General features: G+C 34.4%; 3 protein-coding genes across 8 annotated transcripts; 2 read left to right on the forward strand and 1 right to left on the reverse strand.

The window, feature by feature from the left end:
* Positions 1-6,867: 6,867 nt before the first annotated feature.
* LOC117914652 (pentatricopeptide repeat-containing protein At4g18975, chloroplastic) lies at positions 6,868-33,925 on the forward strand. 4 transcript variants are annotated; one of them, XM_034830072.1, is made up of 8 exons: positions 6,868-6,940; positions 7,648-7,773; positions 8,876-8,995; positions 24,117-24,236; positions 30,247-30,408; positions 31,301-31,513; positions 32,768-32,966; positions 33,451-33,925. In XM_034830072.1, exons 2-8 carry the CDS (start codon positions 7,732-7,734, stop codon positions 33,513-33,515), a joined length of 921 nt encoding a protein of 306 aa, XP_034685963.1. In that variant the 5' UTR covers positions 6,868-6,940; positions 7,648-7,731; the 3' UTR covers positions 33,516-33,925. The 4 variants fall into 4 exon arrangements, with proteins under 4 accessions (XP_034685963.1, XP_034685964.1, XP_034685966.1 ...); XM_034830073.1 differs by having other exon boundaries at positions 30,265-30,408; XM_034830075.1 differs by lacking the exon at positions 30,247-30,408.
* A 2,363-nt stretch (positions 33,926-36,288) lies between these two features.
* Positions 36,289-37,157, forward strand: LOC117914622 (uncharacterized protein At1g05835). The gene is made up of 2 exons (XM_034830030.1): positions 36,289-36,394; positions 36,663-37,157. Exons 1-2 carry the CDS (start codon positions 36,331-36,333, stop codon positions 36,968-36,970), a joined length of 372 nt encoding a protein of 123 aa, XP_034685921.1. The 5' UTR covers positions 36,289-36,330; the 3' UTR covers positions 36,971-37,157.
* Positions 37,158-42,534: 5,377 nt separating this feature from the next.
* LOC117914621 (aspartic proteinase-like protein 2) lies at positions 42,535-60,612 on the reverse strand. 3 transcript variants are annotated; one of them, XM_034830026.1, is made up of 10 exons: positions 60,207-60,612; positions 58,457-58,586; positions 58,069-58,316; positions 55,451-55,672; positions 52,455-52,617; positions 52,272-52,345; positions 49,138-49,225; positions 45,949-46,024; positions 44,921-44,992; positions 42,535-42,774 (listed from the first exon to the last, which is right to left on the reverse strand). In XM_034830026.1, the coding sequence occupies exons 1-10, from the start codon at positions 60,491-60,493 to the stop codon at positions 42,626-42,628; spliced, it is 1,509 nt and encodes a 502-aa protein (XP_034685917.1). In that variant the 5' UTR covers positions 60,494-60,612; the 3' UTR covers positions 42,535-42,625. The 3 variants fall into 3 exon arrangements, with proteins under 3 accessions (XP_034685917.1, XP_034685920.1, XP_034685919.1); XM_034830029.1 differs by lacking the exon at positions 60,207-60,612 and adding an exon at positions 59,218-59,301; XM_034830028.1 differs by lacking the exon at positions 60,207-60,612 and adding an exon at positions 58,750-58,838.
* Positions 60,613-64,482: the final 3,870 nt, after the last annotated feature.

Genomic DNA, 64,482 nt, shown 5'->3' on the forward strand with positions numbered 1-64,482 from the left:
AAAAATTGTTTTCTATTTCACTTTGTTTTAAAAAAATTGTTTCACGAGAATAACTACCAAATAGTGTTAGAAATTCTTAAAAACAAAAAAAAATTGTTTTTAAATCACATGACCAAACAGGCTCTTAGTTTTAAATATATATTATTTTTTAAACATATTTAAGATACTTTAATTTTTTTTTAAAAAAAAATATTATGAAAAATAAATGAAAATATAAAGAATATTTTGAGATTTTTATATAATATATAAACAATAATATATTTGCAGGGAATGAATTTTTTCATATTTAAATTCTTAAATAAAATGTTATTTTAAAAAATAAGCATAAATAATTTTTTAAAACTATTTTTTTAATAATTATTTTAAAAAAATATTATGCAATAGCTACTTACTATATTTTAATTAGATACATTTAAAATATATTTATATTTTCGAAAGCCAACATAATAAAAATTAGGATTTATTACACTTTATCCCCAACCTATAGTGTGTTTTGCACATTGCTTTATCGAGTTCAAAATCGAGCAATATATCCCTCATCCTTTATAATTGGATGCAATATGCATTTTTTGAGAGACAAAGTTATTTTTTTTACAGAAATACATGTGCTCTTTATGTGATCGAGGGCAAATGGGTCAATTTATTTTTATTTTTTTTATAAAAAAAAAAAACCCTAACTAGCCTTCCTCTTGTTTCATTTTTCTTCTTCTTCTTCTCCCTTCACTCTTTCTATCTCCTCCCCAATCCTCAATCCTCTCTTTGATGAGATGAAAAAGCCAATTGGGATGATTGCATCTCTTGAAATTTTAAGCTTGAAACCTCAATTGTGGTAAGTATTTAGAGATGAGTTTTGTTCATCACAGGAAAAAACTCAGATTCCAAACCCAAATTCCATTTTATTCAAATTGACAGTGCTCACAATTCAACAAAATCAGGTTTATGGCAATAAGGAGTTGAAAATCTAACTTCAATGTCAAAGCTTCAAACCCCCCAAAAGATAGAAATTAAAAATTGGAAAACAAACACTTCAATTCAATATGATTATCTCCAATTCACAACCAAATATATAAAATAAAATAAAATAATCAAGCTTTTTGAAAAAACCCAAATCGAGAATCTGAAAATTCTAACATAAATATCATCAAAATTGAAGCTTTTTTATTTATGGGTGTCACCGCCATGGAAGACCTACATCACACCATTATGCAAGTTTTTTGAGAAAAATCTTAGCAAAACCAAAACTTTTCCTCAATGGATATCTTCTGACAGGTGAAAAAGAGATGCCCAAATGCTTAATAACAGTGACCATAGTGGAATTGGGGAGGAGAGAGAAAAAGTGAAGAAAGAAGAAAAAGAACGAAAAGAAGGGTTGGTTGGTTAAGGGTTTTTTTTTTTTTTTAAGAAAATGATCCTTTTACCCTCAGTCAAGTGGAGAGCACATGTCTTTCCGTCCAAAAAAATAATGTCATATTTCAAAAAATGAACATTGCATGTAAAGGATGCTCTACATGACTCAATCTTGAACTTGATTGGGCAATGTGCAAAATGTTAAAGTAGAGAGAGAATTATTGAGAAACAATGGCTTCACTTTTTCATTGATTAAGAATGAATATATATACACAAACCTAAAACATAAAAATAAGAAACAATCTACCCAAAACACAAAAATAGGAAATTACAACTAATTAGAAGAATTTAAAAATAGAAACAAAATCTATTGTAATGAATTCTCTAATATGCCCCCTCAAGATGGAGCTCCGGAGGAGACGCCAATCTTGACCTATAATTCTTGGAAGTGGCTTTGTGGAAGCGGTTTAGTAAGAGCGTTGACAAGTTTATCTGCTGAGGAAATTGGATGATGACCAAGATAGACAATATAGACACTTTTGTTGAAGAGTAACCAAGAAACATAAGGAGTGGAACAAGAGTCAAGTTTATGTTGAGAATAAAGACGAAACCACGAATAACATAAGCAACTGAACACCCGAACACCTGAAGTTTAGTGTAGTTGGGTGGAGATTCAAAGAGTTTGTCAAAAGGAGATAAGAGATGTAGTGTGGATGTGGGCATACGGTTGATGAGATATACAACAATGGCAAAGTTTTTAAGTCCAATAAGTTAGAGAGCCCTTGGTACACTGCTGTAATTGTTACTTCAATTGTTTAATATGACCATGAGATGGTTTGACATAGGTATTGGCTAAGGTTTGCCATGCATCAAGGGAAGTGGTGGTGGAGTATGAGTGCCATCAATGAAGTGATGAAGATTATAACCTTTAAGAAGATATTGGATTTGAAGGCTCCATATGAGATAATTGGTGGATGACAATTTGGTGATAGTGGAGAGATTGATTGTAAGGAGGGGATGGTGAGGATCTTGAAAGTTTTGAATGGTGATAGGATCGTTGGTGAAAGAGAAGGATGCACCATAAGCCATTGAGGAGAAGGAAAAAAAATGAAGAAAATACGCCTAAGAAGATTAGGCTATGATACCATGTTAAAGTAGAGAGAGGATTATTGAGATAATGACTTCACTTTTTTATTGATTAAGAATGAATATATATACACAAACCTAAAACATAAAAATAGGAAACAATCTACCCAAAACACAAAAATAGGAAACAATCCTAGAATTAGCCCAAAACACAAAAATAGGAAATTACAACTAATTAGAAGAATTTAAAAATAGAAACAAAATCTATTGTAATGAATTCTCTAATACAAAACATACTATAGGTTAAGGGGGTAAATTGTAATAAACCCTAAATATTAATATAAAAATTGGGTAGGAATCCTAATGCTTCTAATAGGGGTGCAACTTGGATGGGTTGTCTCGATCCAATTTGAACCCAACCCGTTGTTTGGGTAGGCTTGGTCAAACATTTTCAGTACTTAGGTTGAACTTAGGTTAAGTTTTCTCAATACAAACTCAATTTGGGTTGGACTCGGACCAAGGTTTGAACAATCTAAGCATAATCCAAACCCAATTTAATGTTTTTATAATATTTATATCTAATATAAAAATATTTATTTATTTATTAGATTTTAAGTTCATTTTTACTTTTTTATTGTTATCTTGAAATCTAGACTTATTTACTATTTAAATTTTGGTATAAATACATGGATTTTCTTTTAGAAAAAAAAACCACTATTGATGGATTTTGAATCATATAACCTAATCAACCTAACTAACTCAAATCTAACCCGATCAACCCAAGTTTAAAAAAATGAGGTTGAGTTGGTCTTGAGTTGAGTACTTCGGGTTAGAAGTCGGGTTGGGTTGAGTTTTGGTTGATTATTTCTTAATTTGGGCTGAGCTTAAGTTAGCCACTAACCTCACCAACTCGTCCAAGTTGCAGCCTAAGCTTATAAGAAACCAAAAGTCTTCTGAAAAGGCCAATCGACTAGTTTTTTTTTTTTTTTTTTTTAAAAAGGCTCTTGAATAAAATGTGATTAGGAAACAAATATTTTTATATTATTAAAATTATATTACGAAAATGAATACTATGTCATTCTCTTCATTAAATACCCACATGTTGAAATAGAGTTGACACGACTCGATGTTTAGTAGGCCATTACAAGCCAACGTGCTGAGCTGGCATGACTCACTTAAAAATAGTATTGAGTCGGCCCATGCAAACCAAATAAGTGGCCCAACATGGCCCATAAGGCTGCAAACCAATCGTATCGTGCCAACCGTGTTGGAGGCCCATGACCCATGAACACTTTGTTGAAATCTTTAATTTAATTTTATAAGTCATTTTGTCTTAAATTTTTTTCATTATCATATAAAATTTCTTTTTGTTACTTTTAAACACCTCTAATAATATATTTATATTTATCGAGTTTGTAATTGTAAAATTTATAGAAATGTTGATTTTTTTTTAAAAAAAAAAAATTAGTAAAAAAAATTATGTTTGGATTTGTTTTTAAAAAAATCAAAATAACAATAAATTTAAAACAATAGAATATAAAAAGAAAATGAAATAATTCTTTTATTCATTATTTCAATAAATTACATGAAAAAATAGGGACAAAAAAATGTGAGAATTGCATCATTATAGTTTGAGTACATCCCAACTAGGTTGGCACACTCCCAACTATCAACCATATGCATTACCTTTAAAAATTAGTTACATTTAATAGATTTAAAAGAAACGAAAAACATGTAATTCTTCAATTATCATATTCATTTTTGTCTTCTTATTCAATCTTCATCCTCAATTGTCTATATTGAGCTCCAATTTCTTGAGGTCTTCTTTAAGTTCATCTTCCAAAGTCTGGAGTCTCATGCGTCCATTTTCCAAATCCTTCAAACATGTCAAGGCCTCTAGCATCTCTGCTATAAGAGTTGTCCTTCTATCTTCTATTATATTTGCAATTATAGACAAAGCAAATTCCGATGCGACAATAGACACCAATGAAGTTAGTAGATCACGTGCCATTTTAGATAGCACAAAAAGAGTGGATTCATGAGATTTCCACTAGTTCATAATATCAAAATTTGTTACTTCATTAGGGGATAGGTATGAACAATAATCAATATCTAAATATTTTGAAAGATCACCTACTTGAAGGACCAACTTGTTGCTTTCCCTTATCTAATTGCATAAAAAAATGAATCATTTCCAAATGCAGATGGAGTTATAGTACTTGAAGACACACTACCATATTTATTTTCATAATATTTATATAAGTTATTTAATTGTTCATATATCTTACCTTCTGGTTCAAATGGTTGGTTCATACAAGTAGCTATGAAATTTAAAATGTTTTCTACACCTTCAACCTTAACCCTTAGATCCATGCAAGCAGCTAAACAATAAAGTGGTGGAATAGTCTTCCAATATTTCAAAAAAGAATTTTCCATTTGTACACATATTTCACTAAAAATGGGATATTCCCTATATGGTTGAAACACATCACTCATGTTGCAAATACATCTAAGTGTTATACAAGATGTAGGAGTATATACAACAAAACCCATATTAGTAGTTTCATAAAAAACCTTCAAGAATTTTAAAAAGGAAAAACATTTCTCACAATCATCCGAAGTTATTTTAATTTCACCTATCTTACTATTGACATAATCTGATAGTATGTTATGATACCCTACACAAGATTTTAATATTAGGTAGGTAGAATTCCAACGATGACCGACGTCATGATGGGATTTTCTCTTCTTCAAACTTACTGATTGACATAAAGCATAAAATTCTTGTAATCTATTAGATGAATCAAGAAATTGTAAAGTAGATCAGATAGCCTATAATGAGGGTGATATTAATTTTAAACCATCTTGTACTATCTTGTACTATTAAATTAATTATATGACAAATACATCTCACATGAAATATTTCATTTCGTGGACCTTCTCTAATTATTCTTACAAATAAATTTATGACACTTTTATTGTTTGAAGCATTATCAAAGGTAATACTAAAAATCTTGTTTTGTATGTCATATTCTCTAAAAACACTTGTCAAATAATCATATATGAGAGACCCATCATGAGAATGAAATATTTTATGAAAACCTAATATTTTCTTATGTAATTTCCAATTTGAATCTATATAATGTGTTGTCACACATGTAAAAGATTCATTATGTTGATTAGTCCATATATTTGAGGTCATAGACACAATACCACTATGATTATTAAATTTTCAATTATTAATTGTTTTTCATTTTTGTAACATTTAATTACATCATTATAAGAAATAGTCTTAGGAATTTTATGATAAGCTAGTTGGACATACTTATGCATGAAATGTACAAATTTAGGATCTTCTCCAAATGTCAATGGAAGTCTCATACTAGCTACCATTCTATCCAACCCTTCTTTTAGGCATTGTTGATTGTATATAAAGAAAGACATTGAAGATGTACTAGATCCTATTTTAGTTTGACTTATTTGGGATTGCCAAGGGTTAGAGGGAGGGACAGTAGGGGGGTGCGTGTCTCCTTATCTTTAAAATAATTAAATTCATTACATTCATTAATACCAAAGTCTAGGTTTTCAACATCTAGGTGACAAGGATCCATTTTTAATTTTAGAGGAAAAAAAATAAGGTAAAGGAATATAACAATTAACTGAAAATATAAATTTAAAATAAATAAATAAAGTAACTAAATATAAATACCTTCACCTTGAGATGATGACCACTTGTAGAGTTAGTAAATATCTTTAACACAAAATAATTTCTAACTAATGAATACTTGTGGAAAATATATAACTTGAAGCCTTGAATTGGAGCAGCACTTGTAGAAAATCTAAACTTAGAAAATTGTAGAAAGAGAGATTAGAGAGAATTGTAAACAATATAAAAAGAGATGATAGAGAATACTGTGTGAAAGAATTAAAATGAAGGATATTTATAGAAAATTATTAGTAAGTCATTTATTTATTTACCCGTAAAACTAGTCGTTATATAGTTGTTAAGAATGATATTATAAATATTTAACATAAAAATATTAATAAGTGAATGATTTATTTATTTATCCTTTAAACTAGTCGTTATATAGTTGTTGAGAGGTATAATATAGATATTTAATATGAAAATAGTAAAAATAATTATTGATTTACTTTTTTACCTTTCAAACTAGTTGTTTTATAGTCGTTGAGAGGGGTATTATAGACATTTGACATGTAATAAAAAGGAAAAGGTAAAAAGTAAAAAGTGATATTTAAAAGGGCAAGTGAGCCCACGAGTGTCTCCTCAGGCCCAGCACTACGGGCCGGCACTAAGGGCGTCTCCTTAGGCCCAGCATGGTCTGCTACAGTAGTTGGGCCATTACAGCCTGGCCCAACCTTTTGGAGTGCCGGTGCACGGACTAAAATGGGCGCCCGGCCCATTGGACAGCTCTATTTGGAGGGTTATTCTTCACAGCTCGTATGGGAAGAAGGAAGAAACAGAGGGAAGACGAAGAAGAAGATAGAGGTTGGTTTTTCGCAGCCGACCTTCAGTATTTCTATATTTTTCTCATATCAGATTCAGACTAAGTGGAAACAAAGTGTGTGCGCTTTGCTTTTCCTAAAATCTTTTTTTTTTTTCAGAATTAATTTATGCCGATTTACTCGATTATTCTCTCTTACTCAGTTTTCATCGGAATTTCATTTTTCTTCGTTTTAAGGGTTTTGGGTCTGTTTGGTTTCTGAGAAAGAGTCTTTAGGAAGTGGGTTTCTTTTTATTAGCAATTTTGGGTATTTTGTTTCTGTGGTTTGAAATTTGGAATGTGGAGATACGAAAATTCAAAATATCTTTAGTTGTATGAATCTCATTTTGATTTTATTTAGGAGAAATGCTCTTCTTTGATAATGTATGTCATGTCCTGTGCATTCAGTTTGGTCTTATGAAGTGCAAAAGAAAAAAAAAAAATTATGAAATTGACTTCACCATTGAATTGAATGCTATGAATAACCATAGATGGATCATGCTCTTTATCTACTGTGATTATGGGGTTGTGATTTTTTTTTTGGAAATGTTTTGTTACTATTATCAACAATTTGTGGAGTGTACTTTATTTGTAATATCTGGGTTCTTCAGTTAAAGAGGAAAAACAGCCTCAGACATACAAGAGCTTGAAGAGGACTGAGGTAATCAAATGCCTAAAACTGAATTGCTTAAATGTTTTTGGTGTTTTGCAGTGTACTAAGGTGCGCTTGTGAAACGGAAAAGGTAATCACTCTCTAGATAATATTTGAGTTTTCTGGGTAATTGCAACAGTGAAGATGTTGATGGCAATGTCAAAATCCAAGGCAATGGTCAATCTGGTTAGCTTCTGTATCTTTTTCTTCGATTTTTATTTTATTTATTTTTTAACGTTTTTGCACTATATATTCTTAGTTTCTTATTATGTCCTTTCCTCCAGTTATTATTGTGATTGTAAATGATGAGTGCAAAAATAGGCAATATATTTTCGGTACCTAGTTTGAGTTAGAAAACAATTTTTGGGTTGTAAATCAGTCCCCTTGGGTGTTGTAGAAATCTACCACTTCTGCAATTCGAGCTTGATTCTTGCTGAGAGAAGGTTTTTTTTTCCCCTTGCCCAGTCAGTTTTCAGGCTATTGGTGTATCTCCTTATTATAAAATGAATTTGAATTTTTTTTCTTTGAATTAACAAATTTTGAGATTTTTAGTTTGATTATTTGGCTTTGAAGGCTTGTTTGTTGAGATTCTTTTTTTTTTTTTTTTCTGTAATTATACCTGCTGTAATACACATTCAGCCTGCAGTCAGCCATTTCATCAACTACTATGCCCATAACCCTTAGTATGAGGGATTTCCTTGTTCTCTTTCCATGGAACCTCGCCAATGCCTCACTATCCATTTTGATCTCTGCCAGGCAACTTTTTGAAGATTTTGAGGTCCTAGACTTCTCTAAAAGCAGTTATAAAAATAAGAATCTTGTCCTATTAAATAGAGGAGGAGAGGATACTGCAATCCATTAATTGAAGGCTGGACACTCTAACTTCGATCTTTCCCCACCTCTCTGGCATATCTCTGGTTCTTTTCTTTCAGAACTCTCTAGCGAGTTTGCAACTTTGCTTATTGAAGGTCCAACTATGGACATCAACTACCAGATCAAACAAAAAGGAAGAGAGAGGGTACCCTTGTCTTATCCTCCTATACCTTAATAAATTCCAGTGGCGTCACAGTTAAGTACAGCACAACAGAGTTCAATCAAGAAGAGATTCATTTTTCTTTCTCAACATTTCAAAAGGAAAAGAAAAAGGAAAAAGAAAAAAAAAGAAACATTGTGATTTGAGTTGATTTATCTGGGTTTAACTTGAATATACAAGTTCTGAGTCAAAGACTGAACTTTAACATTTCTTTGAGCTCATATAAAAATACATTTAACTAGATTTTTTTTACAGGTTCGCCAATTTACTCAACTAGGAGCAACAAGAGTTCAGACCCTGGCTTCCAGTTACAGTACATTTACACAAACTCAAATGTCCGATACAAGCAATGTGGGAGAAGTGGCATTTTTAGGGGTATGATTGAAGGTTCTAAAAATAAATTTTATACACTTAATTCCTAGGAATAAATATATAATTTCATATGTTTTTTCAGAATTTGATTTCTTTTTGTTATATGTTTGAATTTGTTCATTTCTTTTATAGACAACGAGATTTGATTAAAAGTGTCCAACAAAAGGGGGTGCTACCCAAGTATAAAAAGTACACAAGGGACACCAAAGACAAGATAAAAAAGAAAAATTAACACTCTCTTGGCAGATCCCATACAATTAAGGAAATATAACAAGGATGAGGAGTCACTGCTTAAAGACTTTTAGACCAAAGGGAAAGAGAATGGGCAAAAAACTTCCTCAGTGATGGATGAGCTTGTTTCACACCTTTAAAAGTTCTAATATCGCACTCTTGCCGAAATGGTTCATAATAAACACAATACTTTCTCTGGCTTTTTGACAACAAGACTCTCATGCACCCCAATGAAACCTTCCTCGCCGTGATAGGAAGCATCCACAAAAGGCTGAAAAGAGAGAAGAACAAATGCCACAAATCCCTAGCTTTACCACAGTGGATTAACAAACAATTCGAAATTTATTCATTAGCATTTCTTGGCTGATAATTGTAAATGCAAAATAGCCATCCTCTAATTTTACACACTCAAATTAACTTGGAAGTTTAATACTTGATTACAATAGATTGAACTGAGTGCCATCATCAATTCATTTGTTTGAATATCATCATTGATTACATGTATATAAGCTAATGATATGCTATTACAAGAATTGAAAGGGGTTAAAGTCAAATTTGTCAGTTAATGTCCTGAATTTCACAGATAGTATAGTGGACGTTCCTACTATTAATCAACTAAATTACCTGAAAACCTATCCATTCTCTTCTTTTTTGATCAATTAGTTTGTTTTGTCAGTAGTGGTGAATGACATGTGAGTGAGTGAACTTGTACTGTTAGTATTCAGCCAAGGTCCAGGTCCAGAACTGATAAATAGTGCCTTTGTTTTGTGTATTTCTGAATTTGTGCATTTTATTTTAGGAAACCAGTGATTGGTGTAGACTTCTTATATATTCTTTTATTTTTCTTTTTTACTAGGTGTTAGGCTTCTGATATATTCTGAGGGTGGATATATTTCCTTAATTTGTCTTGAAGAGTTTAACATTTAGGATGGGGAGCGGACATTGGATAGGGTAAGTTCTTGGAAAACTTAGAAGGTTTGTGTATGGTCAATGTCGAGCCATTGGCTTAGGTAGTTCCATTATGAATTAATGGATCATACTAGAAAAAGTATAAGCACTGGATTGAGTAATATATAAAGCATTGTTCATTGTAGCTTGATGCTCCATTTCTTAGTAGAAGGAATGGGCATGCTGAATGTGAAACAATTGTTACCAAAACCCACAGTAGTGGGATTTTTTTGTTGATATCCAATCAAAGTGCAAGTTAATTACCTAGATTTTGACTTTCCTGAATTCATAGTTTCATCCTCTTATGAGATTTTATAGCCACATATTGGTGTTATTTTTGGAATGTCTTCATATCAAAACTGGACCATGAAGCCAGCTTCATTTTTTATAGGCAAGCAGAAAATATGTTAACGAATGTTTAGAGGGGGGCAGGACTGGTAGCAGTAAGTATATGGAACTCCCACAAGGGAGAAAAAAAAACGAAAAAACAACAGGCCAAAAAAGCCCTAAAAGGCCTTAGGATCTGTCCAACTTATCAACAAAATTAAAAGAAAAAAAACACACACAAGCTCTCTTCACCAATGATTCCTCACACCAAACAAACAAAAATTCAGGTAACATATTTTTCATATCTAATTTCAATAGCAGTGGCAGAGCCAGAAAGTGTTTCTGGGAGGGGAAATTGTTGCTAAAAGAATCATCAGTAAGTTGATTTTGGGTGTAGTGAATTTTATGCAAACAACTACTGTAATGAGGAGAATTTTCCATTAATTGGGTTTTGGGTATCTAAGAGTTGGGGGAAGAGAATAAATAACTCAATTATTTATGATGCTCTCTCTCTCTCTCTCTCTTTATATATATATATATATATATAAAGACACCCAAGACGAGGTGATATGCAATGAAAATATAAATTATGCCAAAACTCAAAATCAAATAAGAGAAATTGGAAATACACAGAGATATTTAATAAGAAAATTTAAAGAAAAGGAACATCAGACTTTATATTACATAAATTAAAAATTACATAACTTGAAAAACATACTTAGAAGGAGAAACAGGGGAAACAATATCTTACAATGGAAATGATAGGAAAGCTTTTAAGAAAGCTTTGGCTTAGGAAGCTTACATCATGAGAGAGAAAGAAGAGAGAAGGAAGGGCTTAAGATGGAGAAAGAGGGAAAATGAACCGTGCTTACAATTGAGGAACTAGCCTTCTTAAATAGCTGAAAATAAGAATCTTAAATAGTACAAAGTAGACGATAGGGCACTGTATACTTTTGACTTCAGTTGTGAATAGTAACCACCCGTGAAGTGAATAGTGAACAGTAAATTTGACTTTTACTGTAGCACTTTTAACATTTTGGCTTACGAATCTTGCTTTCGGTGAAATACAGAGGGCTGTTAGGTAGCTTTTGTACGTTGATGAAACTGTAGAATCACATGCGGGAGACAAACTTACTTTCGGTGCTAAAATGATTTAAAGCTGTTGGTGGAGAACCACGAGAGAGCTTAAACGGTGTTATCTTAAGGGAGAAAATAATCTTTACGATGTTCCTCAAGTAACTTGATGTCTTCATTAACAAACTTGGTTGGTAGAGGATCAATTTTCTTGTTGCAGAAAATCTTATGAAAGGAATCTACAGCGATGAGGTAACCCAAATTCTTTGGATACGTCTCAAAGTCCCAATTGATAATCCTAGCCCTCCAAAATTTTATCTGATTTATAAGAGGTTTAGCACAAATATCCGAATGTTCAAGAACGCAAGACAACAGGGTTGGCCTTCTGTTCTAAAAATGGAGAGAGATATTATGTTGTGCTGGTAACAGACCACCATCAGAAATCCATTCTAGAGCTTTGCTGATGATGATGGTATCCGCAAATTTTTTGTTCATCTTAAAGCCTTGTAAAAGCCCTAAGGCTAGCTTTCTCCCAAAATTAACAGTTTGACTAGGATCAGAACAAACGAGTTGATGAACTAAACCATAGTCCAAGAGTAATTATGGGGTTAGGATTAAATCTTCGCCTCTAAAAGAGAGATTGATTGACTTGTAATATTGCAAGTCTAAACAAACCCAACTGATCGTGAAATTCCTGTTGTACTTGCAGAATAGTTGTTTTGAGCCTTGCTGGTAAAGAAGAGGATCTCAACAATTCGACAAAACTTAGAATTGTCAAATTCCATATCCTTGACTAGTTTTAAACCTGGGACACGAAGACCAGGGACGGTTGAGAAGTAAATATGAAGATCTTGAAGATATGAGGAAATAAAAACTTGTTTTTCTTCTGCCATGGCCTTGGCCTTTTCTTGGACCAGGAAACGAACATCCTGTTTAAGAGAATACATCTATTTCTTATGAAAACACATCCTTATTTTAAAGTTGTTCCACTCATCCTCACTCAATTTTACTTCATCCACCAGTGGGGTGGATTGCTTATTCTCACTATTTTCCTATGGGGAAAAGGGGCTTGATTCTTAAGAATAACTTACTGACCTTTGAGAAAGTCAACCATTTCTAGTTTTCTTTCCAAAGTTTTATATCTTTCCTGCAAATCACAAAGACTTTTGAGATAAATAAATAAAGGGTTAGTATCATTAGAAGATGGATTTATGGGGAAGGAATCCTCCACAGAAGGTAGAGAACTCGAATTTGCTCCTTTATTCCTGTTGGAGGATGAGGAAATCGTAAGGGTTTCTGAAGGTTGAGAATCTTTGGAGAAGCTGCAAGAACTTGCAACTTCAAAATGTTCAAAGTACAATGACATGAATTTTTCAGAAAGAACTGCATGGGTTTTCTTAGAATCTTGGGATTTCTTAATGAGCTTAAGAGGTAGTTTTTCTTTTTTGGGGGCCATGGCCTTGTGAATCCTACATATAATCGTGGCTCTTATAGGCAAATCTTGTGATGATGGAAACAGGAATGTTTCCTTCCTTAAACTTAAATCCATGGGTCTTAACATGGAGGACAACCGAATCTAAGATGTCGGCATCTCTTAATCTAACTGTGAAGTTAGGATAACACTGGAAATAGACAGGACCATCATTCAATCCCGCTTGAACTGCGCCAATAATAGAATCTTGGTAATCAAGATGTCTATTATCCCTTAAATACATGACAATTGAGGTGTTTAGACCTATTCTTGTCAAAGGCTTAGCTGCAACTTGAATCATACCAAAGTGTATGAAGTTGTAGTATTTCTTATGTCATTGTATGGATCTACTATCCAAGAGTCTTATTACTTGATCTTCTTGTTCCAAGCTTATGGTCTATTCAAGTGTCTTAATGGTGTAGTCTGTAAAGAACTTGAATGTTCCTCTCTTATAAAGTTCTTGATTAGATACCTTGGGTAACCTCCAATCATCTAAATCATTTTAGGTCTTAGGATAGTTGATCTCTTCACTGTTTACTACAGCATCTTGAGAATCTGTGGATTTCCTAGATATGGTTTTAAAAATCGAACTCATTTTAAGATCTTAATCTAGAGCCTAATAGCAGATTGACAAACCTAGCCCTAACCCTTTTACAACCCTAAAAGCGCCTATAAATTGTCCTTAATATTGTTGCTTTGATTGATTCAGGAACAATTTTGAATTGCCTATAAGGTCTTGTACCAACCCAGTTTTATGAAAAAATTAGGCATACTCTTTCAAGAGCCAATGGTAAAAGACTTACCATTAAGTACAAGTTGTCAAATGCTCACATTTGTAACCAGGGCATTTGCATTAAGCAAACCTTCATCCTAGTTAGAGACCTAAAGGAAAAAGCTCTTCTTGGAGTCCCCTTTTTGAACTCTATCCATCCTATTAAGGTAGATGATCAAGGTCTAAGAACAATGCTCTTAGTTAAGGAAGTTTTATTTGAATTCACTAACCCACCTAGTGAAAGGAATATAAACACTTTAAGGGATCAGGTGATTCAAGCTAAGGAAAACCAAGTTAATATTTTAAACATGAAATTAATCTTGTAAGAGTCGAAGAACAATTAAAAGTTAAGAAAACTTAAGATGCAATAGAAAAGTTTAAGAATAAGATTGTTGGAGAAATATGCTCTAACATTCCTAATGCGTTTTGGCATAGGAAGCAACATGAGGTAGAGTTACCTTATGAACCAAACTTTAGTGAGAAGAATATTCTCATTAAAGCCAGACCTATCCAGATGAATAAGGAATTATTAAACTATTGTGAAAAGGAGATCCAGGATCTTCTTGACAAAAAGTTGATAAGAAAGTCTAAGTCCCCTTAGAGTTGTTCAACCTTCTATGTTCAAAAGCAAGCTGAATTGGAAAGAGAAACACCTAGACTAGTAATTAACTACAAGCCTCTTAATGATGCATTAGGTATCCTATTCCTAGCAAAAAAGACCTCCTTCAAAGGTTAGTCAAGTCTAAAGTTTTTTCTAAGTTTGATATGAAATCAGGGTTTTGGCAAATCCATATTGCAGAAAAAGATAGATATAAGACTACCTTTGTGGTACCCTTTGGACATTATGAATGGAACGTAATGCCCTTTGGTCTTAAGAATGCCCCTTCAGAATTCCAGAACATAATGAATGAAATCTTTAACCAGTTTTCTGATTTCATCATTGTCTACATTGATGATGTTTTAGTTTACTTTATTTTTGTAGAGGAACATTGGAAACATCTCAATAAGTTCATCCAAACTGTTAAGAGTAATGGTTTAAGTCAATCTACTACTAAGATAATCTGTTTCAGACTAAGATTAGATTCCTAGGTCATCATATTTACCAAGGAACCATTACCCATATTCAAAGGTCAATCCAGTTTGCTAATAAGTTTCCTGATAAAATTAAGGATAAGAAACAATTGCAATGTTTCTTAGGAAACCTTAATTATGTGTCAAATTTTCTTAAGGAAATAAGCCAGTTGTGTGCCCCATTAAGACAAAGACTTAAGAAAAATCCAGTTCCTTGAAATGACGAACACACTAAGATTGTCAAGACCGTCAAGTCTAGAGTCAAGACCCTACCATGTTTAGCCTTAATTGATCCTGAAGCCTTTAAAATCGTTGAGACCGATGCTTCCGATATAGGTTATGGGAGGATCCTTAAGCAAAAAGATGGTACCAATGAGAGATTGGTTAGATATACTTCAGGAACTTGGAATAAGGCCAACTCAATTACAGCACCATCAAAAAAGAGATTTTAAACATTGTTTTATGTATTTCAAAATTTCAAGATGTGTTGAGTAGATTGATGCTAAGATTCTCCACCACTTGTCCTCGAAATTCTGATATTCCTCTCAAGCCAAATCACTGAAGAAAAGGAGCTATGGGAAGGAAAATAGATCTTTATCTTCCATTATCCATCATCTCTTCCTTGATGATTCTTCACAGTGAAGTTGATCAAAATTGGGAGTGAACCAGAAGAATCTTTGAAGGAATATAAGAGAGGCCTGGTAATGGAAAGATTTGACGTGGAAAGAAAGGCTTTTCAGGTTAAGTTTGAAGGCATCAATGGGGGAATGTGGATTTCAATAACAGAGAGAAGCCGAGGTTATGCTGTTTCATTAGGCTTTGGTGAGGAGGAGATGGATTGGTTGGTGGAACATTTGAAGAAAGCTGTGGAGTTAGAGGCTTCCAGGGGTTTTACTCGGAAGATGAGGGGCAAAACGAGGACGCATTTGATGGAGATTTGCATCAATGGTAGAGGGAGATTTATGAAAATCACAGAAATTGTTGCAAAAAGAAAACCTCTAGTGCTAATTGTTCCTGAGGGTGTTAAAGGCAATGGGTGGGAAACCCTTAGGAAGGCGATTTCTAGAGTCCAAGATGTGTCTGATCAGGCTGTAAGAGCCTCAAAGGAGAAAGATAATGAGTCTCAGGTGAGCAAAGGAATGTACAGAGAAGGGCGGTCCTATGCAGATGTGGTTGCAGAGGAAGGACATAGAAACCGAGCTTCGGTGCCAATTGGAAAATGGGCAAGAGCTGTAATTTGTGAGAGTAAAGGAAAAATACTTGATTGGTTTGATGTAGGGAAAGGTATTGCGAGGATGATGGGCACGAAAGGGATGGTGTCGGTAACTCCCATTTCCGAATACAAGGGATGCTTTTTTGTGGATTCTGCAAGGAGAGCTATGTGGTTTCAAGACCAAGGGAGTTTAACAGTGAGAGGAGGGGTTGTTGCGTTGAGGAGATGATCGCCAAAAGAAAACTCAGTTGTGGGTGGAAAGTTTAGAAGGGGTTGGTTAGAACTGAGAGGCCTTCCGTTCCATTTATGGGATGAGATTCAGTTGAGGTACATTCTGCAGAAATGGGGGAGGGTAACGAAGGTGGCAAAGGAAACTTTGAAGCTCGTAGACTTGTCGAAGGCAAAGATGTGGGTGGAGATGAATCCAAATGTCGTGCTACCAGCGTTGCTAGAGGTGGAAGATGGAGCCTGGTCATTTACGGTTGCAGTTTCCGTCATCGGAGAAGCTGAAGAAGACGCTCTTCTCAGGCCAGAGTCAAATCGCAGCAAGGACGAAGTTACGTCAGCGGAAGGTTGCGTCTACCAGAGGCCAAAGAACGTTAAAGGGCTACGAGCTACTGCTAGGGATAATGAGTACCACAGATGGAGGCCTCGTCAGCGCTTTCGTGCTCAGTCTTCACCTTCAAATTCAGCTACTAAAGTGGAGAAAGGAAGGGGGAAGAACTGTTTGGGCCCAACGGCGGGAAGTGTTGACGGGCCAACAAATCCAGAAGCCATTTTTAAAGGCCGTTTTGCTAGGGCCCATTTTGAGGAGAAGAACATTGGGCCTTTTGCGGGTGCAGGTCCAGTCCACGAAACTGAAGCAGGGTCTTCTAACGATGGCCCAGCAACGCCTTCGTCTTCAAAGCTTCAGCGATCAGGAACCTCTGCAAAGGAGGTGTTGCCGAAAACACATTCTCAAGAGTCAGCAAAGCTAGAAGGCAAATCAGTTACCGCAAGACGCAAGGCGAGGAGTTGGCCGCCGAGCCTAAAGGTGACGTCTTTTGACCCAAAGAGCAACCTAGATGGGGATGACGCACCGAAAGCAAATCGAGGCTTTATTTGGGGTAGATCAGTATTCAAGAAGGGCGCCCTTTCTCCTGTTTCAGAAAAATCCCGACACTTCACCGGGGGGACAGAGGGAGACGAAGGGATCTCGCCTTGCAACTGGGTAAAAAAGGTTCGTCCTCCTTCCTTAGCTTTCTCTGAGAAGGGTCTTCCTTTGGCTGGGGCTTTTAATCCAAATATTCTTTCCGAATCCTTTGTTTCTTCGGTTCTTCCTTCTCGATGTCAGGCTTTTTCTCCGATTCCTTTGGAATCAAGCCCTGTCTCTCAGCGTAGTCCCTTTCTGAAATTTGCTGTTGTTGAACCCAGTCGTCATGTTGGCGTGTCCCGTTCTGAAGGAGTGGAGTTTCCTCTAGAAACCTCTAACCGAAATTCTGAAGACTGTCCTTTATCTAAGGATGCTCTAAGTAGCCAGAGAAGCTTTGTGTCTCAGGGAAGGCTCCGTCCCCAAACCCAGAACCTCCCATCCTCCCTTTGGAAGGTTTTCAGGTTGAGGGACTCACGCCTGGAAATATGGTCAAGGTTCAGTCGGTTTTGGAGAGTTTGAGGATCGAATAGTCAGAGAAAATGGAAAAGATGCGGAAGAAGAAAACCAGAGTAATTCTCTTGCGGACAAGGTTTATTCCAGAAGGAAAAGGAGAAATGCTTCTGGAAACCGAGGAGAGGATTAGGTTTGGATGCTGGTTGTACTGGGTTATTTTTGGTTTATATGAAGATTTTAAGCTGGAATACGAGAGGATTAGGATCCAAGAAGAAAAGGAGGACTGTCAGAAGGTTTTTAAGTACTCACAATCCAGATATTGTGATGCTTCAGGAAACAAAGAGGGAAACTTGGGACAGGAGGTTTATGAGCAGTGTTTGGAAAGGCAAGAGTTTGGAGTGGGCTGCTCTTCCAGCCTGTGGGGCCTCAGGGGGAATTGTGATTTTGTGGGATTCTAGTAAGTTTGAGTGTACAGAGAAGGTGTTAGGATCCTTTTCTGTAACTGTGAAGTTTAACTCTGGTGAGGAAGGATCTTTTTGGTTAACTTCAGTGTATGGCCCGATTAATCCGTTGTGGAGGAAGGACTTTTGGTTGGAGCTTCAAGACCTATATGGTCTAACATCCCCAAGGTGGTGTGTAGGAGGGGATTTTAATGTTATTAGGAGGATATCTGAGAAATTGGGTGGGACCAGATTAACTTTCAACATGAGGTGTTTTGATGAGTTTATAAGGGAGAGTGGCTTGTTTGACCCCCCTCTAAGGAATGCGGCTTTTACATGGTCAAATATGCAAGTTGATCCTATTTGTAAGAGATTGGATAGGTTCTTGTTTTCTTCTGAGTGGGATACCTTTTTCTCTCAAAGTTTTCAAGAGGCGCTTCCTAGATGGACCTCTGACCATAGCCCTATTTGTTTGGAAACAAATCCTTTAAAGTGGGGTCCGACTCCTTTTAGGTTTGAGAATATGTGGTTGCTCCATCCAGAGTTTAAGGAGAAGTTTAGAGTTTGGTGGCAAGAATGTACAGGTGAAGGGTGGGAAGGTCACAAGTTTATGAGGAAATTAAAGTTTGTTAAGTCAAAGTTGAAAGAGTGGAATATAATGGCCTTTGGTGATTTAAAAGAGAGAAAAAAGCTCATTCTGACGGACTTAGGTAGAATTGATCTAATTGAACAAGAAGGGAATTTGAATCTTGATCTGGTGTTAGAAAGGACCTTAAGAAGAAGGGAGTTAGAGGATGTGTTATTAAAGGAAGAGGTTCAATGGAGACAAAAATCTAGGGTTAAGTGGATTAAAGAAGGGGATTGTAACTCTAAATTCTTTCATATAGTGGCCACAGGAAGGAGAAGTAGGAAGTTCATTAAGTCTCTGATTTCTGAGAGGGGGAAGACTTTGAACAACATTGAGGTTATTTCTGAGGAGATTGTTAATTTCTTTGGGTATCTTTATTCCAAACCGGTAGGTGAGTCTTGGAGGATTGAAGGAATAGACTGGGTCCCTATTTCTAGAGAGAGTGGAGTTTGGCTGGATAGGCCTTTTACTGAAGAGGAGGTTCGCATGGCAGTTTTCCAATTAAATAAGGAAAAGGCCCTTGGTCCTGATGGTTTTACTATTGCAGTTTATTAAGAGTGTTGGGATGTGATAAAAGAGGATCTTATGAGGGTGTTTATTGAGTTCCACACCAATGGGGTAATAAACCAAAGTACAAATGCGACCTTCATTGCTTTGGTGCCTAAGAGAAGTCAAACTTTTAAAATCTCAGATTATAGACCGATTAGCTTGGTTACAAGTTTGTATAAGATAATTGCTAAGGTCTTATCAAGGCGTTTACGCAAAGTTCTTCATGAGACAATATCTGGTTCTCAAGGAGCCTTTGTTGAAGGGAGACACATTCTAGATGCTGTGTTGATAGCCAATTAAGTGGTGGATGAGAAATCAGGGGAAGAAGGAATTGTTTTCAAAATCGATTTTGAGAAGGCCTATGATCATGTGGATTGGGGCTTCTTAGATCATGTGCTTCAAAGGAAGGGGTTCAGCCAGAAATGGAGATCATGGATAAGGGGCTGTTTGTCTTCTTCTAGTTTTGCAATCCTAGTTAATGGGAATGCAAAGGGTTGGGTTAAGGCTTCTAGAGGTTTGAGACAAGGAGACCCTCTCTCTCCTTTCCTTTTTACTTTAGTGGCAGATGTTCTAAGTAGATTGTTGTTTAGAGCAGAGGAAACTGGGATTACTGAGGGTTTTTCTGTGGGGAGGGATAGGACAAGAGTGTCTTTGTTACAGTTTGCAGATGACACTATCTTTTTCTCTAAAGCCTCTTTGGAACATCTTCAAAACCTCAAGATTATCCTTTTGGTTTTCGGGTAAGTTTCTGGTTTAAAAATCAACTTAGAGAAAAGCACCATGGTTGGTATTAACACTAGGCAGGAGCTATTGTCTTGTCTGGCTTCGGTTTTTATTGCAAAGTGTCTGAGTGGCCTTTATCTTATTTAGGTCTTCCTTTGGGAGGGAACCCAAAGACAATAGGCTTTTGGGACCTAGTGGTTGAGAGAATTTCGAGAAGGTTGGATGGTTGGAAAAAGGCCTATTTGTCTTTGGGAGGGAGGATTACTTTAATTCAGTCGTGTTTGTCTCACATCCTTAGTTACTTCTTCTCCCTATTTAAAATCCCAGCTTCAATTGCTTCAAAGATTGAGAAGATGCAAAGGAATTTTCTGTGGTCTGGGGCAGGGGAAGGGAAGAAAGATCATCTTGTCAGATGGGAGGTTGTTAGCAGACCAAAGGAGTTGGGAGGTTTGGGTTTTGGGAAGATTTCTTTGAGAAATATTGCTCTCTTAGGGAAATGGCTTTGGAGGTTCCCTAGAGAAAGGAGTGGTTTGGCATAAGGTTATAGTGAGTATATATGGGACACATCCTAATGGATGGGACGCCAACATGGTGGTTAGATGGTCACACAGATGTCCTTGGAAGGCTATTGCTCAAGTTTTCCAGGAATTTTCCCCTTTTGTTCGTCTAGTGATGGGCAATGGGGAGAGAATTCGCTTTTGGGAAGATCTTTGGTGGGGTAACCAATCTTTGTGCTCGCAATTTGCTAATCTTTATAGAGTTATTTCTGTGAAAAACCTCACTGTTTCAAATGTCCTTGGCAATTCCGTTCCATTGGCTTGGAATTTAAATTTTCGCCGCAATCTTACCGACTCAGAAATTGATCTCCTTCAGAGATTAATGTCCTCACTCAGTTCAGTGCGTTTCTCTCCTTCTTTGGCTGATTATAGAGCGTGGTCTTTGTCTTCATCAGGCCTGTTTTCAGTGAAATCTTTTTTCTTGGCCTTGTCAAAAGTCTCTAATCCTATTTTGTTCCTTCCGATCAAGTTTTTGTGGAGTTCAAAAGCCCCTTCAAAGGTTAAGGCCCTCGCTTGGTTAGTAGCTCATGGGAAGGTGAACACCAATGACAAGTTGCAGTTGAGAAGACCTTACAAGTCCCTCTGTCCTCAATTTTGCAAAGGAAATGGGGAGTCGATTGATCACCTTTTTCTTCATTGTCCTGTTACCATTGGACTCTGGAACAAGCTGTTCAAGCTAGTTGGGCTGGTTTGGGTCCCTCCAAGGAGGTTTGTGGACATGTTGGTTATTGCTTTTAAAGACTTGGGGAACTCCTTAAGAGGCAAGACTCTTTGGCAAGTTGCTTGCCTCACTTTGGTTTGGATAGTGTGGCAAGAGCGAAACAATAGGATTTTTGAGGATAAGGGGAGATCGGAAGAGACGTTATGGGATTTGATTTTGTTCTATTCCTCTCTTTGGGCTTCTTGTTCTATAGCTTTTAGAGGAGTTCCTTTAAATGTGTTACAACTCAACTGGAGTGAGGTTTGCGCTTCAAAAGTTTGAGTTTGGGGGTTTCTCTTTGTTTTTAGCTAATGTTGGGGGTTTTTATGTTGTTCAGATTGTGTAGGAAGGACCTCTCATCCTTCTTGTGGTTTCTTTTGTTTCTTTTTTCTTTCTCTCTCATGTATCTTTCCTTCTATTAATATATTTCTCTTCGTTTCTGATAAAAAAAAAAAAAAAAAAATTCAAGATGATCTTTTGAACCAAGAATTTTTGTTAAGAGTTGATTGCAAATCTGCAAAATCAGTTTTACAAAAGGATGTTAAGAATATAGCTTCTAAGCATATTTTTGCAAGATGACAAGCTATTTTAAGTAATTTTGATTTTCAAATTGAGTATAGTAAAGGAGAAAATAACTCAATCCCTAATTTCTTAACTTGTGAATTTTTGCAAGATTCACAAGGCCATGGCCCCCAAAAAAGAAAAACTACCTCTTAAGCTCATTAAGAAATCCCAAGATTCTAAGAAAACCCTTTCAGTCCTTTCTGAAAAATTCATGCCATTGTACTATGAACATTTTGAAGTTGCAGGTTCTTGTAGCTTCTCCAAAGATTCTCAACCTTTAGAAACCCTTATGATTTCCTCATCCCTTAATAGGGATAAAAGAGCAAGTTCGAGTTCTCTACCTTCTGTGGAGGATTCCTTCCCCACAAATCCATCTTCTAATGATACTAACCCTTTATTTATTTATCTCAAAAGTTTTTGTGATTTGCAGGAAATATGTAAAACTTTGGAAAGAAAACTAGAAATGGTTGACTTTCTCAAAAGTCAGCAAGTTATTCTTAAGAATCAAACCCCTTTTTACCCACTGGAAAATGGTGAGAATAAGCAATCCACCCCACTGGTGGATGAAGTAAAATTGAGTGAGGATGAGTGAAACAACTTTAAAATAAGAATGTATTTTCATAAGAAAGAAATGTTGTATTCTCTTAAACAGGATGTCTGTTTCTTGGTCCAAGAAAAGGCCAAGGCCATGGCAGAAGAAAAACAAGTTTTTATTTCCTCATATCTTCAAGATCTTCATATTTACCTCTCAGTCATCCTTGGTCTTCGTGTCCCTGGTTTAAAACTAGTCAAGGATATGGAATTTGACAATTCTAAGTTTTGTCAAATTGTTGAAGATCCTCTTCTTTACCAACAAGGCTCAAAACAACTATTTTGCAAGTGCAACGGGAATTTCACGATCAGTTGGGTTTGTTTAGACTTGCAATATTACAAGCCAATCAGTCTCTCTTTTAAAAGCGAAGATTTAATCCTAACCCCATAATTACTCTTGGACTATGGTTTAGTTCATTTACTCGTTTGTTCTGATCCTAGTCAAACTGTTAATTTTGGGAGAAAGCTAGCCCTAAGGCTTTTACAAGGCTTTAAGATGAACAAAAAATTTGCGGATACCATCATCATCAGCAAATCTTCAAAATGGATTTCTGATGGTGGTCTGTTACCAGCACAACATAATATCTCTCTTCATTTCCAGAATAGAAGGTCAACATTTTTCTCTTGCGTTCTTAAACATTCAGATATTTGTGCTGAACCTCTTATTAATCAGATAAAATTTTGGAGGGCTAGGATTATCAGTCGAGACTTTGAGGCGTATCCAAAGAATTTGGGTTACCTCATCACTACAGATTCCTTTCATCAAATTTTCTACAACAAGAAAATTAATCCTCTACCAACCAAGTCTGTTAATGAAGACATCAAGTTACTTGAGGAACATCGTAAAGATTATATTCTCCCTTAAGATAACACTGTTTAAGCTCTCTTATGGTTCTCCACCAACAACTTTAAGTCATTTCAGCACTGAAAGTAAGCTTGTCCCCCGCATGTGATTCTACAATTTCATCAACGTACAAAAGTAGTCTGACAACTCTCTGTATTTCACCGAAAGCAAGATTTGTGAGAAAAAATTTTACAATAAAAATCAGTTTTACGGTTCATTATTCACTTCACAAGTGGTTACTATTCACAACTGAAGTCAAAAGTATACAGTGCCCTGTCGTCTACTTTATACTATTTAAGATTCTTATTTTCACCTATTTAAGGAGGCTAGTTCCTCAGTTGTAAGCACGGTTCATTTCCCCCTTTCTCCATCTTAAGCTCTTCTTTCTCTCTCATGATGTAAGCTCCCCAAGCCAAAGCTTTCTTAAAAGCTTTCCATTGTAAGATATCATTTCCCTTGTTTCTCCTTATAAGTATGTTTTTCAAATTATGTAATTTTTAATTTATGTAATAATATAAAGTCTGATGTTCCTTTTCTTTAAATTTATTTATTAAATATCTCTATGTATTTATGATTTCTCTTATTTGATTTTGAGTTTTGGCATAATATATATGTGTATATATATATATATATATATATATATATTTCTCTCTAAACACACCATCTATCTGCCATCCATTTCTAGGTATTCTCTTATCTGAAGGGTGACAAAATTTTCCATCTGGAATTTATTTGACATGTTATGAAAATCTGCTGCATTCTCTTACCAAAAAAAGAAAGTATACTTGATTCTAATAGATAAGGTTTCTTAATTAAAATGCAACTATAATTTCCAGGGTCAATGCAACAACCAGCCTATGTATCATGATTCTGGGAAGGATGCTGCAAGTGTGCACAAGCACCAAATAGGGGAGAATGTGTCAAGGAAGGATAAGATCAACTTTCTTGTTACCACAGTGAGTATCAATCTGGAAAATCTCAGATTATTTCCTTTTCCTTTGTTAGCATGATGAAGATTATAATCTTCACATAAATATATTTTTAATAAACTTCTCTGATGATTGATTCAAAACTTGGGCCTTTTAATCCTCATGCAAACCTATCAAGCTAAAAAGAAATGTGCATATGTTAAAATGCTTCAGATTCATTAAGCCCTACGTATCTAATGTTTCCTTACTGTTAATGAATAAGCTATTATGTTGATAGAATGGTTGTTCCTGGAAAATGATTTGTGAAACTGTTGAGCTTTTCTCAAGACTGTGTGTTGGGGGTTGGGGTGGGGGTGGTGAAATAACTTATATTGCCAATGGTTGAATCCATCTGGAAGTATTTGGGATTTAGAATGATAGCCGTGAAACTTTTTTGGACAAATTTGGACAAAGATGCATCCCTGTGATTGTAGTGCTAGAAATTAAACATCTTCTAATGAAAGTCTTTTGCAATAGCATTATATACACTGGTTGTTTAAGTAATAGGGAACTCTGCACCAAATCAGTTGCATTGTGGTTACTCATTTGGTAAGTCTTCCGATGCAATGCCTGAAAAATTAAACAGCAATTAAAACACTTTTGAAGGCAATTTTTTTTAAATCAATTATTGCTCCTGGTTTTCTTTTCTTTGGAATTTGCAACATATTCAACTCTGGATCCCTTGTTTCCAGATTACATTCCTTTACAGTGAGGGATTGGAGGCAACCTGACATTTTCAGCAATATTTTTTGGCTTCTTCTGTTGATATTTTTCCATATTTTTGGCCTGAATGGCTTTAAAGTACTTTTTTTGTCATTGAACAAAAAAAAAGTATGTTTGAGTTCATGATGATGCAAGTCTCAATCATACTACCAAGTATGACCAGATAACATGTGTCTCGGGCAAAGTGAATCATACAGCCTTTGCAGTACCATTAGATATGCTGGTAACTCAAATAATGAAAACCAGGTTAATGTCATGTGATATATTGCATGGGTGTAACTCATTTTGTAACTTTTCCAGTGCAATATCTGAAAAATCAAACAGCAATCAGGCACTTTTGAAGGCATTTCACATGGAATGTTGTGGCTGGGTTTCCTTTCTTCTTCTTCTTCTTCTTCTTCTTCATCTTTTTCTTCTTTTTTTTTTTTTTTTTTTGTCAATTGCAATATTCTAGTCTGAACTTCTTGCTAGCTCTTTGAATTGCTCCTTAGTGAGAAAATGGAGAACTTTTCAAATTTTCAGCTACATTCTTTGGTTTCTATTTCTTGATATTTTTCATACTTACACTCATGGGTTTAGAACATCTTTCTTGTCATCAAGCACAATAGCATGTTCTTTCCTTCATTATGATGTACATCTCAGTTATACTACAATGAACAACCAATATGCACAACAGTCCTACCAGGATGCATGTCTTGGCCATGCAACCAAAGAAAGTAAGATATGTGTAACAGTTATCAATGATGCATCAAACATTATAGAATCACCATAATGATCATAAGAGATAGAAACCAAACACCAGTTTATTACAGGATGGAAGTGAGATTGCATTCTTAATATGAGGAGTCAGAGATGGTTAAGCACCTCTTCCTCCATTGCCCCTTGCTAGGTGTTATAGCGGAAATCAGTCTGGTGGTTTGGTATTTGCATGGAGAGAGGCATTGCAGAGTTATTTCTCCTTAGGTTTTAGGAAGAGCCCTAGAGGGGTAGCCTTGTGGAGAGACTATGTTACCTGATGACTCCTCAGATGTCTATACCAGTGAGTTGCCAGGAGTTCTTTTTACCATTTTGGAGAACATGTTAGCAATTTTTCTCTTGGACTCTTGTACTTTATGTTGGAAGGATCCATTATCCTTATCTCACTCGCTCATGTACTTACAAATACATGCATAGGTATATTTCTATTCTTATTTCATATCAAGAAAAAACAAGTTGCCTTCATGCTCAGTTACTTCAGGGTCTAACTAAGGGACTCATTTAGATAATAATGTGTGATAGGCATTTCCACTTTAGTCCTAATCTCATCTCTTTCCAATTAATAAAGAAGTCTGTCCTATGTGTTCAAGGTCATTCTTCACCCATCTGCCAAATGGGGTTGTCCAACAAAGTTTCATAATGACAAATCAAACTTGTCTTTTTCCCATCTTGCTTTTCACCTACCTCCTATTGTGGTATTATTGCGTTTCTATGTAAGAAAAGAGAGTCTTGGAACCTGAATTCTTGGATTCAGAACTTGTGCCCTCTTTAAAAGCTCAAGAATGTCCTTTTAGTTGAATTCTTAAGTCTGAGAACTAGATGGTGAATTATTTGGTCTAGCAAGGTCTAGCAAGGAGTCTCTTCAGAAGAGGCTTTTCTTAGGGATTTCCTACCCCTGTGAGTAATTCTTTCGTTCATGTGGATTGTGTTGGTTATTTTCATATTTCAGTAAGTAGAACAGTAATTAGACTACACAAGAGAACATATCCAATTTTCCATATAGTTATGAACATGGATGGGCCCACATGTATATTAATTAGCCTCTTCACAAACTTCTCTCTCCCTCCAGTGGACCAAAGTGATAACAGGAAGCCAAGGACTCAGAGTCATGCTTAATAATTGGCCTATCTTCAGTCATGATATATCTGTAGATTTAAGTGTCCATATGGCTGTGAATTACCATACTATTGCACATACCTATATGGCATTGGTACCCTGTTTAAACATATCAGGACTCTATCCATGGGATAACTGTGACCATGCATCCTCATGATATATTCTGTGAGGACTACATCCCTAGGAACCTTGCTCCATTTCTGTGCTCATTGCTCAAATCTGATGAAAAGGGTATCGTGTTGACTTATCTTTAGCCCCCTTTCATGTGTAATGTTTCCAGTTTCCTTAACACCTGACCCTGCCCTTTGACAGCTGTGATCTTCATTCTGTATGACATGTATGAACTCTGCCTTGCAAGTGAATTGACTCTGTCATCTCTGACTTTTTGGTGTCGTCTGCCATCTTCTCCATCTTTGTCATGATTGCCTTCATTCAGCAATCATGTTATCTCTATTATTTCCTGCATGCATGGCTGAAGTTCAGGTCCAGCCTATGCTTTGAGGGAGTGTTTAAGTTCATACCCTCTTTTCATGTGTCATGATCATGGAGGTATTTTTGTGTCACATGTATATCATTAAATATAGGCAGAGCAACCTATAGTCTTTTACTTGTACCTATGTTTTTTTCCCATCTTTTCTGATCTTTATCTCAGTATTAATCCTAGCACTACTTTATGGTGGGTAATGTAGTCATGCAAATTCTAGTTTATTTAAGGTGTTTAAAGATGCAAGGTTCCTAGAAGTTTGTGCATGTATGATGGTGTTGAGATACAATTTGTGTCCTACATCTAATATGCATCATCTGTAGAATTTATGAGACCCACATGTTGCTACCCAAATGCCATGGTCTAAGGTTCATTTGAATGCCTCTTTAGAATTTAGAACGTTATTTTTCATGTTACCTTTTATAAAAATCCTGCAACAGAAAATGGGTGCCACATCGCAATGGATAGTAATAATATTGAAGGGTTGTGAGGCAGGCACTGAAGTTGCTCCCTTGGGAGAGGGTTGTGGCTCTATAAGAATTGTTTTCGTGGATGACATCTTGGTGGAGTTTGAATAGGTTGCGGTGAGGCTGAAAGACGTCACAGAGTGGGATGACTAGGGAATAGGGAGCATGATGGGGGAAAGCCTTTTAAAGTTTATTCAAGGAAGAAAGTGAAGACCTAAGTAAACTTTAAGTAGGATTAATATTAATTAGGATTGAATTGGGATTGGTATTTGTTGGAGTCTAATTAGGATTAGCTAGTTGAGTTATAATATAATTAGAATTTGAGTCATGATAGTTTATTAGAGTCCTAGTAGACTTTGGATTTCTTAGAGAAGCCTATAAATAGGCTAATCAATGTAAATCAAAGGGATGAATTTGATGAATAATATTATACTTTCTTTCATTGCAAGGTTGCAACCCTCAATGGTGAGACTCCATTGATTTTCTTCTAGGTGAGACTCCTAGAAGGCCTTAGTGAGACTCTTAAGGTTTTCCATCTTTTCTTTGTTCTTTCTTCTTTCTCTCTATTTCTCATCTTATAATTTTCTCTACCATCAAATTTATTCTTTATTCCTCTCCTTACACCCTAAAAGTAAAACCCTAGCCCACCTACCCTTGAGTGTAGGCAACCATCCTAGGGTTGTCCTACATCAGAGCAGGTCTTGGTTTGGTTCCAAGGGAGGAGGTGCCTCTAGAGGATTGGTCCTCAAGCAACTTGGCAGCTTTCAGCAACATGTTGGGCATACCGGCAGTAGGTTTAAAGGCTGAGATTTGGGCTCCCTCAGTAAAATGAAAGATAAAAAAGAGGTAAAGGGCCAGGAAGGTAGGAAGAGGAGGAAGAATTCTCCTTGAAAATTTGAAAGGGAATTAAGGAAGTTGGAATGTTTTGTGAATTTTAAGAGGGCAGAAGATAAACAATCAGTAAGTTAGGAAATTTCTATAGTTGGTACATGATGCTCAATTTTCTCTCTTATAATGTTAAGAGGGGCAAAGGAGATTATCTAGCCTTTGGTTAGACCACAGAAAGCGACTTGCGTGCCTGCAAGAAGATTGACTGGGAGCATTATGCTTTTCTAGGTCTTTAGGGTGTTGGTTTTTGTTTTAGAGGGTGGTTTGTTGTTTCTCTTTTCCTTTTTGTTTGCCTTTTGGCACTATTTGTATACTCTTTGTGTATTTTGGTACGCCTTTTTCAAGTATTTTTAATGAAAAAATAAGAATAAAGGAGGGGGAAAGAGTACTTATCAAAAAAAATATAAATATTTAAGTAACATTGTTTGTGAAATCTTAAGAGTTAATCCTTTGCCATCAATCATGATGATGGCTTCCATTTTTGTTAATGGCTTCATTTTGGATAATGGATTTCAACTCCAATGCCATGTAAAGCACAATGAAAGCATTCAATTTTCATCTTCTTTTTTTTTTTTTGCAGTTAAAAAGTATCAATATTTATATAATTTCTCATTATTGAACATGCCCATGACAATGGACCATCTTTGGGCTGAAACAAAATTGTTCATAGTTGATTGCCCCCTAACTATAGCTAATTTCATAGATTGGATGGGCTCTAATTAGGGTTGTATTTTGGGGCCTTTTGTTCTTTTAGCATTTTCTTGAAGGAGGGTGTATAGGTTTGTAATTCTTGAGCCGCCTTCTTGGTGTCTCTTTCTTTAATAGAATCTCTTTTACCGATAAAAAAAAAAAATGGACCATTTTGAAATAATGGAATAAGGACATTATCATGCCCATAAAAAAAATATATACTGACATTGTCATCAATCTAAGTGCAAACTTTCTTAATCATCATGTTGATGCAGCCTTTTCAGGAAATCAACTTAGATCTTTTTACGACTTGTATACTAAATGTATTCTTGTTATGAGGTTAGGTTCTGCATTTATGTTTCTTGGGATGTTCACTCTTGAGAATTTTTGGAAGAACTGAATAAATTTTTTGGTATTTATTCTTTATGTCTTCAGTATTATGTATGTTGGGTTCATGGACCACATATAAATGTTGTACTTGAACCATCTATTTGGTTTCCTTGATATTTCATTTTTTATGCATCTTTATGAGCATGTAATGGTATAGCAAATGTTATACAAATGTTAGTGCAGATGAAATAAATGTCCTTAAGAGTAATTTGAAGTAATACCTAAATCAAGTACTAAGCATCCACATTGTACTCTTTATTATAGTTTAATTTTAATATTTAATAATAAGATTATAGGAGCTAGTTCCTCAGATGATGTTTGGACCGGAATGTGTTGATTAGCCTTTGCTTGCCATTCTCTCCCTATTGCTACAGTAACAATCTTGTATCATGGGTCATCAATTCCAGTTCTCTCATTACTTTGCAGAAGATTGAGCTTGGTATTTTTGTGATCTACCTTTTCTTATGTTTAAATATGATGTTAGATTATATCACCTATGCAGCTTCTTGATCTCAAGGACAGTAAAGAGGCTGTTTACGGTGCTTTGGATGCTTGGGTTGCATGGGAGCAGAACTTTCCTATTGCATCATTGAAGAGGGTATTGATTACTCTTGAGCAGGAACAACAATGGCATAGAGTGATTCAAGTACGAGAATCCTCTCCCTCTCTCCCTCTTTCCTTCTCTTTCTCTTTGGATGTCCAGATGTCCCTGTGTGTGTATCACCTCCACCATAAAATACATACCAAAGAAAAGACAACAATAGAATTGTAAGAACGCAAGAAATGGTGCAAGAATGAAAAGGAGGAATCTCCATCTGTAGTTTATTAGTTATTTTATTGGTAGATAGGTGTTGGTAAGATGAAAGACCTTTATAAGGAAATGCATGGGTCTGTGGTTTTCTAACATTCTCACTCTTGACCAAGGTGTTAATTGCTAAGTCTTGAAACCTCATTTCCCATTCCCCTCTTCTTCTGACTCTGAACCCCAGGAAACATTTGACTATTTCTGTGTTTGTAACTATAAACACTTGTGGGCCTGCTTGATCAAGTTTACTCTTATCTCTCACAGGTTTGATTTAAGGGGAAACTCTGGCATGAGATTCTGATTTCCATGTATCAATGAGTTATATTCAATGACTAATGTCGATAACTCAATACCTTTTTCCATTTCATCTTAACTTCCTGAATGATATAAGTTAGAACAAAGTTGGCATATATCAACTAGAATTCATTAAGAAATCAGCAAAAATTGTGCTTATACTTTGGAAGGATGTCTCATTCTTCTTTACACTTACCATTTAAATACATGAATTTGTTGTTTCTGATTAAAAAAATTGTTCTCATACTAAGCTTTGGGAGAGATTTTTCTTGAACAATAAGGTTAAGATGTAATCAGCTTGATAGAACTTTAATCTTCTACTCAGGTGTTTCTTTTGGATGATCTTTTGAGAGGTTGAGAGAACTTTCTAACAAAAACTAATTTTTCACTTCTTTCTCCTCTGAATTTCTTAGATCTCACCTTTGAATACTTCTTCCAGGTTGTTAAATGGATGCTAAGCAAAGGGCAAGGCACCACAATGGGAACATATGGTCAGTTGATACGAGCTTTAGATATGGACCATAGAGCAGAAGAAGCACATGAATTTTGGGTGAAGAAAATCGGTACTGATCTACATTCAGTGCCTTGGCATTTATGCCATCGTATGATATCTGTATATTATCGGAACAACATGCTGGAGAATCTTGTGAAGGTACCACTTCCTTGTACACTTTTTAGGAGTATACTAGCCAGTTGTCCATGTCATATTTGCATTTCATTATCCAGTTTTTACTATCAACATTTGTTCTTGGAAATGGTATTGTCTTACAATATAGCTCCATCTCATTTTCACTGGACAATGATGAAAGCAAATTGGTTTCTTGTTGTGTCATAATGCCATAGAGATGCTATATCAAAGTAATGATTTTCTTGTATTCCATGACTTGATAGATTGTAATTTTGTCTCTGGTTCTTATGCTTGTTAACTCTATGTGAAATTTTGACTGATTGCAGTTAGTTTTGGTAATAGAAAAGATTTTTAGGAGAAAAATATGAAGAAAATATACATGAAAAATGAAAAAGAGTAAATGAAGAAGGCCCCATTTATAAATAAAACGGAGCCCCCTCAACTTCGTTTATTATAGAGAACTTAGAAATCAAGTTAGGCAACCCTCTCCTTGTCATGACTCCATATGAACTGCCGATTGTTGAGAGTTACTGCATTCCCTTTCTGTTCACATGGATCAATGGAACCATGGGCATATGTTAGGCAGAAATTCCTTGTTCTTCATTCATCATCCTCACTGTCTTCTGGCATCTCATGGCGAAATATCCTGTTCATTCATCTTATCAATGATTTTGGAGACACAGTGTGCACTCATGACAAACAGGCACCCCATGACAGGCCACTGCAATTCTTGTTTCTCTAGGCCCGTGTATCTTAGTTTTTAGATTCTTACAGCATCTAGCTATTTATTGTAAGTTTGTTTTTAGTGCCATAACCTGCTGCCCGTACTCTGTATGAGGGAGGGTCTTTTAACATCCTCAGCCACAACCTAGAACAACCTATATGGCAGATCCGAACCTGGAAAAGTAAATAAATAATAACGCTGCTAGTACCTGACATTGTAGGAGGCATATGTTCATACCTGCTATTGGTCCCAGTCCTGCTCTTGCCTCTTCCCTCTGTTAAATTAATGTGGAATCCATTTGAAGGTGGAATATCCCTACCCTATGAGTAGTGAACCATCTTTGACTTAAGCTAAGGAAATATCTGAATTTCCTTTTTTGCAGATATATATATATATATATGCATTTTGATATGTTTGTGCATTTCTGATATATTTAGGCTTAACCATGATAATGGTTTGATATCAAATTAGCTTTAATATATTGTTTTAGATTAATTATTGGTATTGTGTATGTCTAACTAAGCTTGTAACTTTTTTGTACTTCCATTGCAAAGCTTTTCAAGGGCCTGGAAGCCTTTGATCGTAAACCTCAAGATAAATTAGTGGTGAAGAAAGTGGCAGATGCGTATGAGATGTTAGGTTTACTTGAGGAGAAAGAGAGGATATTTGAGAAATATGACTATCTATTCACCGAGACAGCAGCAGGGAAGCCAAAGAAATCCAAAAAATTCTTGTCTGAGAAGAAGAAATCAGGTATGCTTTCTTAAGTGATTGATTAAATTCGATGATAAGAATCATGGTTCTTTGGTCAATGGTGGTTTCAGTGATTACAGTATTAGATTCATGCAAATAGAAAGTGAAAAGAAGGTTTTTAAGAGTCCATGATGCATTCATAAAAGTTCTCTTCTAGTGGATCTCACTTGGTCCCGGATTAAGGCTTTGATGAATTAACTTGAGGATATCTAAAATTTGATGATGCTTCAGGTTTTAACAAAAAATTGATCATTTGAAATATGAAATGCTGAAAATTACAACTGAGTATCTTGTGCTTTTGAGAAACCAAGCCTGGAATCAATCTGGGACATCCCATTTGAAGCCATGTCTTCAGTTGATCTCCAGTCCCTGCTATTTTTTTCCTTCGCATGTGTGATTTTATGTTTCATTATATGCTTTATTATAAACATAGAAGTAAGCTAAATTAATACTTTTATAACCCGAGCAATTATGGTGTGTTTAGGGCGAAGAAAACCTACATCAACTCGCGTAGATCTCACTCTAGCAGATGGTATACAAGCAGAGTAGAAGACAAGTGTGAAGATCTTGAATGTATTTTCCATGGATAGAATCGCACAAGTGCTTCTTCATTCAAAAAGGCTTCATTACTCACATGCTTTTGGATCTCTCTGGTACTACCAGATGCCAAATGTTTCAGGTTTGGGAGCCAATAGATTAGAAAGAGAGAGCTGGAGAGGAAGGCAAGGACATTGCTGATGCATCAATGTTTTTTGGCATGATATGGGTAATGGTGACATATAGGAGTGAAAAGGAACAGCACAGAGATGTTTTGGCCTTGTTGCAATCTATCTGCATGTATCTTTATTTCTTCCTTCTCCAAATTTTGTACCATACCAACAAGCAGAAAATGGCTGGAAATTTTCTTATAATAGAAAGTGTCCATGTAAAGAAATAGCTCTTATTGTGGCTTATTGAAATCCAGTGCTCCTGCTGTAAACCCACCAAAAGAAAACAAAGAGATCCAATCTATCATGTCTAATCCACACACGAGATAATTTGATATGAAAAGTGAAAACCTCTACCTCATTCCACTTTTATTTAATTTTTAGTGGGTGTTTGATAAATCAACTTAAATTGACTTAATAACTTAATTTAAATTATTAAATTAAATATATTTGATAAAATAATTTAATGATATAACTTAAAGTGAAAAAAATAATTTTAAATAATAAATAAAAATAATTAATTTATTTTTAAATTCATATATTTATCCTTATTTATACTAATTAATTTTGTAATCTAGCAATAAAAGCAAGATGTATAGCAAGATGTGTAGGTAGAGTGACTCATCAAGTTCCCATTGAAATAGGATTCATACAAGGAAATTCATAGAATGGTAGAGGCAGATCAAGCTTTTGCACATTTTTGTTAATCCATGAGCAGGATCTATCTAGACACATAGATCCATGGATCCAATCCATACATTTTGATTGGAAAAGAATCAATAGAAAAAAAAAAGAATCAAAAAAAGAATCAAAATTGATCGATATATTTTTCGAAACAAACGAAAAAGAAATGAAAGATGAAACATAAATCATAAATCCACTAAGTCCTCTCGGGGACTTGCTTGAGAATAAGAAAAATGAATCTCATGTCTCTATTACTAGATTATGACCTCCATTGTTATTTAACCCCATTTACCCTAATTATAATTTATGATGATAAACATATCAATTTGATAATTTAGAATAAATTTTAAGTTAATTTTATCAAATAACTTTAATACTTAAGATAAGAATTAAGTAATAAGTTTTAAACCAACAAGTTAAATATAATTTAACTTAAAATCAATTTAAGTCATCAAGTATTAGATTTTACCAAACACCTTTTTATGGTACGTTAACAATACATTTGAAAGTGTTTATTTATTTATTTTAAAATGATTTTAAATTAAAATGTTTTTAGAAAAATCACAAATTAAGTATTGGTGATTTTAAAATTTTTTAAAAGTGTTTGTCAAATTTTGTTAAAATGTTTGATTTTTTTTCTTTTTCTATTTTGTACATATTTTTAAATACTAAAACATTTTAACAACTCTCAAGTAACTTCTTTCCTTGTGTTTAAAATTTTGTCAATAGAAAAAAGTCAAAAACTAACATAAGCTGATTCCTTTTTTCAGTACTCAATAAAAAATAATACTAAGTTTAATATACAATATAATAATTTTTATATTCAAATTTACTTTAAAATGTTAACATTTGAAATAGTAAATTTTACTGTCTCAATTTTTTAATCAGTCTCTAAAATTCATTATTTTTTTAAGATACTTTTTAAAAAGTTCCTACATTTATTTATTTATATATATATATATATGAAATACTATCATTCTTTATTTTTTAAAAATAAAAAATAAAATATATATATTTAAATATATCATAGTTTTAAAAAAAATATTTTTAAAAGAAAAAACTATTACAATTAACTTTTCAATTTCAAATTTAAGATGGTATTTATTTTTTTGATTGAATAGAAAAAATCAAATAATTAAAAATAATCTAACCGATTCAATTTAACTATATTGATTAATATTAATAAAACTAAATATTGTGACCAAACTAATAGAAATAAAGCCATAAAGCTTTCTTTGATGTGGCACTTGTCACATCAACCTTGTCTTTTTGTACCTATACGCAGTATAAAAGATGGAAATTATTTCCTTTTTTTTTTTTTTTTGCCAAATTTTAAAATCAAACTTGTTTTTTTGGTTGCCAAAGGGCATATCACTTTCGTCCCCTGAAAATTAAGTTTTAAACTGAAAATTAAAGAATATTTTTTAAAATTATTGTATTTTTGTCGGAATCTCCGGTGGGGAAGAAGAAAGGAGTGTCCACCATTAGAGGCGTTTCCATCACATGACTCTGTGCAGGGGGTGTCCATAGATTCGAAGTAGGACTGTAGGAGACTAGTACTAGTCTTTGTCCCTGTTCACAGACACACACTTAGTCAAAAGCAGAGCATGTGATCATGTGATCATCTGATGGGAGGCCGCACATGGGGCATGGCATCACAAACCTGCAAATACATACTGGGCAGTACTTACCCCCCTTCCTTTCCTCTCCCTTCACTTTTGAGACATGTGAAGTCTGTTGTTTGGTGGGGATCATGTATGTACAGCTCTCTCTCTCTCTCCACTTCTTTCCTCCTTTCTTCTTCTCTGCATGTGACGCTCTATCCAAAATCCTCCTTCTCACAACCACAAAAAACACCCTCCAACTCACTTTTCAGTAACGCCCAACAGGCCCCACCCCCCCAAAACCCTTTTCTTGGTGTATATAATCACTTCCCAGTTCCTCTCCATCCTAACTTCATATGAATCTCTAAGATGCAAACCCAATCTTTCAAGCTTCTCCTCTGGACTTTTCTCACCTTTGCATCCCTCCACCAGGGTCTGCATTCTATGGCTTCCCTATGTATATAATTATGGAAAATTACCAAGTTTTTCCAGCTTTTCTGACAGACTCAGTCACACAAAATCAAAGGGCATTTGTGTGATGAGTCTGGTCAGAAGAGTATTCTTTTTCCTATGTGTCTCTACAAGAAGAGCCTCATAAATCTTGGATACACCATCCAGGAATTGAGAGAATGAATGTTTGTAGTAATATTTTGTTGATAAATGATGATTGAAGTTGACTGGGTGCTAAAACTACAATGCAGGGAAGGGAGCAAAGTGCAGTGCTGATGGGCCAACAGTGAACCAGACTCAGGTGGGATTTGGCAACCCTCCCAAATTCATGGTGGAAGTCCACAACAACTGTGCTATGTGCCCAGTTATTGATGTTCATATCAAATGTGGAAACTTTTCCCAGGCTCTGGTCAGTCCGAGGCTGTTCAAGGTTTTAGGCCACGACAATTGTGTCGTCAATGCTGGGTTGCCATTGCCACCCTTGCAAAAATTCTCCTTCAACTATTCCCATCAGAAGTATCCCATGTCCCCATCAATCTGGTACTTCCAGTGTGAATAGAACTAGAACCAGCTACCACTGCCCACCTTTCCTATAGCAGTGTATGTTTTCTCATCCTATCTTCCCTTTTATCTTTTCGTATTTGTATCAAGTCCTGAGTTTCTCAATTTGAAAGATAACTATCGCATGGAAACACTTCAAAGAAGCAAAGACAACATCCAAGAAACAGTTCAGCATTGCATATAAAGAGCATGGTATGGTTACTACTTCTATATATCAATCTCTGTTATGGAAGAAAACATAGAAGAAAAAGCTAATATAACTTCCAGAGGCCTTATCTCCAAGATCACTCTCTCAGGACTTCGGAGATAAGCAGCATATAAAAGTCATAGGAATTTTCAGTTGGAGAGGCTAAACTAGTAGTATGAAGAAAAGTCAGAAAATTTTGGTTTAAGCACATCAGGTATGGGTATCAACACGACTTTGGGCATTGACTGTTCATATTTTTTTTTGAGATCTTCATCTTAGGTGATACCCAGGTAAGCATTCAATCAGTTAAACCCAAGAAACAGAATGTGTTTGACAATCAAACAGGAAAAATGAAATGACACTAGAGTAAATATTCTCAGACAATAATATGTGAATAACTTGAATTGGACCACAACTAACCATGAATATAGTGGCTCAAACCTGGAAAATCATTCAATGACAAAAACTGAACCATGGATAGAGAAAAAAGACTTAAAAAAGCACTTGTAACCAACTGATGTAAAAAATCACAAGGAACCCGTGTGTAATCAGGCAATCTAATAGAAGGAAATAGCATTAATCCAAAACAAAAGGACATAAACAGATAGTAAAGCACTAATCACTTGCAATACATACATATATATAAACTGGGTTTGTCAAAAACGACTTTTTCCAGTTTTGATGAGCTGAAAAAAATGTAACAGGTACACCATACCCGAAGACAGTCATAACACTGTAGGCCCATCAAACCAACACACATTTTCTCATGAAATAATGGCATAAGATGGAGATATCCTGAGAGAAGTAAAAAGGAAGGACAAAACCCTCACGAGCAAATTGCTTGTGTTTATTCCTCTGGGACCTAAAGTTGTTCATAATGTCTGTAACTGACACAATCACCATGACTGAGATCAAATTTGACAGGTGAAATAAACTGGCCTAGGAAAAGATAGCAAACAATTATAGATTTATTTGACCTACTCAAAATCCTAGGACAAGGCAGCCAGATAGTATCTAGGGATTGTAAAGGAGCTATGATTGAATCTTGCCTCCCTTAGAGCTTTGGATAGCCTATTGTCAATTTTGGACAGCAAAAAGAGGAGAAAAAAGAAAAAGAGAGAACTTTCTTGAAATTCAACAAAATAAAAAGGCAAACATTAGTAGAGAGTACAACACGTTTATTCTACATGAAATGCAACATGGAAAAGAACACAGACAAATGTTTTGTGGTTTGGTTCATTACAAGCATATTTCACAATACTTCAATCTCTTAGTTTTATCACCCACAAGAAGGAAAAATAAAACGATAATAGTGGGGATGTTTACCTTAAAACTTTACAGCAAAGATAGGCTTCCTAGAAAGGCAAAAAGGCAAAGGACAAACAGAAGGTAGAAGAAAAGAAAGTGGGATTTTGAGGTGTGATACCATTTGCACATGATATCATGTCCATATACATACACATACAAAAGCAAATTAAAAAATGAAGATAATATCCTGAATCTTTATGCATGGAATCACAAGAAGAAAGGAATGGAAAGCAAAAATGTGTGAATTTGATAAATTTTCTTGTCCAAGGAGGTCAAGGTGTAAAAAAAAAAAAATACAATATTTAGAGTTATTATTTCAACCCAATACAAAGCACAACATGTAAGTTGCTGATGTGAATTTGATAAATTTTCTAGTACAAGGAGGTCAAGGTGTAAAAATACATACAGTATTTAGAGTTATTATTTCAACCCAATACAAAGACACAACATGTTAGTTGCTGATGTGAAAAGGTTAGACACCAAAGATGCCATCATCTTGGACGAACAAACAAGACTACGTTAACAAGTTGAATAAAATTTTGCATGCAAGAACTTCTGACAAAATCTGCATATACAGAGTGATTTGAAAGGTGACTTGTGGCTCACTAATTCATCAAACACATGATCAACATGGTAATGGCCAAGCTACAAGTAGCAATGACTAAATAATGCATGATGAGAAGAAAAAGGATAAGTAAGGTGCAGATGTATATATGCCTACAATTTGACAAGCATAGCTACTGAAGCAGGGCCCACTGGGCAACATGCATGAACGAAGGTAGAGCCTTAATGTTTGGTGCCTATTGGACCCACTGGGCACCACACATCCAAAGGTTTAATATCTGCCAGATCTGTGGCAAGGTGCAAGGGTTCCTAAGAATTTTATACCTCAGTACCCATGTTCTCAGCTAACATGTTACAACACTGCCAGCTTGAGTGAGGACGGGATGGCTTAAGGGTTTGCTGGGTATTATTATTATAACGGATAAATACTTGACCTCAGAGGTCAAATTTCATCTTCATCTTTATATGCCTAGGACTGTCCAGCTCCTGTGGATGGCGGGAAGGTTAGTTAATGAATGCAGATTAGAGAAAAAAATTGAATTTCTCATTCATAATCAAGATTAGGTTTTGTTGAACTACCAAGTTTCCTAAAAGCTTAAACTTACAAAATTTAAGCTCAATATGCATAGCATGCTCCTTAACAGGTTTACAAGGCTATATATAAAACAACAGCTATTCTAAAGAAAGGAAAAAAGGACACTTATACAGAGAACTAGTAGCCAAAAAATCAGGGAGAGAAAAAATTTAAATAGGAAACAATTGAAAAACCATTGACTCTATTGATTTATCCCCTAATTGACTGCACAAAATTACTAAAATCCTAATTTTTCTGAACTCCCCCTCAAATTGGTTAAAAATATCCAATATTCCCAACTCACTTGTTAAGACTTCAAACAGTTTCTTTTGAAGACCTTTGGTGAGGATGTCTGCTAGCAGTTTTTCTGTTGGAACAAACAGCATGCACCTCCACATGCTTGGTTCTATCATATTGAACCCAATTATGTGCTACATTGATCATTACCTTATTATCACAGTACAACTTCGTAGGTTTCTCACTTGGAATTTTTAACTCTTCTAGCACCATCCTTATCCAAATAAGTTCACAAATTCCATGAGCAACAACGCAAAATTCAGCTTCTCCACTACTTCAAGCAACCATAGTCTTTTTCTCCAACAAATGTATAGTACCCATATGTTGATCTTCTATTCTTATTATTTCATCTGCCCAGCATCAGTGTAGGCTTCAATTTGTATATGACCCTTTTCCCAAACAATAAACCTTTACCAGGAGCTCCTTTTTGGTACTTAAGAATTCAATAGATAGCTTCAAGGCATTCTTCAGTTGGTGAGTGCATAAATTGACTCACCACACTTGCTGCAAATGCTATATCATGATGAGTCTATGATAAGGAAATCAATTTACCCACCAATCGTTGATCATGTCCCTTGTCTACCATTGAGCCTTAACTCCCCTACCCTAATTTATGGTTAAGATCAATAGAAGTGTCCATTGGTTTACAACCTAATAATCCTGTCTCCTTAAGTAACTCTAGGGTATATTTTCTCTGTGAAACAAATATACCACTATGGGATCTGGTAATCTCCATACCAAGAAAATATCTCAATTGGACAAGATTCATAATCTCAAATTCCTAGGCCAAAATTTCTATTAGTTTCTCCAATTTAGAAAGTTTGTCACTGGTGAAGATGATATCATCAACATACAGTACAAGTATAGAAATCATACTATCACTTGAGTGCTTGTAGAACATAGTGTAATCAATTTGACTTTGTAGATATCCATAGCCCCAAATGGATTTATATTCAACATTCAAGAGTGCATTCTTCATGTCCAATTGCTATAGAGGCTAACTTAAATTTGCTTCAAGAGATAGCAACACACAAATTGTATTCATTTTTGCAACTAATGCAAATGTCTTTTGATAATCAAAATCATATGTTTGCGTAAGGCCTTTTGGTACAAGCCTTATACCTTTCCACTAAACCATCTACCTTATGCTTGATTGTGAACACCCACTTGCAGCCTAGATGAGTCTTTCCCCTTGGTAAACTCACCAATTCCCAAGTATAATTTTTTTCAGGAGCTCTCATTTCTTCCACAACTGTCTCTCTCCATTTTGGAAGAATTAGAGCAACTTGTATAGATTTTTGAAATCTCTACAGAAGACATGTTAGTAGTAAAAGCTCTAAATGAGAAAGACAACCTATGATAAGACACATATTTGGCAATTGGGTGCATAATATAAGATCCGGTTCCTTTCCTAAGAGCAATAGGGACCCCAAGTTTGAGAAAAAAATGTATTTTTCATTTATAATCAGAATTAGGTTTACAAGGCTATATATAACACTACAACTATTGTACAAAAAGGAAAAAAAAAAAAAAAAAGCAACTATATACAGAAATAATAGCCTAAAAGTCCAGAATAGAAAATTTTAAGTAGGAAACGATCTTAATTGAATGCAAACCAAATTAGGAATCAACTGCACCAAATTAGGACATAATTACTAGAATCCTAATTTTTCCACAGCTAATGAAACCCATGGTGGAACTCTGTCAAAAATATTAGGACAACCTTTCTAAAACCTTTCCAGCAAAAAGAGAGCATTAAAGATTTTGCATAGAGCCCTAACGCCATTACAAAGAAGCCAATTCAAAACCACCAAAACTCAATGAAGCTAGACACTTAAAAGATGGTCAAAGGAGCTCTTCACCAACCTTCCAACCAAGGACAATAGAGACTTAAAACAGTTCAAAAGGCTTCCAGCAAGCCTTTAGCAGGTGGCTAGACACTTAAAAGGCAGTCCACAGAGCTCCTTGTTACCCTCAAGCTCAATATCCTTGAGCCATCCAACCACCTCACTAGTGAAGCGCTATATTACTGCTGTGATGTTAGAACATCAACTTGACAATGCATCTCAACATTGGTTACTGCATCAGTTTTCCCTACAAAAAAAAACCCTAAAATAACCTTCATTTACCTCTATTTTTACTTATTAGGTGGGTAGTCCCAATTTGTTTGTTAAGATTAACTTGATTATTGTGAACCAACCCCTCCTGGTGTTTTCTTCATGTTTATTAGTTTTGTGATTTCTCTTATCCACTAGATTCACCAGCTTTTACTGTCACAAAATTGATGGTAGAAAGATGTGCAGGATGTTTTTGACACCTACTTGTATCTATGTGAGTGAGGTGTGAGCACATGGGATATATTGTACAGCCCTAAAACCAACAGTTGTATTTAGTGGACTGACATTACATTTTTTTCCCTTAAAAAGTCCATTAAACTGCATTCTTTAATTACTTCCTGTTTGAACCAAGTCTTGTTAGATGTTCTGTTTGTGGCAAATTTCCAGAAATTGGTTCCACCATGAAAACAGAAATTTAGCCTAAGTTGAAAGTACCTTGCATTTAGCACCAGGTGTTCCCATTGCTAGAATAAAATACAGATGATGCACATGTCAGGAGGAAAGTTTATGCACCATTTTATCAACTATTTTCATGAATTTCTTTTTACCATTCAATATGAATTATATTAATTATTGACTATTTGTATTCCACATTAACTGTAGCAGTTAGTAAACTAAAGTGTACAACATAGTTGTTAGCAACAACATGATTATAGCGCTTCTTGTACTCAGACTGCAAGCAGAAGAAATATAATGAGAACCTACTAAATGTACTGTTCCACTCTGTTCATCCACCACTTTAATGCTTGAAGAACCTGAAATCAACCATATATAAGTCAATGGAAGGGGAAAAATACATTTGAACTGCAATGATGCTTCATTAATTATCCTAACTTCACAATGAAATATTTCCAAGATCTATAACTCCCAACAATGAAATACATTTGACCAAAGCAATTAATCTAGCACATGAGGCTCTGGGTTCCAACCCAGGGATAAAGCTTAGGCAGTTTGAAGAAAATTATCATCAATATTCAGTTACAATTGAATATTTAGATATATGACCACTGATGGTTTTGGAGACCTCTTTACATTATATTGTCTTTCTACATTCAGGATTATATAGAAAATAAAGAAGACCAAAAATCTCCCATTCCACTGGCATGTCTCAGATAAAAAAAAAATACAGAAATATGTCTTTAGTTAAATTTAACTTAGAAAACAAGAAAAGGAATGACTAGAAAAAGAACCTGGGAAGGGGGAAAAAGCCAAGCAAATAAAAAATGCACGGTAAAGCAATTAAGCACTAAAGCTAATATTGGTCCGGCAATCTTGTGCAAGTAGAATCACATGAAACAATTGAATCTCAAAATGTGTTATATCCGTGTCTTAAAATTTTGAATATGAAAGTTTTTATCAGTTTTCCACAATCAGAAGCACATTAAAATCATGTAGACAATATAGCACACATATAGTAGCTATCCCTTCTTGTCGACATTGCTCGTCATCAAAACCATTGGTACAACTACTAGGGAGGGGCATTCAGCTACATTTTTATCTTGGATGACTAAGGAGATATGACCATTAGATACAGAGGATTTGGGACTGGGTAGGGATATTGATTGTTCTTTCTAATGGAAGCTTTGATTGGCTAATCAAGAAATCGATCAGCTCACCAAGAGAAAAGCCTCTTTTCTAGTTGATTTTGTTGGGGTTGTTATGCCCCACACTGCACATTTTCTCCACCAACACCTCCCTTCTTATTATTTTTTTTTTTTTAAAGGATTTCACATAACAATAACAGCAATAAGTGATATAATTGGTAGAGGGCTAGCAAAGTCCTCAGTCCTCACTACTGAAAGAAAGGCATCAAATGCCTTAAACAGATGAAAGAACTTAGTAGGCCTCCAAACACCAAGTCATCACATGCTTCTCACTTTGGGCTCATTAAAACACTACAGATTGCAACTAATGTGAAGGTGGGCAAGAGGCTTTATATGCTTGGCACTTGGGCCTCAGGAGAACATACCCATTTGATAAATAGAGAAGGATTGGTGCATACAACCGTAAAAATAAAAATAAAAAACTAAGGTGTCATTTGGATATACATCCTGTTTTGTGTTTTTGAAAATAGAAAATAAAAATAACTACTAGATAAGATGCAAGAACTTTTTGAGACTTAAAAAGATAAATGACTTTTAAAAGCTGTTTAAAAAAATTGAGGCACTAAAAATTTTTATCACCTCAAATTTTAAAATTTTAAAAATAATTTTTAAAGAGATAAAGTAAATCCATACTTTTTATATAAGAGCTATCACAATTCAAAGAAGTTAGCAATAAGATGCAAGAACTTCTCAATACTTAACTTAAAAAGATAAATGACTTTTAAAAGCTGTTTAGATAAATTGACGTACTAAGAATTTTTATCACCTCAAATTTTAAAAATCTTTCATCACCTCAAATTTTTAAACACATGCAGTATTATTTTAAAAGACAAAAAACAAGAAGTGCATCCAAACAAGTAATAACTTATTTTTATAAAAAAAGAAAGAAAGAAAGAAAGAAAGAAAGAAACAGACATAAAATGGTGGTTGGTTTCAATGAAGAGTTTTTTAAGACTTTCCATAACAAGGCTGTCATAAATAAATATCAAAGTTGAACACACAGGTTAACCGCACTTAAGAAAGAGTTCAAGATTGGTAATTATACTGATAAGAAAACCTAACCACTCCAAAATAAATAAAGCTATCTCAGATATCAGACAAATTTATTTATGAGGGAAGAGACTACAGGAAACTTTCTCATAATGATCACAACCATAAGCAACAATTTTCTAGAAGATTAAGAGACACCATTTAGCATATAATAATTTTCTCAAATGTGCAACCTACATTACGAAAAACTTCAAAACCAGCCAAAAACATTTTCTTAAAAATGAAGAAAAAATTACATGATACTTACAGTTATATTCGGTCCATCCAATGACCTGATTTTCTAGATCATACAAGACTAGCTTATTTGAAAGTGCTAAATCTGCAATAGAACATTGAAACAAAAAAAATGGCTCAGATAAATACCAAGAAACACTCATTCTTTAGTTATGGAAAACTTAAAATTTATCAGATTTGACAAGTTCAACTGGATTACAATTCAACGCTAGAAAATTCTGAAATGTCATTCAATAGTAAAAAAGGGATACCTTGTAATTATAAGAAAACTTATCAAGTCAAACAGAAGAAAAATAAGATGATTATAAAGCCAATTACTCTTTATGGCACAAAATGTGGGGCAATTAAGAAGCATATCAAAAACTACAAATCAGCTGACCTAACTATGTTTAGACGGATGAATGATGGAATAAGAAATCAAAGTATAAGAACTGATGCATTAGTAACAAGTTACTGCTAGCCCAATTAAGGACAAGATTAGGGCATCATGCATGATGGTTTAGCAATGATATTGAAATGCAAAGAATATAGTAGCACGGATAAGTGATTAGATCCAAGTTGAAATTTTCAAAAGCAAAAGAGGAAAACTATAAGGAATGTGTGACAAGGTAGTGATAAAAGATATGATTGCCAAGGATAAAGAAACGAGATGGTAAAGTGGAATGGAAGGCTTCTTGTTGTTGACCTGGAATTAAGGCTTTGTTGGGTTGGATTAATTGAATATGACCATACTGCAACATATGTTTCAAGACAATTTTTATCAATAACAAATTATTTTTTGATATTGTAAAAAGAAATGTAAAAAAGTATAAAATAAACTCCTCAAATGTACAAAACAATCCAAGAATAAATTGTTAACTGCAAATAAAAATTTTAAAATCAACTGGTAAAGAATCTGTGTTTTTATCCATCTATTACAAGTTCTTGTTGAATCAAACAGTGATGGTTTAAATCCCTAACTAAACTACAAGTGGATTTAGAGTCATGCTTAGGTAATTGGAGTTATTTAAACACTGATAAGTAGAAATTCTAGGAGTATACCTCCTAAAAGGGTGATATTCCTTCTATCCCTGGATTGCATCCCACTGTTTTGCCAACCAATGCACCATAAACCATCCTGTCAAAATTATGACGGCAAATTAACTTATAAATGGAAATTAAGATAATGAAGTTTAGAAAATTGTTAGTACAAATAATAAATGCAGTACAAGATAAGAAATGAATGATTCCATAAGAAGGTTAGAAAAAAAAGAAAAAGGAAAGAAACCAATGGGAGAAAAGATAACAGGAGGTTGTGATGGTTTGGCAAAGTTCAATAAAAACCAATTTCCACACCACTGAGTGGTAATAATGTTCAAATGAAACATTCTGCAAGGACATGAAAAAGACCTAAACTACAGATGCATTTTTTTATTTTTTTTTGATCGAAAATGACAAATGGATATTGATGGAAAAAAGAAGTACAAGAGAAGGATGAGGAATCTTCCCACCAAAGAAAACTAAACTACAATAATACAAAAACAAGAAAATACAAAGTAAAAACATATAGACTCTCTAAACTACAGATGCATGTGCACCTAGATACATCAATGTGTAACTAAAAACAAAATATGACACTAGACAGAGATATCAAAAAACCAAATCACATAGCCAAACAGAAAATGTTAGGTTAAGAATTCATAAAAACTATCTGATCAAAAAAAAAAAAAAAAAAGAATCCATAAAAACTAATGCACAAGTAAGAAGTGCAAAATATTGCATATGGCCAACTAAATAACATTAAAATACACCAATAAATAAAAAATTAGAAAGCTTACCATGGGGAAAAAAAAACCACAACAACAACAAATATTAGAAGGAACAATAATACAACAAAATGAAAAAAAATATGAAATAAGTTTCAAGAAAATTTAATTTTATATGACCTCTTAATTTATATCAAATATCCAACCAATTGATTCTTATTGGAGAAAAGGAAGATATTGAAACCATATTATAGTTTAACAAAAGTAAAATAATAATGCTAATAATCATTATAACAATGGCATGGCAACGTCATATCTTCTCATTTAATAATAGGAACAAGATCTAATTAGAAAATAACAATGCCTAATGGCTTATTTGGGATAGAGTTTAACTTTTGTGTTTAATAGTAGAAGAAGTAGAAGCAAAAGTAAATACTATTGTTGTGCAAATGAATTTTATGTTTGAAAACTATATCTTAAAAATGCTATTACTAAAAATAAGAATAATGTTGATACTTTTAAAAAATTTAATAATTAAATTAAAATATACTTCCCACATCATCTTTGAGGAAAAGCATGGATTTTTTGCTTTCTCAATGCACGAAGTGTAGGGCCCACATTTCTGAATTCCATCTGAACGCTGCTAAAATTGCTTTTGACCATCAAACGTTGCTTTAAGCACTTAAGAAGCTCTCCCAAATAGGGTTTAAAACAATTAGGGCTGAAAACTCTCTTTGGTTTTGCTTAAAGGATCCCCCAATAAGGTATTCTCCTTTACAGATTTTGTACAATAAATTTTTAGCTAGAGGTAACTTCCTATTGAATCCAAGTCAATTTATTCATTGAATTAGCACCTCACATTGAAAAAGAACTTAGAAAAGTATGACTAGAAAACTAAGAATGTTTAGAAAAGAGATGTCTAACGATCTTGTGGATTAGAGTTTCCCAAATCACATCCTTTTTACAGGACAGTTGAGTCCAGGTAACATGATTGGATTCAAGGATGCCTTTCATTAATTATATTTGTTGTGCCCATCAATGGTAATTGCCAAGGGTTCGATTGAGATCCCTAGAGGCCTTCATCAGGGGGACCTCTCTCACCCATCTTGGTGACCATTATGACATCCACCAGCAAGATGATAGAGAATGCTGAAGAGTGTGGCCTGATTAAGGGCCTTCAGGTTGGAAGGGACAGTGTAAGAGTTTTTCATCTGCAGTTTGCAGATGCTACCATTTTCTTCTCCAATGTCTCCCTTTTGATTTTTACAATTTCAGTTGGTTGTCAGTAAATTGAGAGAGCCTGTAGGGGATACTTGTGATTGGAAAGGGGGAATTCTGAGAGATCATTTGAAAAGAGAAGTAAGCATCGATTGAATATTGAATTAGGCCCAAATTTGAGGGGGGTCAGGTTTGGCGGGTCTCTATGAGGAACAAAGCCTTCATGTTTTGGAGTTTATGCAAGAGTGTGTGTGACTAATTAGAGTTGAAACAATGAACTTGTGATTGGTTTTGAAGAAAGGAAAAGAGAGAAAAAAATAAAGGGGTTCTAGGTTTTTCTCTTGTCAACTTTCCCATATGTTTCTACATATTTATATTATTAAAGTAAAAAAGAGAAGATTACAGTAATACACCTACCATAATTTAGCAAATAATAAACTCTTAACAATTACAAACATCATGTGATTAGGATCAACTACAGGTTGCACACTACTGGTGGCATCATACCTAGTTTTAAGTTGAAATTTCTAGTTTTCTTATTCTCTCAACACAAAAAATCCAATGCTTTGCAAAATCTGTTGTCAAGTTTCTAGCTAAAACTAAGGGAACACAAGTTGGACAAAACTATGAAGTTTCAGAAATTTATATGGATTCTGCATTGCCTTCTCAAGTAACAAGAAGTTCTAAAATTAAAAAAAAAAAAATGTGTATAACAACCAACCTCTTCCTTCCCCTTCCCCACCAAAAAGCTCTATGGTGGGGTTTGCATAATAACCAAAGGCATTAATGAATCATCAAGGACTTCTGTTATTTTGATCCCTAAAGCGAAGACCCATGGAGAAATCAATCACATTCACAACTTCCTATTGGAATACACATTCATAAATTTGAGAATTGCTTAAAGTATCAGCATGCATTACATCGAAGTAAGGCACTTCACAAGGATATGGATAAGGAACTATATTAAAAAATTTCTACAAAAGAAGTAAACTTGTGTCATCCAACTGACACCTCAAAAGTCAAAAAAAGGTTCACTGCAAAAACAAAAAAATCTAAAATCCAGGTTATCTAAATCACCATACATGTAGGTTCGATTGTTGAGGCCAATAAATATCAAAAGCATGCATATAATCATTGCACAATAGGAAATTGTAAATCTGTTTTAAGTGGTGGTGGGGAGGGGGAGTTGGGGTGTGTGGCAGAGGAGGAACTAAATAAAGCAACATAACCGAGAAGAACGTTTACAATAATGATGCAATATACTTACATATGAGAATAGATATTCATGGGGATGAACCTTCAAGTAAAGTGAATTTTCAAAATGAAAAGTGACAGCCGGAAATCCATCATCCAAACTGCAGGAGAAAAGTAATCATATAAATAAGACTTGTACCTCAATTTTTTTATAAACACAGGAATTACTTTACAGAAGATGGCATGAGATAGCATTCAAGTAAGAAGTTACATATTCCTACACATTGAGTCAGATAGAAGTAGAGATGTGGAGTGACAAAATATTATCTTCTCAAAGCATACAACATGAAGAATATAGTCCAGATAGCATGGATATTCATATTGCCAACTTTTGCATTCTATTTCAATCAAGTATCAAATTCAAGTATCATATCATATATTGTGAGAGAAATAATGAAAGAAAAATCTAATGTTTGGGAAATGAACATATAATAAGAAATGGAAATACAAGGCATCGCTATATTAAATAACGTGAAATTTAAAATTACATCTGTATTTAAATTTTCCATGTTCAAACCTACATATTTCATATGTTCAAACCTACATATTTCATATTTTAAAAGTCTGCCTTCAAATTGTTAATTCTTAGACCACAGGAAGAAAGACAATGGAGGTCTGACTGCACATTGACAGCAATTTTGGCTGTATCAGATTTGGTAGAAACTTTGACAGCTGAAGCCCTAGGACCTGAAAATCAAGAAGCAGATCATTTGGCTAAGAGGGGTGAGGTGTTTTTAGAGGTTAGAGGAGACTGCTACCATTCTTGATGGTTATTAGTGTTGTCTCATCTGCTTTGTGTATAGTTTTGCTTTTCCATGTTTTTATCTTCTTTGTTAGTCTGTTAGTAAGGACATCTTATTCTTCCCTTGGGCACTCTTTGTTTTCTTATAAATATTTCAGCCTATTACATAGAAAAAGAAATTTTTTAGCTTTTGGGAATGAGGAGTTTTCGCTTCAAAGCTTGAAATGTTCTTTTGTATGTAATCTTTGGTCTTGGGTTAGGGTGTCTATAGTTTTGAGCCCTTTTTCTTTTATTAGCTTTTTTGATTGGTTAGGCTCTAAGCAAGGGAAGGTGAAGTGTTTTGTTTCTTTCCCCCCCAACCTTGGTTTCAACCCTTTGGGCTGCTTTTGTATACTCCTTGTATACTTTGAGGGCACTTTTTTTAGTGTTTCCTCTTTCCGTTTAATATAATTCCCTTTATCTATCAAAAAAAAAACATAGAAAAAGAAACGTAACATGAAAAATCCAAAAGATATAACACAAAACATTTGAGAACTTGTTGGAATCCGTGCAACGATTAATGGCGGAAAAATAGAAAAACGAGAAAGAAGAACACGAAGATTTAACGTGGTTCAGCTAATTTCTTATGTCCACAGAAACAGGGAAAGAGGATTTTCACTATGTATCAAATTCGGATTACATAAAAGAGTATTTATACTAACCCTTAGGAATGAAATTCAAAAAATACCCCTGAACCATACCGCAGGGGGCAAATTCACTCTGGCATTTGCCCATTTTTCTCCATATGTCTTTCACTCAAATATTTTATTTTATTTTTATAAGTAAAGAGAAGTATATTAAAAAAGAAAGAGGAGACACCAAACTAGTGCCCTCTAGGTATACAGGGAGTATACAAAAGCAGCCCACAAACTCTAACCCAAGGAAGCGGGAAGAGACCCCTACCTTTAACTAGAGCCTAGCCACTCAAAAAAACTATCAAGAGAACGAGGGTTCAAAACTATAAACACTCTAACCCAAGACCACAGATTACATACAAAAGAATGTTTTAGCCTTTGGAGTGACAGCACCTCATTCCCAAAAGCCAACAAATTTCTTTCCTTCCAAACTGACCAAAATATACATAAGGGGGCCATTTGCCATGCCTTTTTACGGATTTTCCCCCACAAACTCTCCATGCCAACCAATGAGAGTTTCCTTAACTATACCAGAGAGAACCCACACCACACCAACGAGAGAAAAAAGAAGCTCAAATATGAGCCACATACTACAACAGAACTTCATGTTGATTGCATTGTATGGTTCTATGATAATTGTTTTAAGAATAGTAAGCCACATCAACTTTTTCTGATGACTTTCATCATCATTATCTGCTGAAAAAAAAATTCCTGATTATTTCCCTCCAGGATCCCACCCTTCATATTAACATCAACCTTATTGATACTTCACAAAGAAAAAGCTCTCAAAAGAAACTTGTTAGGCTGTATCTTTGCTGGTACAGTTAACATTAACATAAAGGAAGTTTTGACTCCTTCGAAGAAAGCTGTTCATTTTCTTCAAGATTCTCAGATTCAGCTAAATGTTGTGGAAAGAATCTTCAACAGCAACAGCTGAAAGCCATTCATGAATTTCAGCTGTTACAGCACCCCAATTCTAGCAGTGTGATCAGACATTGCAACTGATCTACAGCCAACCTCCGCACCTCAAACCCAACCACTTACAATATAGGTGGCTGTACAGAATACACTTGAAAACCTCATAATTTGAAGTACTTATTTGGAAGTATTTTGGGGGTTGAAGAAAGTTGAATGTTATGGTTAATACCAAGAGGAAAACCGAAGCCATTATGTGAATTATTATGAGTCTTATTAGACAATCTATCAAAGGTTTTATGCAAATTCCTTTCACATAGCCATACGAGAACAGAGTACCACTCCCTAAATAAAAAACTAAAAAAAAGTTGTGCATCAACAATCCTCTTTATAAAAATTTAAATTTGTTAGTTGGACAAAAATGAATATTTGCTAGCAAGGACCTTTCACTATTGGGTACCTATTACTAAACCTAGTAGGTAGAACAATAAGAAGTGGCAATACATGCCTCCCTCCCTCCCTCACTTCCCGCCACCATGTACAGTGAATCTTCTATCGATTTACTACTCAAATGAAGATGCATTAACAAACTACTGCTCCTGTCCGCCAAGAGGATCATATATAATAGCATAATGTTTGAATATAAATTATAGTGACTAGAAAAACCTCCAATGAAATGACATTCACATGACAATATGAAGAGACTTCACAATTTCAACTTGCTTATCTTCAAAATAATACAAACATCAATAACTCTTAACTATTACATTCTATTGCTTGGAATTAGTCACAAAAGCTAACTGCTATGCATCATACCTTCCAGAGTACTGAAAGCACGTAAACTGGTCATGAATGGTATGTACTTTCAAATCAGACTGCCAAGAAAATATCTAAAAAAAGGGGAAAAAAAAAGAATATTAAACTATGTAAGTACGCAATTTATAAAGAGAATCCCAAACAAATTTATTTTTTATTTATATGGGCAGGTTTATCACCTACCTTACTCAATAACTGATCATAAACCACCTCTGGGAGATAAGCCAAGGTTGTACCACTATCAATGATTGTTCCTTTCTTGTCTCCCACATCAAATACATCTGTTGGAAGATTTAGAAAATAACCACCAACTTCAACTGCCTTCATATTGACATTGTAATGTGTCCTAAAATTTTTATAACAAGATACAGTTTAATTCAAGGTATTCTGCAGACCAAGATCCAACAAGACTAATAAAAGGAAACCTAAATTTTTGCACAAGAAACGTTAGGCAATCCAAAAGGCAAGATGTGTATTATGTAAGAGAACATGGAGACTATCATACAGGAAACAGAAAACTTGGCTCAAGAAATCAGAAAAATTATGCAAGGAACTTCATTGACAATTAATTTGTTTGTATCTTAAATCTTTACCAAAAACTGCAATAGGATTTGATAAAATCATTAATATAACATAATAAAAAAAGTAAACCTATGTCAAATTGAATATACATATTTAGAGTCGAATTCTCACCATCATTAATAAAGCTTCACAATGAACATTAATAGTGGGGCCTTTGTTCATCTAAGTTATTCAAACAAACCTATACTTATGACAAAGCAGTTGCAAACTTCCCAAGAATTACCAACCAAAATATTACATATTTTTAGTTTTTATCAAAAGGTATGATACACATGCAAAACTATAAAATTAAGTTTCACATTAAGGAAATCATCAAACTCAATTTTTCCTGGCTAAACATGTATGAAATCCTCAGTCAAACCATTTACAGCCATATTTGGTCCCATTATTTACATTTTAAGCAGTGAGTCAAATTACAGGGCACCTCACATGAAACTAAATCTTGATAAAGATTTTGAGTATTAAGCTGGGATTTCTTTTCATCTCTAGTTAGAGGCATCAATCTTCCCAGTAAAACCAAGACAATCAAAATCAAGAATCCTAGATCATCTAATCAAAAGGCCAGTGGCTAACCAGGAAGGAAGCTAGATCCATTGAATCATCCTTGGTAAGCAGGAAGGCTCTTTGTGGATAAGGCAGAGAGAGTACTATTAATTGGGTGGCTGTTATAACTACGTTCTAGGTGATCTTGATCCAGAGGAATTCCATAATCTTCAAGCATAAGTGGAGGATAGCCCTTAAGGTTTGGCTCAAGGGGCAAGGGGTTGGGAGGGGATGTGGGAGGTTCTAGGTTTAATTTCTAACAGTGAGGAAAAAGGCAACTATGAAAAAACCATAGTTTTAAAAACCAGACCGAACCGGCCGGTCCGACTGTCGGCCAGTCACCGTTCCAGTCCGGTTCGGTGAATTGGGCCGGAAGATGATTGAATCGGAATCGGACCAGGAGAACCGGACGGTTCAACTATTTTTTTTTTTTTTTACAACATCAAAGACGTCGTTTTGATAACCCCCAACCTCTCGCCCCTACCTGAAGGACGACGACCTGATGAAGGGACCAATAGGAGCACAATGGTAAAAAGAAAACAGGAATCAAACACGGTTACGCAAAAGCAAAATGACTATTTTGCCCATTTTCATTTTTCCCCAATATTCAAAACCTAGTCGCCCTCCTCGACTCCAATCATATCCCACCCACCGGCAACGAAATCCCGAATTTATAAATAAATAATCAAAATCAAAATCACGAGCGCTTTAGAAAATTTCTAATCCGCAACACAAATTAATCAAAAATGGGAACGAAAATGGCTTGGAATCATCATTTCACCCTTTAATCCAAGACAAGTGAACTCACCTGAAAGAAAATCAAGGATTCGTCGACGTTGAAGAGAAGCCGAGCAGGTAAAAGAAATGAGAGAGAAAGAAACCAAGTCTAGATTGATAGGAGAGGGGATGGGGCGTGATTTAATGTTGGGCTTCTCACCTCTCTCGCTTCCCCATTCTTTTCCATTTCTTTCTCTCTTCAAACTCTTTTCTTTTCCTTTTTTTTTTTTTCAAAAAGGAATATAAACTATAAAGTGTTCTCTTTCGTTTTTTTCACTTTTTATTTCCTTTGTAATAAATGTTGTATATCCTTTTTTTTAGAAATTAATAGATCTAAAATAGTATTTTTCTCAATTTTTTATATATATTTATATTAATTATTTAAAAAATATTATGAAAATTTGTACCTTTCTCTCTAATGAGTTTTGGACAAAAATAATTTCTTTAAAACAATAATTTCATAAAATAATTTGATTCTCACAATAATTTCAAAACTATTACGTCTTATTCACGCGAATATATAAATTATATTATTTTTATTTTTATAATTATTTTAATTTCAATAATATATAAATTATATATTTATGACGTCGCCGGTTTAATCGCGGTTCGACCGCCGGTTTGACCAGTGAACCGTGAACCGGTAACTTTTCCAGTTCAATGACTGGTCTGGTTCTGCAAACATTGAAAAAAACAAATAATAAATTTTTTTAAATCCATTTAGCGTCCTGCACCAATATGTACCATTTACTTCCACATGTTCACTACTCAATACATAAAAGATACCTGAACATCAACACCAAAAATGACATAGTTTTAAATCTCGATTTTGCAAATTTTGAAATTTTGAGATTTATATTCAATTTTGACAGAAAAACTTTTAAAATTGAATGCACATAACTAGACCAAAAACTTTTAATCAAGTTCCTGCAAATTGTGAATGCACATAACTAGACCAGAAACTAGTCTGCGTGATCACTGAAACAAATGAACCAATGCCCAAAGAAAAGATGACTAAGGTCAAGCACAAGGGGTGCTTGCTCAAGATATATTACAGAAGCTACCACAACTCTTCCAAAATCACACAGCACATTTATGTAAGAAGACATCAGAATATTATAATTGTAAAAGAAACCAACCATATACATCAGCAGAAACAAACACAAAGTATTACCAAGAAAAAAAAATAGAGACTGCAAAGATCAAAAACAACAATAAAGTTCACACAGAATTTTTTATTTTTTTTATCAGACGTTCACAGAGAAATATATACATACTGGTTTGGTACCAATGGAGTTGTGTTAACTTTTGGCTGCACAATATGCCCAATAGCAAAAATCCCACCTCCATTTAAACCATCTAAGCAGTGTGCAAACATCTTTCTCACTTTTCCAGAAGAAGCTAATTGTGAAATCATAGACGTATTTGACTTCCCAAAACCAAGTATCCCATCAAGAGCTTCCTCAGAACTTAAATCCCCAGATTGTGTAGCACTACACCTGTCCCAAAAACATCAAAAAGACAATGAAAAAAATAAAAGAGTAGATAATTACTAATTGACCCCACAAAGTGAAAACACTGCAACCTGAACAATGATAAGAAAAGGCCCTACAAAGTTCCAGAACAGAATTTTAGACAGATTTGAAGAAATTCAAAAATCAAGAATATAGTAGCAAAATAGAACGCATTCTAAGGAACCTCATCCATTGTGACAATCTACATGTGATGATGAAAGGAGCAAAAAAGATGACCGAAGAAAATAACAAAATAATTACAGGCACAACAAACTTCACTGGAAACATAAACTAATATCACAAACAATTTTTACGACCATCAAATCTAACCCTTCTACTCTCTTTCAAATATTTTCTTTTATTGTAAATCATCTTGAGTAATTATTTTTTCCCAAATTATATGATTCAAACCCAAAATAGTTGATTGACCAGCTACACTTTAAGATGGCATTGACTACTACATGTCTATTTTGTTCACATGAAAACAGAAACAACAGAGTCATTACTAACTAGATTATTTTTAGATAATAGATTACAAAAAACAGTTTTAATCTTAAACGCAATCTTGTACAACCATATAGTCTATTGAATCCTGTACAACTATAGACCTCAATACCAGTCTCAGTTTAAGCTTAAACACAATCTTAAACCGCTTGCTTATCAGGAATCAACGCATAAAAAATTGACAAGATAAAAATCAATTAAGAAAATGTCAACACAACACAAACAATCCAAGTAAGAGATCTATAAGGGGCACTCTGCCATCATAAAAAAAGGGGGATACTAACAGAGAACTGTGAATCACCTTCCAATGACAATCACTTCATTGCTATAAAGTTGCAAACAGAATCTTAGTGGGACAAGGTATAACAAGTTGGAAAATTGGGGTTTTTAGAATTTATGGAGGAAAGTTGGAATTGGGCTTAGGGATCACAATGTGGTCTAGAGAAAAGGAGGCTCTTCGGCAGTCTTTAGCTAAAGAAATTGAAATTAAAGAGCTTGGTAGGTTGGAGTAATTCCTAGGAATCGAAGTGGCTTGTTCCAAGGAGGGCATCTTTCTTTCACAACAAAAACTATGTGCAAACCAGAAAAGATGTAAGCTAGTGGATACCCCCCTAGAACCAAACCACAAATTAGGAGAGCCTTAAGAGAATCGAACCATAGATTGTGGCATGTACCAACAACTAGTAGGCAAACTCATTTACTTAGCACATACTAGACTGAACATTCCATATGTTGCAAGCATTATCAGTCAATTTACGCACAATCCCAAAGACTCTCATCTTCAAGTTGTCTATCATATCATACACTACCTTAAAGGAACTTCTAGTAAAGGGTTGTTGTTCAAATGAGGTATGGAGTTGTACTTGGAAGCCTACACGAATGCAGATTATGCTGGATCAGTTTTAGATAGAAGATCAACATCAAGGTATTGTACTTTTCTTGGAGGAAATCTAGTCACTTGGTGAAGTAAAAAGCAACCAGTGGTCACAAGATCAAGTGCCAAGGCCGAGTTTTGAGCAATGGCTCAAGGAATTTGTGAACTGTTGTGGTTTAAGATTATTTTAAATGATCCTAAAATCAAGTGGACACACCCTATGAGACTCTATTGTGATAATAAGTCTACAATTAACATTGTTCATAATCCAGTACAACATAATTGAACAAAGCATACAGAGGTAAATTGACATTTCATAAAGGAGAAGCTTGACAGTGATCTTATTTGTACTCCATATATTGGGGTAGGTGGCCAACTTGTAGATGTTCTATCTAAAGGGCAGGCTATTACCACGTTTCAAGGAATTATAGGCAAGCTCCAAATGAAGAATCACCTATTCACTAGCTTGAGGGGGAGCGTTGAAAGTTTTGAGTCTTATAACTTAGGACTTTTTCTCCTTTTAGGACTCCTCTTGTACAGCTATAAATTAGTTAGGATTTTCTCCTTTTAGGACTCTGTGTATAGCTGAACTATGACATTTGAATTGATTTAAATTACCATGTATATCATGAATTATCCTTTCCTAGAATAGACGAGACTAGATATATATTCTGGTGTATCTCTTGATTTTTTGTGAAGAAGACTAATTCAGAATTTCACAGAAACTAATAATTGAAAAGGGCAAATATGATTCCAAACTTCTTGCAAAAAGGTGAAGTCACTATAGCATCAGCACAAGGACCTTCATGTGTAAACCAGGTCACTGGCAATATGAAGGTCAAATTCATAATCCTCCTGATACAGTACCCTCAGAAAATTGTATAGCCTTATTACATATTTCATGTGTACATATGATAGAACTTACAAGTTTTGACATTTACAGCTAAAATACAGCATATATCGTATGCATGACATTGGAATAAATTTTAAAAAGATGACTAACCCAAATATAACACTGCCATTTGCCGATGTAGTTTCGAGATCTCCAGATACCTGATCATACTGTACAATATCCCTTACAAAGTATCCAAAAGAGGAGCTCCCATCTGCATATATCTCAGTATAAGAACAGGACATATTAGCTATGCAATAAGATGGAGGGCCACCATTGATTGCGTAGCAAAAATCTTGATCACAAGAAACCAATTTTCCAGTGAGTGACTCCTTTATATCATATAATGTGAGTTCCATCTGTTAGAAGAAAACAAAGAAAAAAAACAAAATGCAAAAAATCAATGCTAAAATATTTGAAGGAAAATTTTGTTAATGCAAGGAATACGACACAGAAAAATCAAACAAGTAACAAGCATAGAGCAAGATGAGAAGCCTACACCAAGAGAGCTTTTCTTGGGACATTCATTGCACTGAATACAATTAACCCACATAATGTCACTTCCTGTATCTACTTGTACATAGTAGTCCCTTGCCGGTGTTCCAATCCCAATTTTAGCATAGTAAAGCCTACAAAATTTTCAAAAACATATATTAACAAAGTAAGCATAGAAAGCACACATGTCATACAAGAACTTGTAACAATTACAAGGTTTTCCAGGTGTTTGGCCATTCCTAGTAGTGCTGTATTTGTAGGACTGAACTAATGTGTTCAAAAAAGCATTTTTCTTACTTGATATTGAAAATCTTTGGTGCTGAATTTGAAGGACTAAAAACTTCAAACTGCTGAAAGAGTAGATTTATCATTAGGCAAGTAACAAAACAGAAAATTAACAACTTTGATTTGATACTTAAAATCTCATGGAGACTGGATCAAGTGGATTTATTGTGCAGCATAATTAAACAGATTTGAGCACTTTTCCAGCCCTATTACTAGTGAAAATGGAAATTTGAGTAATTGCTATATCACACTTAACCCAGATAGTCACACTAGTCAATGCTGAACCATACACAAATGCACTCATTAAACTCAACTGATGCATTTCACATCTTGTTTCAGGCACAAGATTAACTCATTTCAAGTTACAACCCAACATGAATGAAACCCTTTCAAGCAGAATTAGTGCAAAAAATTATAAAAATCGTAAATTCATCACTAGGCTAATAAAACAATATCAAAGTTAGGAATTTGATTTGATACCTTGGCAAATTATACATATCAATTGCATATTCAGAGTTGAGCAATAATTCAAAAGATTCCAGCCCAATTTTTCCCTATTTTCATTAAAATGGAAATTTCAATGATTAATAGATCGTAATTAACTCGAAAATTTTCAGTATTCAGCGTTGAATAACCTGAAGAATATAAATTCATTGTTCGGCTAATAAAAAAAAGAGCAAATTCATGACTCTAATTTGATACTTCTAAAAATAACATATAGCAAGTCAATATTTCATGTCTAGCAACAATTCAACAGATTCCAGCTCAACTTTTTCAGCCTTATTTTCAGTAAAACTGGAAATTTCAGTGGTCAGCTCTGAATCATGTCCAAAAGAAACTCACTAAAGTGACTAAACCTAACTTACCCACTTTGAATCCTACTTCAAACCAATGAAAGGGTAAATTCAACATTAGACAAGCAAAAAATAGCAAATTTTTTACTCTGAATTTATACTTCAAAAAGAAAAAGAAGAAAAAATTCATACTAGCAAGTCGATATTCAGATTTCAGCAACAATTTGTGAAAATGGAAATTTTCAGTGTTCAGTGATAAATCATACCTAACTAAGCCCACTAACTTATCAAGAAAATATCCACTTCCCAATCAAGAAAAAATACCCACCGTCCAGAATCCTATTTTGAAATATCATAGCTACATATTAACAGAATTTTTCCTATTCTTATGGAAAACTAAAGTATTCGGAAACAATTATAACTAAAATAGCCCCACCAACTTCAATCAAGAAAAAATTTCCCACTTTCAAATTCCTATTTTGAACGCAAAATTGAACACATCTCGAATCAAATTTTCATATCGCATAATTTTATTTAGATATGGAAAGGTGTAATATTCACTGATCAATTATAACACGTTAAAGCAAAACCAATTCCCAAAATCCTATTTGAACCCAAAAAGTAACTTTTTTCAAAACAAAAGGAAAAGGGGAAAAAGGATGGAGTAAATCGAACCCGACGGCTTCGGGACGGCCGGTGCCGCCGAGGGGGAGGTCGACGCCAGCAAGAATCCGAAGCTGGCGGCTGTTGTCGTGAGCTTTGAGGGCGGCGAGAGACCGTTTCTGGCCTGCGAATTTGTACTTGAGACTGAAAAAGCCGTGATTTGCAGAAACAGGAGTCGTAACAGTGATGGAGATGATGAGGAATAATGGTAATAATAATAGGATTCGAAGCAGAGGTGACGGAGCGAAGAGGCAGGGAGGTCTGATGATGAGCATGATGGCTTTGGGCCCTTTGGACATGGCTCTCTCTCAATCTCCAATTGACATATGCGTAGACCTGGGAGCTTATGGGAAAGCTGCGTTTGGCTCCTCCAAGGAGGCAAGGACTACTATCAAATTCCTAATGGGAAAATTCTTTCTTTTCCTTTCTCCACTGAAAGCCATTCGAGGTGATTTCCTTTGACCCGTCTCAAATAATAATAATAATAATAAATAAATAAATAAATATCCTTTTTTTACTATAACAAAAATATGAAAATAAATAAATATAATTAAAATGAATTAAAAATTTATACCTTTTAAAAATATTTAATTTTTACGTAAAAGAGTTAAAATAAGTATAATGAATTTGAAGTGGTATATAAAAATAATTTTTTTATTTTAAATCTATTTTTTAACTTTTTTTTTCTTTTGTTTTATTTTTTATCCTTTTTTTTTGTATTTTCCTAAAATTAAATATAGCCTTAAAAATTTAAGAAATTACCAAAAAAATTTCTATAGTTTTAAATTATTATTATATTGTATCTATCTTGTTGAATTGTAAGGGGCTAAAATGCTTTGGAGAGATTTTTAAGTATTTAAACTAGAGTTTGAAAGTCCAACTCAATTTTTAGAAGTGTTCAAATAGAACCCTCAGACCATGGCCTCATTCTAATATACTTTAGAAGATTGATCAAAATTTGAACAAATTGGAAAACAAATTTTTATTTGATTAAAATATTTAAAAATGGTATCTTTATCATTAATAAAAACAATTTTTATAATTTAAGTCGTAAACATAAAACCCTATCGTATGGTAACAACTTCTATTTCTTTTACTACTAGACATAAATGTTAGATTGAAAGGAATTGATAAAAATAAGAAACAAAATACCATGTGTGATCATAGATAATATGCTTAAAAGAAATTATCGAGTTTTTAAACTTTTGTTGTCGTGATTCCATATTGCTAGATCATGAGTAAGTCCACAACTCTTCACAAGTATCACATTGAGTGGCTATTATCATTTATCTTAGCTTCTTTGGTGCTCTTTGATACTTTATTGTTTATGAAGTTTTTGTAACCTTACATGTAAGACTTTTTAGTATCCTATCAAGAAATGTAGAGTAAAAGTTGCTCACTAAGAGACATATAAATAATTCTTTAATACTCTTTGAATCTTTATTGTTTATCAAGCTTCTGAGATTAATTTTCAATCTTTTGTCATGAAATCTAGTGTCGAAGTTGCAAGCTAAGAGACACATATAAATGTTATTATCATAAACCAAGTTTTGTGGAAGATTGAATGATGTTTGGATGGAGATAAGGGATGATACATAAATGATTATGTGACTCCATATGCATTGTTAAGAACCATCTCATAAGTCAATAACAACTAATTAACTTGACATAATTGATTATTACCATCTAAACAATCCTCCTTTGTTCTTCCCATACAAATGTGTGGTATAAATAATTATGACTAGTGGATAATGATTGTGACCCTTAATTAAAGGACCAAATGCCCACATAACACATGTTAAATACCTCGTGTGTTTCGTTTTATTCCTAAAACCCAAGTCATTAGGATTTGGATAGGCTAAAATTGAGATTGTATGCAAAAAGTTACTTAAGAGATTGCATTTTGATATTGGTTCATTACGAAATTCATTACCATAATGGATATAGTTTAATCTCTTTTAGTAAAGGAGCAATATTCTAATATATTTAGAGTTTGGATTATAAACAATATGGTGCATAACTTTAGGTGTGTACAAGAGTTCATAATTGTCAATTTCTTCCCATTAAAGCTTTTTGTTCATGATTACAAATAGAATTGGCCAAGCCATTTGAATGATCATAGCATGTAGTTGCAACATTAGTAGTATGACTTGACCTAGTCCTAGAGGTAAGGTGAGTCCATACCTAGCATGTTGGCACTTTGTGTGTTAAATGAGATGATTTTGCTACATGACACTTTATGTTTCTCTCAAATGAGGTACAAGTATGGTTTGCTTGTTAGATAGCAAGTAGTTCATAATCCCAAAAAGATTGAAGTGTTCAAAGGTATTGCACCATATACTTGCTTATGTACACGATCCAAGGATATTGCACCTTATATCAATGGGTGCATGGAGTATTGATTCTATGGATTTTTTGTTTGAATAAAAAATCTATATAGAAAATATGCTCTTTGTTATATATATATATATATATATATATTGTTTATTCATCTATTGTTGTATATAAAGATGGTTCTAAAATATGCATTTTATTATTGGATTCTGAGTGATATTATTCATAGTAGGATTCAGTAATTAGTTGAAAGTGAAGTCTCAAGTTCACCTACTCATGAATCTTATTTCAACTAGCATTTATATGTTTGCTTTATGTCTATGGTACAACACATTCCTTTGCTCCTTAATAAATCACCTTAAAATCACATTTACATTCAACAACTTAAATCCTTAATCTTTACCTTTCCTTCTTGAAAGGACTTTCAAGTTTTTGAATTGAAATTTTGATTTTTGGACTTTTAATTAGGAGCAAGGCTAGAATAATCGGGATCTTTGAAATTTTCAAGTTTTTCCTTTTTACGCCCCAAAGTAAGTTTTAAACACTTTTTTATACCAAAACTCTAGCCTTTTAGCCCTATCATAATAGGAAAACATATTTCCTGTTCTGATATTTGACATATGTTCCTTAGAGGTAAAGTATGTCAATTGATCACATAATAAAAAAGATCTATAACTCAAAGATTGTAAAGATAATCTTAATAATTGATAGCACTATCTTATTATATTATGAATACTAGTTTATAAGGAGTTTACATATAATAAATAATAGGTCACTGACCCATAATTTGTCTCGTTATTATTTATAAAGGGTATTAGAGTATAGTTAATTCTCTATAATGGAATGTTAAATTAACTTCAAAAATGGATTTTGAGGAAACCATTACTCCTGTGGGTCCCAATGGTCTTCACTCAAACTCATGTATCTTTATGACATGGTTTATAAGGGTTGGATTGACTCAAAGTTCACATTTGTACATAAGAGCATTTTGGTAATCATGCAAGATTACAAAGGAGTTAGTAAACAAGGTTTATAGATTAGGTTAATTGATTAATTAAATGACTTTATGAGTTTAATTAATCAATTAAGACTCATTTTGGGTTAGATTAAGTGACTTAAGCCTTGATGGGCTTAAGTCACTTAAGTCTATTTAAGGAATCCTATAAATACCCTATTAAGGGTTAAAGTTTCAATCACCTTTCAAATGAGTTGCTTTCCACCTCCAGAGAAAGAGAAAACCATAGCTTCCTCCTTTCCAAAGACCTACCCTTTGGAGTTCCAAGATCGAGTTAGAGCCATTGGACAAGAGATCTTGGGTTTACGAGGCTTCTGACTACTACTAAACAAATCTTCATTGAAAGAAATTGATTTGGGAATGTCCATGTCACAGACAAAGTTTTCTAAAGTTGTTATTCTAAATCTTTATGGTAAAAATTGTATTTTTTTTTACTTTTATTACTAGGATCTAAAAGCCCTCGGGAGTATTCATGTACCTAACTTGAGCTTAGGATAAGGAACAGAGTGATCCGAGTTCCCTACATTATAATGCTTAGTTATGACTAAAATATGCATTTTATATTGTCAATATTTTGTTCTAATTTCAAACTTTAAACATAACTACCTAACCTTCAAATTCAATGTCTACAACTCGAATATGTCAAAATAAAACTTAGTGGTAGTAAAGTAGTTTCAAACCAATAATTTTCTAAGCAAATTGTCAATCTAAACTAATACATTAACAATCTCTCCCTTCGATAATTTTAGAACAAAATAATAATGCTTTCTCCCAAAACTTTCAACTAGGATCCTAAGGTCTCACAACTCGATTAAGCCCTCACAACCACATTCAACATAAATAACATGATCTTCTCAATATTATTTCTTTTTATTGATGAATCTATTACTTGAATTAATACACTCAAATAACTAGATACTTGTGAAATGAGTAGTGTGT

Source organism: Vitis riparia, chromosome 5, assembly GCF_004353265.1.
Source record: "Vitis riparia cultivar Riparia Gloire de Montpellier isolate 1030 chromosome 5, EGFV_Vit.rip_1.0, whole genome shotgun sequence".
NCBI lineage: Eukaryota > Viridiplantae > Streptophyta > Magnoliopsida > Vitales > Vitaceae > Vitis > Vitis riparia.

Excerpts from the sequence above, each read along its gene's own strand:
- LOC117914622 (XM_034830030.1), top strand. The coding sequence starts at position 36,331 with ATGCAAACCCAATCTTTCAAGCTTCTCCTCTGGACTTTTCTCACCTTT. Across the intron at positions 36,395-36,662 it reads CTTTGCATCCCTCCACCAGG|GGAAGGGAGCAAAGTGCAGT; the intron begins GTCTGCATTCTA and ends ACTACAATGCAG.
- LOC117914621 (XM_034830026.1), bottom strand. The coding sequence starts at position 60,493 with ATGTCCAAAGGGCCCAAAGCCATCATGCTCATCATCAGACCTCCCTGC. Across the intron at positions 46,025-49,137 it reads ATGAATATCTATTCTCATAT|GATGGTTTATGGTGCATTGG; the intron begins GTAAGTATATTG and ends TAATTTTGACAG. Across the intron at positions 44,993-45,948 it reads GAATATCACCCTTTTAGGAG|ATTTAGCACTTTCAAATAAG; the intron begins GTATACTCCTAG and ends GTTCTATTGCAG.
- LOC117914652 (XM_034830072.1), top strand. The coding sequence starts at position 7,732 with ATGTTGATGGCAATGTCAAAATCCAAGGCAATGGTCAATCTG. Across the intron at positions 8,996-24,116 it reads GAGAAGTGGCATTTTTAGGG|GGTCAATGCAACAACCAGCC; the intron begins GTATGATTGAAG and ends TATAATTTCCAG. Across the intron at positions 32,967-33,450 it reads GTCTGAGAAGAAGAAATCAG|GGCGAAGAAAACCTACATCA; the intron begins GTATGCTTTCTT and ends TGGTGTGTTTAG.